The sequence below is a fragment of the Nuphar pumila genome, chromosome 9 (assembly GCF_984573655.1).
Source record: "Nuphar pumila chromosome 9, dmNupPumi1.hap1.1, whole genome shotgun sequence".
NCBI classification, from domain to species: domain Eukaryota; kingdom Viridiplantae; phylum Streptophyta; class Magnoliopsida; order Nymphaeales; family Nymphaeaceae; genus Nuphar; species Nuphar pumila.
This window is the reverse complement of record NC_143257.1, coordinates 40,767,537-40,839,625: the sequence shown is the minus strand read 5'-3', so window position 1 is coordinate 40,839,625 and position 72,089 is coordinate 40,767,537. Positions and strand designations below refer to the sequence as shown.

Here is a 72,089-nt window from a genome sequence, read left to right as displayed (position 1 = left end):
TCACCTTTTATTAAAATGGTGCACGTGCCATTTGTGTTTCCATTCGTGAATTTTTTGAAATAAAAGAGAAAATGATATGAAAATGAACAATTTATGGCACTTACATGCTCATACATTTTAATCTAGTGCTTAAAATGTAAAGAATTCTCATTGTATCTAGCTATTACAACTTGGAATTGAGTTAAAAATAAAAACTCCTAATTTAAGAAGGAAAATGACATTTTCTGCATAATTCCTGCAAAATTCAAGTTAGCACAAGATATAAACGCAAAATATAGAAGGAAGTGGAAAATGCCATGTTAAAACTAAATGTGCATATGTTTATGCTGAATGAATAATGCATATGCGAATGCATCTGCAAAATGTACCTAAATGCAGATGAGAATGCATCCGCCTATATGGAAATGCATCTTCCTAAGTGCAGATGGAAATGCGAACATAATATTTATATGGAGATATATATGAGAATGCATATGCATGTGGGAATGTATATGAAAGCTATATACAAGGCATATATGCATATTCACATAACTGAAAATTCATATGAGAAAATGCATGTGTAATATGCATATGCGATGTACAACGCCTGTGTAGCATGAAATTCAGGGGATGACGTGCCATGAACAATATGAAGAAAATGAATCGTAAGTGAGATGGATATACAATGAAAGATGATGACATATATGGGAGTATGCAGTGCTGGTGAATAGCCACTGACCAACATTTGAAACACATGGATAAACTGACTTCTCAGTTTGAAGACAAATCAACTTCAGCAAATTGAAATCTTCTTAGCGATTCGATTTCTCAAACTGACATGCCGTGGTACAACGGCCTGGTGAGTTGCCTCCAGTAGCAACCAAACATTTTACAACCATATTACCCAAAGGATTTCAGCAATCCTGCCTAGTCGTGTCTCACACAATAGCCATCAGTTGATTTGATGACATCTACCAGATTGATCAGTGAATCCAGGTGATCATACTCAATGAATCGAGCTTTTTGTAAAATCAAATCAGTGATTTTCTTTTCCTAACAGCAATGAATCGACGAACCCCTTTCTTGCAAAACTGCTTCCACCAAAGAGTCACTGTGGTGACTGAAGGCTTAAACAATAAATGGTTATGCACAGGCAGTGTGTGGGAAACACAGAAAAACAAAGTACCTAAGTGCACAGTGAAATGTTGTGTAATTTGTTGGAAATAGATACGATCTAATATGTATTCTATGACAATGTACATGAAATATAGGTGTTGTGTAGCAGGTAGCAGATAAGTGGGTAATGCTACAAGAATAGGAGGTTGTACCCAGGTGACAGCTGCTGAAGTACATGGGAAACAAGTGATATAAAAGACGTAACAGGTGATTCTGATGTGTGTAGAAGGTAGTGTGTGATGTAAACAGTGGTTGGATTTTTGTAAGCGGTATTTTTAAACAATATTTTTCAATAAAACAGTTGGAAAATCGTCAACCAAAAGTAATAAAAACCGATTTTCCACGGATGTGGCAAGTACAGGTCGAATCCACAGGGAACAGGAAATATCCAAATTATTTCTAAACACTTTAATTTATTAATATCAAAGTTAAACAATACAACTTTCACGAATGAATAAACTCTAAATTACAGTTAACTAACAAACAAATTTCTAAAATCTCCTCTAGATCGCCAGCGGCAATATCGTCTTTTCACCACACTTGCAAGAGCAATTTTTTTCTGAATCAACCTGATGATCTACTGGAAACTTTATCAACCTAAAACACAAAAAGATAACAAGTCAGTATACAATTATAATAAATAAATCTAGAAATTCTGCTAAATCAAATTCTACAAGAACTTACTCAACTAAATTCTAATTTAAATTAAAAACTAACTAAATTATCAATTCTAAATCTATCAACTAATTATACTATGTCTAACTACGTTAATTGATGCAGATGCACTAATTAATATGCAGAAAAACACTGAAAACTACCAAAAATCAAATTACCAATGAAATGATTGTTTTGCCCCTAACTAGTGCAAAAGTGGATTCTGACAGCTTCTCGCAAACAGAGGATTTGAAGAGGCAAACAAAGTTCGAATTTCACGAAATTTCTTTTGTTCTGTTCCTGACAGATTCAAAAATCTGTCAGACTTTACGAAATTGAAAAATTCATTCTGAAACGCCAGATATAAGTGTTTCAAATTCGTAAAAATTCTGGAAATCGTAGGTCCCGAAACTGAAAAATCCGAAAAAGCTGATTTTGGAAAACACTTAAAATGCAGACCAAATCAACTTGAAATGAGCTGATTTTTGGTCTGCTGACAGTGAACACTCTGATGAAGAGAATAGAACAAAATTTTTGGGAAAAATTAAAAAATTTGCACATAAAATGACGAGTGCAAGATGCAGCAAAAATCGAGGTTTGAAATCAATGCACTACTCACTTACACGAATCCACTAATGACATTGTGACTGTAAATTAGATGCAAAAACAGTCCTAAATACTGCTAAATGGCTATCAAAATACAAAGAATGAATGCAATTAAGCTAAATACATAAACATTTAGATGAAACACACAACTTAAGGATAACTCTAATCTAAACAACACGCCAAGTTTCACCTATCATGAACTAATATGTACTACTATTTGAAATATCTAAACTACTAACTTAATTAATCCTAGTGCAATATTTCTAATGTAAACTAAATGATGAACTAGAAACACGAAAATTCCATACAAAAGTAAATTAACATTAGTATGACAAAGAACATTAACTCAATTTAACTAATTAACTTAACTAAAATGAGTAACTAACTAGGGTTAATTAGGAACCAGGATTAATTAGGGTGGCGGTTTAAGATTGACGTTGACTTAGGTTCACGCCACCGTATGAACACACTAGTTTGACTAAGATAGAAAATTAATTAAAATAGAACCTAAGAATTTAAGACTAATTATGTAAACCCGAAAATTAAGAAAAGAAAAATTATTTAAATGAATCTAATTAAGTTACATGCCTAAATGAAAGTTAATTACACTGATGAAGACTACCTAAGTGATGAATCACTTACTAAAACCTAAGACTAATTAAAACTTACTAAAATGATTAATCCTAAACCTATGCTAGGTCAAGATAAAAAGTTAGAAAAGGGTTACTCAATGAGACTTAACGAAATTGGAAGGAAGACTATTCTCCATAATTGTCTTAGAAACTCAATTGGAAAGCTTGGGCTAGCAAAATCGTCCAGCTAGAGGGACCCACACGGTTTCTAATTTTGCATTAAAAGCAATAAATCCTTTTTGAAAATCTTTCCCAAACCACGATTTTGGAAATGGATTTGAAAATTAAACTTTGTTTCCAAACGTGTAAAGGAGGGAAAGCCTTCTATATTTGCTGGATAAAAATTCAAAGCCTTCCTTAAATGAATTCCACGAATTTGGAGGAGTCCAACTTACCAAAATCGTTTTTTCAACCTTAATTACTCAATTACCCCTCTTCTAAAATTCAACATTACTTAATTAATTAACTTAACCTAACTAATCTAACCTACATAAATAATACCAGGGGTATGAATGACATATAAATCATGATTTTTGAGAAGAACTAAATTAGACAATACACCAAAAATCAAAACTACCTAAACAAGAACACTAAAACGTTTTTGGACATTAACTCCCAATTCATTGAATGTAGACACTCTAGCTAACCTACCTAATCCTAATAAACTTACCAAATGCAACCTAAACTCAATCTGGATTGTAATGGCTGACGTCTCTTTGGAGAAGAAAGCCACTCTAACACACTAAAAAAAAACGACTTTACCTAAACTATGAAAAACGATAGTAAAAATTTTTTCTTTTTCTTTTGAACAAAATCCAAACGAAATTGAAATCAACCTAATTATCAACTAAATCCAATGTAAAACTACTAAGACACGACCTACTAAGATTGCAGCAAAAAGAAAACTAATAACTAAACTCAAACGACAAAATTTTTGTTAGACATCAACACGATACATAATAGCTGATCAATTCGGCTTGACAAACCTAAGACATGAACAACGACCCAACATGAAATTAAACCAAATTAAACTAGAAATGACTGGAAACAATATCTGATTGACACACTAAGCTGCCACAAAATTTCAGAAAACGGAAAAAAAAAATGTCAAAATCGGCTAGAATAGATCTAGCCGATTTTCAGTTTTGATTAAAACAACTTGTAGAACAAAAAACTAAAGCCTAATCTAGGACCACACACAACATTCAAAACCAGGAAATAAAAGAAAAATGACAGTGGTTTGCTGTCAAAGAATGAGAAAAATCAGAAAATGGGTTAAGGTTTAAAGAGTCGACTATAGGTGACACGAATCTATCTAAAAGAAAGGAGGAACGAAAGACCTACCTCAAGGGCGATCCGACGACTGTGGGGGTCGAAAGAGAGGAATCAGCCTATGGAGATGTGCCTCATCTTCTACGATGATGCTGGAACATCACAATGGTACTCTTTCTTGCAGCTGCACCATGTTTGAAGTACACCGAGGGTGGAAAGTGAACCGATTCGCGATCGGGTGGAGTAGAGGATCGGATGGAGGTAGAGCCGATCTTTCTTGTTGGAGTAGACGGCACTCCACGCAAGAAGAGTGTCTTCAACCTTTGATACACCTGCAAAATCAAACACTTATGATCAATAACCAGCAAGGAGGAAAAGCAAGGGAAAATAGATATGAAATAGAATAGGAATAACAAAAGGAAAATGCTTGAATCTCATGCAAAACCCAAAGACAAAATGGTGTTGGTGTGGACTGGTTGGGGAAGAATGTGTCTGGAGCAAGACTCAGATGAGGAGGCACAAATCCCTAGGCAAAAACGTCTAGGGCTTTTAAAAAGCATGTTTTTATACTTTAGGCTCTTTTCAGAAAGATGTTTATAATAAAAATTATTCCTATGCGCCTCTTTTGAAGGGGTTTTCTGAAAACTTTTTCTAAATGGATCTTGGGTCACGTTTGAGATGGATTATGAGGTTTTAAACACTGATCCAAGGCCCAAGATGGAATATTTGGGTCAGATCTTGATTCGAATCTCCTTGAAATCCGTGCCCAAACACTAAAATTGTCATATCTCACTCAATTTAACTCCGATTTTATTGAAATTCGAACCATGACTCCTTTATGTCAAAATGCATCCAATCATGGGTTGTAAACCTTAAAACCACCTAAAAATGCATGAATATATTAATAACATGATGTGCATTTCATGCATCATCAAATACCTCCATGCTTGAATGTTTGTTAGTCCCTTAACAAACAACTAACTATGTTATGAAATTGAAAAATAAACAAATATGCACTAAACAATTAAAATTTTAACTCACTTTCGTAGGAATCACGGTTGCATTTAGCTCATGCAACAAGCCCTTTTAAACCCCTGGGTCACCCCAGTGGACGAGTAAGGTCTCGTGAGGGTTTGCAGAGATGCTACCCACAAACATCAATATCATGCAAGAATGATTTTTCAGAAATATTAGGCAATTAAGAGTTCAGTTTAAGCAAATATTTCATGTAATGTACACTCTCATAACAAATTTAGAATTCTTATGCCACCATAGTAAAAACATTTTTCTTTCACTTTTCAAAACTTGTACTTATCTATGATTTTTCTCAGAAAGTCAAGTATTATCATGTTATCACTCATTTATCCTCACTTGTATATTTTCTGCATAGTATTTCACAATTATTTCTAAGCAATGAATTTTTCTCATTAAGCTCACTCCTTTTCTTTGATTTTCGATTTTCACCATTTTTCAATTCCGCTCACTTGAGCATTCTTCTCCCTTGAGCACTATTTCAAATATCTAGTTTCATGACCCGTATAGCGAGCTTTGGGCCAATGACTCCCAGGCCAGACGACCTTAGGGCACCAGATACAGAGTATCCCTCGGACTTAATTGCTTGAGTCACTAGACCTTCTATTTTAATAGTTTACGTATAGTCTTCTTCTCATCATGTGCAATGTCTCTATCTCTTAGGCTTTCTATAAAGTTCATGTAACAAACTTTTGAATCAGTGGCTCCCAAACCAGATGGCTTTAGGGCACCAGATGTAAAACACCCTTCAAACTCTACTTACTCAAACCACATAGGCCACAGATATTGACTAGACAAGAAGATGATCTCCTTCGTTATCCTTTTTGTCAAAAGACTCAAACACTTCAACTTGTGTCTGAGTTCCACTACTAGGAATCGCGAAGACATCAACAACTAAACATAACTCTTTTCCTTTAAGCTCATATTTCAAAACATCTTTCCATTGCTTAGCTTTTCCACAAAACATACTATGCATACTTATACTAAAGTTATTCAAAACTTTCTAAGATTCAAATACTATCTTTTCTTTGAATTTTCTCATAAATAACTACTCTTTTTTGGATCAGATCAAATTTTTTTTTTACATGGGGCTTAAAAACTTCTAAATTGTCAGATTATGCAAAAACATTCATATATGCTACGAACTTGTTCTCAATGACCTAATTTTATGAGTTTTTAGCTACCTAGCAAAAAAAAATTTAGTGTGCATCTAAACCACCCCCCCATGCTTGAATGACACTGTCCCTAGTGGCATACAAAATATGTAAACATGCAATGCAAATGCATACTAAAGATCAATAAACTAAATATGGGAGAAAGGATATATACAACTTGATATGTGTCGGGCCTGTGAAGTTGATGATTGACTTGACTTGCATCACCCTATGCATATATGAATGCATACTTTTCTGCTAATCTGGTCAATGGTCTGCTCTGAAAGTTGTGCCCTGTAGTTGGTAACTAATCCTCACACATTGAATATTAGATAAAACCTGCATGAATCAAAACAAATGTAAGCTCATATGAAATAAAATAACTGAACAAAAGCAAACGCTAAACTAAAAAACAAAACTAATTCTACTATCTACATATGATACATTCCTCTGCTCAAATCTTATTCCTTCGTGAGATCTTAGACCTCGCACTAACCAACCTGTAAGGAATCTGAAATGTAGGGCTTCAGTTTTTGCCCATTCACCTTAAATGTGCCTCCGGTCTGTGGATCAAACAATGTCACTGCCCCATGTGGAAATACTTCTTTCACAATGTAAGGTTCATCCCATCTTGACCATAATTTTCCTAGGAATAGATGTAAACGAGAATTGAATAACCAAACTTTCTGATCCAGCTCAAACACTTTTCTGATAATGTGCTTATTATGAAAGGCCTTAGTGCGAGCTTTATATAACTTGGCATTCTCATATGCATCATTCCTGAGTTTTTCTAACTTGGTGAGCTGCAATGATCTCTCTTTGCCAGCCTGGGTGAGGTCAAAATTAAATTTCTTGATTGCCCAATATGCTCTGTGCTCCAACTCGAAAGGGAGGTGGCACGCTTTCCCAAAAACAAGATGATACGGGGCATGCCAATGGGAGTTTTAAATGCAGTCCTATATACTCAAAGTGCATCATCTAAGCGCTAGGACCAATCCTTGCGGTTCGGACGAGCTGTCTTTTCTAAAATCTGCTTTATTTCCCTATTAGAAACCTCGATCTGTCCACTGGTCTGCGGATGATAAGGAGTGGTGAATCGATGATTGACATAATATCTTCTCAAAAGAGAAGCTATCTGTACATTCCTGAAATGCTTGCCACCACCACTTATCATCGCGCGTGACACACCAAAACGACTGAAAATATTATGCTTAATGAACTTAAGCACCACTCTATGATCATTGGTCTTGGTTTCCACAACCTCGACCCATTTAAATACATAATCGACAACCACCAAGATATACAGATTACCGAATGATGGCAGAAACGGGCCCATAAAATCTATGCCCCACACATCGAAAATCTCTACAATCAAAATCGGGAGCAAGGGAATCATGTCCCTCTTGGACATGTTCCTAGTCTACTAACAACGAATACATCTTCTGCAGAACTCATGCGCATCTCTGTGGAGTATGGGCCAAAAAAATCCAGACTGCAAAACCTTTGCAGTTGTCTTCCTACTACTAAAATGCCCTCCACAGGCTGAATGACAAAAACTAAGGATGGACTCATACTCCTCCTCTGGGATGCATCTTTTGATGATCTGATCTGCACAATATTTGAACAATTCTGGCTCATCCTAATAATATTGTCTCACTTGTGATAAGAATCGCTCTCGCTCATTCTTATTCCAATGCTCAAGGATCTACCTCGAAACCAGATAATTCACAATATCTGCAAATCAGGGTAACTGCAATGTTCTAACTACCATGATCTGCTCATCTGGGAAAGAATCACTGATTGGTCTCTGATTCTGAGTGGTCTCCATGATCAGTCTAGAGAGATGGTCTGCTACTACGTTCTCGCTTCCCTTCTTATCTCGAATCTCGAGATCAAACTCTTGTAGTAACAGGACCCATCGGATGAGTCTCGGTTTGGTGTCTTTCTTGCTAAGAAGGTACTTCAATGCAGCATGATCAGAATAGACAACCACTTTCAAACTGAGAAGATAGGACCTAAACTTATCCAACGCGAATACGACTGCGAGTAGTTCCTTCTCTGTCGTTGTATAATTCATTTGAGCATCGGACAGAGTTCTACTCGCGTAGTATATCATATAGGGCTTCTTATCAATCCTTTGTCCTAAAATAGCCCCCATCGCATAGTCAGAAGCATCACACATAATCTCGAATGGAAGCGTCCAATTCGGAGGTCTCAAAATGTGAGCAGTAATCAAGGCATCTTTGAGTATCTCAAAGGCCTTCATGCAATCATCACTAAACTCAAAGGGCTGATTCTGCTCCAATAATGAGCAAAGCGGTCGAGAGATTTTGCTAAAATCCTTGATGAACTGCCTGTAAAATTCTGCATGCCCTAAGAATGACCGAACCTGCCTAACAGTGGTAGATAGAGTCAATCATGAAATAGATTCCACCTTCGCTCTATCAACCTCTATCCCTCTCTTGGATACAATGTGTCTGAGTACAATCCCTTCCTGGACCATAAAATGGATCTTTTCCCAACTCAAAACCAAGTTTGTCTTCCTACACCTACTCAGTACTCGAGTAAGTTTCTAGAAGCAATCCTCAAATGAAGAGCCATACACCAAAAAATCATCGATAAAAACTTCCATGACATCATCCACCATGTCAGAGAAGATAGCTAACATGCACCTCTGAAATGTTGTCGGGGCATTGCAGAGCCCGAACGGCATACGTCTGAACGCGAAAGTGCCATAAGGACAGGTAAATGTGGTCTTCCCTTGATCGTCAGGATGGACAACTACTTGATTATAACCCAAATATCCGTCCAAGAAACAGTAGTAGCTCTGCCCTGCGAGTCTTTCCAAAATCTGATCAATGAATGGCAGCAAGAAGTGATCCTTTCGTGTTGCCACATTCAGTTTTCTGTAATCAATACAGACTCGCCACCCTGTGGTGGTCCTCATCGGAATACTTTCCCCCTTTTCATTCTTCATAATAGTGAGTCCAGATTTCTTCGGCACCACCTGAATCAGACTGACCCACTAGCTATCAGAAATGGGGTATATGATCCGAGCATCTAACCACTTAACCACCTCATTTTTCACCACTTCTTTCATGTTGGGATTTAATCTTCTCTGCATGTCGCACACCGGCTTTGCTTCTTCATCACAATGAATCTTGTGTATGCAGAATGAAGGATCAATCCCTTTCAAATCGGCAAACCCCCAGCCAATCGCTGCCTTGTGCTCTCGTAAAATGTCAAGCAGTCTCTACTCTTGCTCCTTTGTGAGCAGTGACGAGATAATCACAGGCAGAGTCTCATCAATTCCGAGATATGCATACTTGAGTGAATCCGGTAAGGGTTTCAACTCATGTTTCAGGGGAGATTTTATCGAGGATTTGGCTGGGGTCTCCATAAGTGGTGGAAGAGGCTCAATGTTTCCTCTCTAAGGAGGGAATCCTGACGAAACTATAGATACATCTACACTAACTCTACAACTATACTCTCCTGTATGATACAAATCTAGGGAATTCTCTGTCATGTACAACTTTGGTTGTGCTTCCACTAAATCCTGTGCGATATCAACCTGGAATCACTCCATATCTCCCACTGGACCCATCGCGGCATTGAAAATGTTCAACCCGACTTTTCTATTGCCGAATGACAAGTCCATAGCTCCGGTTTTGCAATTGATACATGCATTGGCAGTCGCCAAGAATGGTCTGCCCAGAATGATTGGAGTCTGGTGCTGGCTATCCACTTCTTCCATATCAAGGATAATGAAATCGACTGAAAAGTAGAACTCATCCACTTTAACTAGCACGTCTTCCAAAACACCTCTCGGTACCTTGACAGAACGATCTGCCAGTTGAAGTGTAATCGGGGTCGATCTCATTTCTCTTAGCCCAAATGAATCATAGAAATATCCAAACAGAATGTTCACGCTTGCTTAAAGGTCAAGCAAAGCGCGTTCTATCTAAATGTTTCCTATGGTACATGCAATAATCGGGGCTCCAGGGTCCTTGAGCTTTGGTAGAGTCTGATGCTGAATCACTAAACTCACCTGCTCAGTCAGATGGACCTTGGTAGGAACTTTTCCTCTAGATTTCCTCTTTTGGGTACAGAGTTCCTTCAGAAATTTGGCATAAGCCGACACCTGCTGAATGGCATCTTGAAAAGGTAGGTTAATCTACACATGCTTGAAGATCTCAAGCATGTCTTGGACCTTCGTGCTTTGCTTTCCTCTGACACCGGGAGATTCTAATGATTTGAGATAGGGTGGTTTGGGGATATACATTTGGGGTCCTCCTCTTTGTGAGGAGGCTCACTCCTATCTTGCTCCTAAACTAGGGTAGAGGACTGAGCCACAGAAGATGGTATGCTCGAATCTGGCTCATCGGTCTTCTCTCTACTCTCGACGTGATACTCACGTCCACTCCTAAGGGCCATAACAGATTTGGCTTGTTGTTGTGACTCAGTAATGTACAAGCCTCCCATCATTTGTTCCGTGCCCTTCGGGTTCATCACTGCCTGACTCGGCAGACTACCCTCAGGTTTCCTACTGATCACTTCAGCTAACTGTCCCATCTGTGACTCTAACTTTGTGATGGAGTGAGTATGCAAGCTCAAAATCTGAGTACACTTCTCGAAAGCATTCTGATTAGAGGTTTTTCTCTCTTGGAACACTTGGAGAAGTCTCTCCTCGAAAGAAGTCTGTGAAGCAGACTCTTGTGAGATTTGAGGAGGAAATGAAAGAGTGTTCTGAAGATAGCTCGACCTCTGAAATGTCTGAGTGAATGCTGGTGGACAAGCCAGCTAAGAAGATGGAAGCTGGGTAGAAGGCTGTTCTTCTAGGAAAAATTAGGATGGTTACGCCACCCCGGGTTATAGGTAGGTGAATATGGATTGTTCGGGGGTCTGACGTAACCTTGAGTAGCCTGAACTTACTCTTGCACAAATTCAGGGTACTGAGCTGCCGAAGGGCACTCAGTAATTGAATGTGCCAGACTGGCACATAGAGTACACACCTGCTGACAGATAGATGGGCCCGCAAGAAGTTGATCCAACTTCTAAGCAATCATATCCACCTTGCATTGTAATGCAGTAGATGGACCAATCTCGAGAACACCACCTTTCTTAGGAATGCTAGGTGCGGTTCTATCAGAATGAGAGCTAGAAGCATGATGGAGAGAATTTTCTGCTAATGTGTCAAACAGTCTCTATGCTTCATCTTCGCTCTTCAACATGAAGGTCCCTCCGCATGAAGAATCAGTCATCTGACGATTCCTATCAGACAATCCATCGTAAAAACTCTGCACCAGTTGTCATCTCGGCACCTGATGATGGGGACACTTCCTAAGGAGATCCTTCATCCTCTCCCAGGTCTCATGAAACTGCTCACCATCTAGCTCTGAAAAGCTAGTGATGGCTCGCCTATACTGGTTCATCCTACCTATGGGAAAGTATTTTCTTAGAGACTCCTGCTGCAACTGATCCCAAGACCCTATTTCTATGGAATCTAAGGACTTTAGCCAATACTTGGCTTTGTCCTTCAATGAGAATGGGAACAGGGTCAATCTCAATGCATCATCATCGAAATTTTGTATCTTCACTGTAGAACAGATTTCGAGGAATTCGTCTAAATGCCTATAGGGATCTTCATGACTAAAGCCATAGAAAGATGGGAGCATCTGAATGATACTGGCCTTAATCTCGTAATGAGGCGCTCCTACATCCGGTCTCCGAATGTAGGATGCTTGAACATAGTCTGTGGAAGTGAAGTACTCCCTCAGAGCACATGGAGGAATTAGAGCTGGAGGATCCATATCACCCACTGTTGTCGAACTTCGAGGAGAATGTAAAATTCTCTCTGGGTTGTCAACAAATGGATGCAATGGAGTACCTAAAGCTCTTCGCCCCTGCATACACTGGTACTAAGACCAAATATATGAAACGACCTAAATCTAAACTAGGCTAATTTAATCTAAACACTATAATTCAAATAATAAAAGCAAAGAACAACTAATAATATTAAGCTAACTATGTCAGAATTAACTAACTATGCTAGATGAATAATAAAACAAAAATTAATCTAAATTACCAAAATAAAAGAATACAGGAAATCACAAACTATGTTTTCTAAAACCCACCCGTCTAATCGCTCCTTGAAGAATGTATTTCAGTGAATCCTAGAAAAATAGTAAGTGAATCCTATATTTACTAACTATGTTAATCCTACTAACTAAAAAAATAAGAACAGCTAACTAACTAAACACAGATTCATAAACTGAAATCTAAAGAAATAACAAAATATATTCACCGTTCCCCGTCAACGGTGCCAAAATTTGGTTGGATTTTTGCAAGCGGTATTTTTAAACAATAATTTTCAATAAAACAGTTGGAAAATCGTCAACCAAAACTAATAAAAGTCGACTTTCCACGGATGTGGCAAGTACGGGTCGAATCCACAGGGAACAGGAAATATCCAAATTATTTCTAAACACTTCAATTTATTAATATCAAGGTTAAAAAATACAACTTTCACGAATGAATAAACTCTAAATTACAGTTAACTAACAAACAAATTTCTAAAATCTCCTCTAGATCACCAGCGGCAATATCGTCTTTTCACCACACTTGCAAGAGAAATTTTTTTCTGAATCAACCTGATGATCTACTGGAAACTTTATCAACCTAAAACACAAAAAGATAACAAGTCAGTATACAGTTATAATAAATAAATCTAGAAATTCTGCTAAATCTAATTCTACAAGAACTTACTGAACTAAATTCTAATTCAAATTAAAAACTAACTAAATTATCAATTCTAAATCTATCAACTAATTATGCTATGTCTAACTACGTTAATTGATGCAGATGCACTAACTAATATGCAGAAAAACACTGAAAACTACCAAAAATCAAATTACCAATGAAATGATTGTTTTGCCCCTAACTAGTGCAAAAGTGGATTCTGACAGCTTCTCGCAAACAGAGGATTTAAAGAGGCAAACAAAGTCCGAATTTCACGAAATTTCTTTTGTTCTGTTTCTGACAGATTCAAGAATCTGTCAGATTTTACGGAATTGAAAAATTCATTCTGAAACGCCAGATATAAGTGTTTCAAATTCGTAAAAATTCTGGAAATCGTAGGTCCCGAAACTGAAAAATCCGAAAAAGCTGATTTTGGAAAACACTTAAAATTCAAATTAAATCAACTCGAAATGAGCTGATTTTTGGTCTGCTGACAGTGAACGCTCTGATAAAGAGAATAGAACAAAATATTTGGGAAAAATTAAAAAATTTGCACATAAAATGACGAGTGCAAGATGCAGCAAAAATCGAGGTTTGAAATCAATGCACTATTCACTTACATGAATCCACTAATGACATTGTGACGGTAAATTAGATGCAAAAACAGTCCTAAATACTGCTAAATGGCTGTCAAAATACAAAGAATGAATGCAATTAAGCTAAATACATAAACATTTAGATGAAACACATAAGTTAAGGGTAACTCTAATCTAAACAACACGCCAAGTTTCACCTATCATGAACTAATATGTACTACTATTTGAAATATCTAAACTACTAACTTAATTAATCCTAATGCAATATTTCTAATGTAAACTAAATGATGAACTAAAAACACGAAAATTCCATACAAAACTAAATTAACATTAGTATGACAAAGAACATTAACTCAATTTAACTAATTAATTTAACTAAAATGAGTAACTAACTAGGGTTAATTAGGAACCAGGATTAATTAGGGTGGCGGTTTAAGATTGACTTTGACTTAGGTTCACGCCACCCTATGAACACACTAGTTTGACTAAGTTAGAAAATTAATTAAAATAGAACCTAAGAATTTAAGACAAATTATGTAAAACCAAAAATTAAGAAAAGAAAAATTATTTAAATGAATCTAATTAAGTTACATGCCTAAATGAAAGTTAATTACACTGATGAAGACTACCTAAGTGATGAATCACTTACTAAAACCTAAGACTAATTCAAACTTACTAAAATGATTAATCCTAAACCTATGCTAGGTCAAGATAAAAAGTTAGAAAAGGGTTACTCAATGAGACTTAACGAAATTGGAAGGAAGACTATTCTCCATAATTGTCTTAGAAACTCAATTGGAAAGCTTGGGCTAGCAAAATCGTCCAGCTAGAGGGACCCACACGGTTTCTAATTTTGCATTAAAAGCAATAAATCCTTTTTGAAAATCTTTCCCAAACCACGATTCTGGAAATGGATTTGAAAATTAAACTTAGTTTCCAAACATGTAAAGGAGGGAAAGCCTTCTATATTTGCTGGATAAAAATTCAAAGCCTTCCTTAAATGAATTCCACGAATTTGTAGGAGTCCAACTTACCAAATTTGTTTTTTCAACCTCAATTACTCAATTACCCCTCTTCTAAAATTCAACATTACTTAATTAATTATCTTAACCTAACTAATCTAACCTATACAACTAATACCAGGGGTATGAATGACATATAAATCATGATTTTTGAGAAGAACTAAATTAGACAATACACCAAAAATCAAAACTACCTAAACAAGAACACTAAAACGTTTTTGGACATTAACTCCCAATTCATTGAATGTAGACACTCTAGCTAACATACCTAATCCTAATAAACTTACCAAATGCAACCTAAACTCAATCTGGACTGTAATGGCAGACGTCTCTTTGGAGAAGAAAGCCACTCTAACACACTAAAAAAATGACTTTACCTAAACTATGAAAAACGATAGTAAAATTTTTTTCTTTTTCTTTTGAACAAAATCCAAACGAAATTGAAATCAACCTAATTATCAACTAAATCCAATGTAAAACTGCTAAGACACGACCTACTGAGATTGCAGCAAAAAGAAAACTAATAACTAAACTCAAACGACAAAATTTTTGTTAGACATGAACACGATATATAATAGCCGATCAATTCGGCTTGACAAACCTAAGACATGAACAACGACCCAACATGAAATTAAACCAAATTATACTGGAAATGACTGGAAACAATATCTGATTGACACACTATGATGCCACAAAATTTCAGAAAACAGAAAATAAAAAACATCAAAATTGACTAGAATAGATCTAGCCGATTTTCAGTTTTGATTAAAACGACTTGTAGAACCAAAAACTAACGCCTAATCTAGGACCACACACAAAATTCAAAACCAGGAAATAAAAGAAAAACGACAGTGGTTTGCTGTCAAAGAATGAGAAAAATCAGAAAATGGGCTGAGGTTTAAAGAGTCAACTATAGGTTACACGAATCTATGTAAAAGAATGGAGGAACAAAAGACCTACCTCAAGGGCGATCCGACGACTGTGGGGGTCGAAAGAGCGGAATCAGCCTATGGAGATGTGCCTCATCTTCTTCGATGATGCTAGAACGTCACAATGGTACTCTTTCTTGCAGCTGCACCACGTTTGAAGTACACCAAGGGCAAAAAGTGAACCGATTCGCGATCAGGTGGAGTAGAGGATCAGATGGAGGTAGAGCCGATCTTTCTTGTTGAAGTAGATGACACTCCATGCAAGAAGAGTGTCTTCAACCTCTGCTACACCTGCAAAATCAAACACTTATGATCAATAACCAGCAAGGTGTTATCGTCGCAAAATATTTCCCGTCTTCCCTTCCTTGTGGGAGAGAAAGAGGAAAATGCTTTCGCGATTAAAGCTTGACCGGATTTTGGAAAATTGTTTTGAAATAATCGCCTCCGTTTTTTTAAATAGCGGGAAAATCCATGGGATGGGGCTCGACCTGTCGGTACGAGGTTCGACCGTTCCTGCCGCCTTTAATAGGGGTAATCAAACCAAGGACCAAAATTGTGCTTGACTTAGCGAAATTATCAAAATTATGTTCTATCCTAAATGCACAGGGAATTCAGGCATGTGCTATGAGATTTTGGAAAATGTAAATTGGAAAGGATAATGTATGCTTAAAAAACATTTGGAATTGAAAATTTTTTAGGAAAAAGATGGAAATCAATCTCTCAGGAAACTCAGACGAAGAAGATTTGAAATCTCAGAAAAGTTTATAAAGATTTGGAAAATCTTGAAGAAATGAGAATCTCGAGAAAATGGTAAGAATTCTTGAGAAAAGATGAACACTTCTCAAGAAAACTCAGACTTTGAGAATTTTTTTAGGAAAATGATGGAAATTCATTAGAAAACTCTTTAGAGAAGGAAATTCAAAACTTAAGAAACTGAAATCTTGAAAATATTGTCTTTGCAGTAGCTGGAAATTGACTTTGATTCTGGAGAAAGATGAGAAATTCCGTTTGAAAAACATCTTAAGAAAATAATATTTTCAGGGAAAATAATGGGAAAACTTTGACTTGGGAAATCCAACTTCGGAAGTCTTCATAGTTTCTTGAGAAATCGATTTCTAGGGAGTGAAAATTTCTTGAGAAAATCATGAGAAAAACAGATGATGCCTTGATGATTTGAATGTATGAATGCACTTTGGAAAAGATTTTCTGAGAAATTTGTTGAAAATTTGTGTATTAAGCCAGAGTAAATCCTTCACATATTTTGACTGTGGCCATGAATATGTTCAGGGTTTATTTGAGTTAATTCACAATGTTTTGAAAAATTGGAAATATGATGTGCATTTTAAGATAGCCTAAAAGTGTAGGCTCAGTGTGACTAGTAGAAAGATGATGGATCTGGGTCTCGTCCATATTCCAACTAGGGACATAAATATGGACTCCATCGAGTTCATCAACTCTCTAAGAGTTGGTGCATGTGCCATTCGTGTACATCCATGGTGATTTTTGCAAAATGAGATATATGAATCATAGAATCAGGATATTGCTGAAATCAAACTATATGAGATGCAGCCTAATCTAAGCAGTAAAAGTAAATATTATTCCAAGTTTAATTATTACATCATCCGACATAAATCCAAATAAAAAAAATACATAGTGTAAAAGAATCAACATCCTCCAGATCTTCCTGCAAAATGAGAATTAGTACAAGATAACCAAGGAAATGGGTATATATACTATATACAACGAAGATATACATGGTTATATCTAAATGCTTGAATTTATGATAAATGGCATATGATAATGGAGATGTATTTACAAAAAGAAAAAGAAAAGAAAAAGAAAAAGAAAAATATATGTGATAACAAGTGCACATGAAGATATCTCTATACATATATATATATATATATATATATATATATATATGTATATATATATATATATGTATATATATATATATGTATAGGTAGATATACATAGGTATATACATATATATAGATATATATACGTATAAATGAGAAAATATATAAAAGAATTAGAATTTCATATATAATGGGTAAAATCAGAAAATACAGGTATATACAGTTTCTGTAGGTGATTTCACAAAGCCGTAATTCCCAAATTACCAAATATTTCTCAATAAAATTGGGTATGAACCTTCCCTATATATCAATGACAAAGCATGCAAAAGATGGTATAGAGATCATGAACGGATATGGATATATCTGTTCATGAAGGTGGTTGTTTATCAAGACTGGATACCTGCAACAGAAAATGGACAGCTCAATATATGCTACAAGTTATCCAAAAGGAATCGATGGATTTCCCCTTTCTGTGGATATCAATGAATAATCATCTCTACTGATCAACCTATGCATAGATGCATATATTGGCCAGACTTAACCTTCAAAAAGGAATGCTACACTAAAAACAATTTTCCATAGCTCATTGAAACAGGTTTGCAGCAACTTAAACAGCTCCCAAGTGCAGCCATTTCCAGCAAAGGGTTGAGATCTCTATGTTTGAACGATATCAAACATTAAGGGATAAGATTAACATCCATGAAAACCTCCTAAAGAAAACAAAAAAAAAATTCTGGCAGGACAAGATAGAATGGCAGAACAGAAAAAAAAAATCTGCAAGAAAAGAATAGAATGGAATGACTTATGATGAAACAAAATTTTACACAAAAGGAAATATAAATCGCAGAAAACCAGAAGTTGAATAATCAGAAAATCAAAATCTAATAGGAAGTTATAATGAACAAAAATAAATAAAAAAATTGAAACTTATGAATCTAAGCTAAAACAGAATATCATTTGTAAATTGACACATAATATGAAAACAACATTGAAACATAAAACAAGAATCAAACGATGCATTTAAACCAGGAGATAATTGAATTAAAAACACGAAAAAAAAAACAATATACAACAGGGAATAACTGGAAAAGTGAGTTATATATATATATATGTATTTTTTTTCGTTTTTCACAGATTCATATTCAATCTAAAATTTTCTGGACTCACAGCCCCTTTAGAATGGAAGGGTTTGAAGCCTCTTACGCTTGTGGACCTCCTGCAGCTTGTGGATCTTCTGCGGCTGAGCTGAAGATAAGGAGATGGCAGCAGGAAAGAGCAGCAAACCTGCTAGGTTTCAATCGGTCAGGCTGAAGGAAATGTGGAATGGGCCTTGCTGGGCTGAAGAAGAAAGGGCAGCAGCCCTGCTGGATCCCCTGCGCTATGGGACTTGCTGCCGGGATGAAGAAGATGCATGAACAGCTGGATGGAGCTTCCTGTTGGTGGGCTCTAATGAAAAGGCAGCCTCCTGCTGGACCTCTGCTGCGGCTGGGTTGAAGGTGGATGGAAAGCAACTGCTGGTGGGTTGTGTAAACACAAATGGGAGTTGTTCCTTACTACTGGACTAAAGGTAAGGTGAAAGACGGGCAGCAGCCAGCTGGAGGTGCAAGACCCCTGCAAAATCGAAAAGGCCCAATTCAATCGGTTTACTCCTCCTTCCCCTGTGGCTGTAGGAAAATCGTTTCCTCTTTTGGTGAATCCCCTCCACGGCAGGAAAAACCTCCTGTAATAAGAAAGCAAATCCCTTAAAACAATCACTCGATCCTCTCCTCTCTCGATTAATGGCTAGGTCTTTTAAAGACCTTCAACCTCTTTCCAAAAGAGAGAAAAAAAAAAACGCAGCTTCTTGTTTTCAGTTATGGTTTTTGAAAAAAAATTCAAATTGAAACTTCAATGTAGCCGTTTTCAAAAGGGCGCATCTTGAATTTTTCAAAAGAATTTCATTTCATTTACCTAAGTTTTAGGTAAAATGAAATTTATTTTATTTTTTTATTTTTTTGGGAATTTCGGCTATGCCATTTAAGGCTGCTTCCTTCTTAAAAAAAAAAAATGTAAATTAATCAATAAAAAGGAATAAAATAAAAATGAGTATTGAAATAAATGAGAGGCTTTTATGGAAATACCACCTCAACCTACTTTTAAAATCCTTTTGGAAAATAAAGTTTTATTTTGTTTTGGCAAATCTTTTATTTTCAATTGGGGTGCCACATGTGTGTGGGCCCACTAACTAAAAAAAAATAAACAAATAACATTAAGAAATCAAAAAGAAGAATTTGCAAATTGGTGCGATCTCCGAGTGGGTCCCGCTTGAAAACAATAAACTTACCTGGGAATCTGAGTATGATGCTAGTTCAAAGGTGGGTCCCGCTCCATTTATTTGAAAATAAAGACAGAAGAAATAAACTTCTTTTTTTTGGAATTTTTATAACACGAGATAAAACTTTGTTTATTTTCAAGAATTTGGAAAAATTGGTTTTTCAGGGCAAAAATATGGATAAAGTGAATGTAAAAAAAAAATTGTAAAGAGATTTAGAATCTTTTTGCAAAAAGTTTTGAGATAAAATCTTTAAAATCAATATCCAAATATCCAGATTGTTTTCCTGAGAAAAACTTTTGTAATTAAAAAGTCCTGGGGTAAAATGGGAAAGTTTGGCAATTTTGAAAAACCCAGGGTTTTCAAAATCAATTTTGAAAAGTTTAAAAATCAAATCTAGATTGACAATTTTGAAAATCAGGGGTTCTGGATCTTAAACTGACATGCTATGCAGTGAAATGATGCAAAGTTTTCATGCAATGCTATGCAAAAGACATGTTCTATGAAATGTCATTCTGAATCTAGAATTGGAAATTCTAACTTCTTGTCAGGAATAGGATTTTGAAAATTTGCAGTTTGAAGATGTCTCTGAACCTAAATATAGAAATTTTGAGGCTCAAGAATGAAATTTTGGACTTTCTGCAAGATTCAATCTCAAAAAATGACCATTTTGCCCTTTATTGCTTTTGGAGAACTGAAATGTGCCGATTGAGGGCGATGTCAAGAAGGTGGGTGAAAATTTGGGGTGTTTACAAATGCCCATCTTTGCTACTAAGTCGGCTCGTGGTTGAGCTTAGTGGCAAAGAAAAACACTCCAAATTTGCGCTATATATAAAAAAAAATGCCCCAGTTAGAAGGTTCCGACTGGGTATGAAGAAATTAGCCTGAGGAAGATGGTAGATATGAAATGGAGAATAAAGAGAAAAGATTTGCTCTGTGAGAGTGAAGTTCAGGTTTTTGCCCTTATCCTGGATGAGACAGAAAATGCTTTGTATGGAACGAAGCTCAGATTTGACCCTTAACCTGATTGGGAAATGAAAAATCTCATCGAAATGAGACTCAGATTTGTACCCTTAACCTGATCGGGTGGAAAATGGAATACCTCTTCAAAGGAGGCTCAGGTTTGTACCCTTATCCTGATTGGGCGGAAAATGAAATACCTCTTTGAGTGAGGCTCAGGATTGTACCCTTATCTTGATCGCGGAAAATGAATGGAATCCTCGAAAGAAGAGACCATGATGGAACCTTCGGATTTTGCACAGTAAATCCGACAGGGGTTTTGCAAAAGGAAGGGAAATGGGGTCCCTAAAGCTTGAAAAGGGATTCATCTTGGGCGCCTCGCTTGCTGAGACTAAATAGCTTTTGAAATTGCCTTTTGCGAAAAAATGATCAGTGGTTCGACCTCGAACCGAAATGGGACTGTCTATGGTAGGACAATGGGGATACAGGGAAGTGTGTGAATCTGAGAGCTCACGCTCTCAAAGAAGGGAAGGAATCAAGTCCTTAAGAGGGATTTAAAATTGGTGTCAGGATGTGTCAAAAATGGACATCAAGCACTCTCACTTCACGTCAGGATAGCTAGAAAATATCATCAAAATGTTGAAAATTTTATTGTTGATTCAAAATATTTGAAATGATGCATATTTTTGCAAAAATATTCCTTCTTTTCTACCTGAAGTATTACCTCCGAACGAGTTTGACTTCGTAGAATCGAGATTTGAAATCCAAATTGCTTGCAATTGACCTTCTTCAAAGAAGTTATCAATTTCCTTGATATGAACAGGAAAGTGAGAATTTAATATTATAAAAGCAATTGATGAAAGAATATTGATAATAAAATTTCACAAATTTAAAGAAGATTCTTGATAGATTTGGCAGTTTGATATCCTGGGAGCTTCTCTCATGATAATCTTTCTGCACTCTTTTGGGCTCTTGGGTTTTTGCTACATTCTCCTTCATTTTGGAGATGTTCTGACTTTTCTCTCTTTCTTTTTCCTCTCTTGCTCTCTTTTGGGCTCTTAGGTTTTTTCTACATTCTCCTTCATTTTGGAGATGTTCTGACTTTTCTCTCTTTCTTTTTCCTCTCTTGCTCTCTTTTGGGAAGGGTACGTTACAAACTCCTTCAACTTGGAGATGTTTCGATCCTTCTTGGACGATATTGGCTCATGGGTTAGAGATCTTTGGATGATAGCGGAAATTAAATATCTTTTAGGGATTGTCGAGAGGTTCATCGCATCTGCCTTCATCTCGACAGTGCTTTGGACTTTCTCTGGAAGGATCTGTCACAAACTTCGTCATCTTGGAGATGTTTCAAATCTTCTTTGGCCCCAGGGGTCTACTCGCTTAATTCACCTTCATCTTGACGACAAGTGAGAGATACCTTTTTCGGATATTTAATTGCAGCTTAGGTGATTTTAAGGAGACAGGGCTTGGATGAATTCTCTCTTTTTCTAGCGCTTAGGATATTTTCACTGCCTCATCTTTACAAGACTGGTCTTTAAAAATGTGCTATTGATTGTGATCAATATCAATCATTTATGGCTTTGCAATAACATTGAATCTTCTTTTCTGGCCATATCGAGGATTTATCCTTCGTCCTTTTGGTTGGCCAATGGAAAGAATTTGAATTTTGAATCTCTTTTCGCAAAAGCTTCACTCTTTTGGAAGTAATACTGAAGGTAAACTAAGGTAAAGATTTGTATAATAAAGTTCTGAAATCAACAGGTAATTGATTGACAAATTGACAAAATTTTCTTGAAATCCTTGGTGAAAGAGAGTATTTGAAGTCCTGCTTAACGCATCCGTGACGAAAATTCTCCTCTCTTTTTCCCCAAAAAGAGAGACTCATGCTTAGCCCTTACCTGAATGGGAAATGGGAAATACTCCTCTCTTCCCTGAAGAGGAGGTGTTTGCAAAATAAACTTTCAAAGAGAAATTAAGCTTTCGTCAAAGCTCCCTAATATTAGGCTTCTCTTATGGAAAGGGGGCCGATAATAGTGAGGTCAGAAAATTGGGTCATGAAAGAAATGAGTCCATCACACTCTCCCTAAAAAGAGGGTCCTCAATGACGAAAATAGCCTAGTATGAAAAAATTGGGGTGGTCACAAGAAAAGAGAGTCTCCGTCGAGACTCTCCCTATGAAAGGGTTCCTTGTGTAAAATTGGAAATTGTTTTGCAAACGGTTCACAAAGATGCGAGCCCCTTCAAACTCTCCCTAAAAAGGGGCTAAGTGAACAACTTGGATAGCATGCGAAAAGAACGAGCTCCCTCGAACTCTCCCTAAAAAGGGTCTCTCGCAAGAGAAAATGATTGAAATTGATTGACCTAAAGGTCGAAATTGGAAATTGGAAAATTGATTGTTTGAATGACCCGAAGGTCAAAATTGAATGACCTAATGGTTGAAATTGAGAATTGAGTGACTCGAAGACCGAAAATTGAAAGTTGGGTGACCTGATGGTCGAAATTGAGAGTTTGATAATTGGAATTAAAAATTGGAATTTGAAATTGGAAATTGGGTGACCCAGGGGTCAAGATTGGAGAATTGAATGATCCAAATATTTGAATTGAAAATTGGTAGGCAAAATATCAAATTTGAGTAATTAACAGACCCTGAGGATAGAAATGACTTGGATTAACAAAGGAGAATAAATGGCTCGAGTCGGAGCTTGAATAAAGTAGAGAGATCATGAGTCGGAACCCGGATCAGCAAAGGAGATTGAAGAGCTCGAATCAGAGCTTGAATAAGGTAAAGAGATCACGAGTCAGAACTCGGATCAACCAAGGAAAAAAATTTGAAGGGAAACCCGAGTCAGAACTCGATTTTCAAAGAAAATAATTTGAAACAAACCCGAGTCGGAACTCGGATCTTCAAAGGAAGATAATTTGAATAAAAACCCGAGTCGGAACTCGGTTTTCAAAGACCGACTTAAAAGTTGGATTTTGAAAATGTACCAGTTTGAGCGTTGGATTTTGAAATAATACCAGTTCGAGTGCTGGGTTTTGGTTCAGTACTGGTGATTATCTTTCAACTTGGAATCATTAGAAATTGTGATGGGACTGTTTGTTGAAATCCCAATACTGACCAGATTGTTGTTAATGCAGTTGAATGCAAATGAATATGAATTGATGCACATGCATGCACAAGTGTGTAAAATGAGAGATTTGCTTATCCTGCCTGCATACAGAACAAAAAATTTAAAAATGCCCCAGTGTAAACTGGGAAAGAAAGTTTGATCATTATTTGAAGAAAATAGGAAGATTACAAAGGAAGAATAGAGGCTTCAAGTATAGAACTTTTTCAAGTGTCGAGCATTAATGGGATCTGGTAATTTCACTCCATCGGCGTTGATGAGCCGATATGAGTTGTGGGGTAATGCTTCTTTGACAACATAGGGACCTTCCCAATTTGGTGACCATTTACCGCCTAGATGATGTTTGAGATAAGCTATGGATCGAAGCACTAGATCATTGACTTTGAATCTCCTTTCAATGACAGACTTTGCGTACTGCCTGGCTATTCTCTGACAATAGGATTGTGCATGCTCTGCTGCTTTTAGCCTTCTCTCATCGAGCAAGTCTAGCTGTACTAGTCGTTGCTGTTGGTATTGATCAAGGGGTAATTACAGAAGTGAAGCAAATTTCAAAGAGGGCTTCTTAACATGTAGCGACAATACTACTTCTGTTCCATAGACCAGTTCTGATGGAGTAGCATTTGTGGGAGTGCGAATGGTGGTCTGGTAGGCCCATAGTGCATCGTGGATCTTCTCGTGCCAGTCATGGTCTGTTTCTACAGTTTGCTCTAAGATGCGAATTAGCATTTTGTTGGTAGCTTATGCCTGACAGTTCCCTTGAGGATAGTATGAAGCGGAGAAATGATGATAGATTTTGAACCTTGAGCAGAATGTCTTCATCTTTTCATTCTTAAAATGACTGCCATTATCTGACACGATGTCATGCGGGATGCCGAAACGGCAAAGGATGTTCTTGTGGATAAAAGAGACCATGTGTCGGCCTTCTACTGTGCGAAGAGTAATAGCTTCTACCCACTTGGTGAAATATTCTGTTGCGGCAAGGAAGTATTTGTGGCCGTTTGAAGCAGAATGAGTGATGGGACCTACGACATCGAAGGCCTACATAGAGAATGGCCATGGAGAGACAACAGACTGCAAATATGTTGCCGGAGCATGGCTAGAAGGCGCATGTATCTCACATTGAACACACTTTTTCATATAATGATAACAGTCTTGCTGCATAGTCTTCCAATAGTAACCTGCTCTGACGATCTGCTTGACAAGGGTTTGGTAGCCGACGTGGCCACCACAAATGCCTTCGTGTGCTTCTCGCACGACTTCTTTGGCTTCGTCTTCGTCTAAACATCTGGAATATTCTGAACTGAATCCACGATGATAGAGGACATTTGCAAGAATGAAGTATCGAGTAGACGTACGCTGGATTGCTCGTTGCTCTTTCTTCGAGAGTTCTGGAGGAAATTCCCCAGTTTTTATGAAAGTTTTGATATTGAAATACCAAGGTTTCTTCTTTTGCTTAGCTTGGTTTACTTGTTCTGTTAGAAGGAAGGCAGGTTGGTCAAGTCTGCCAATTTCGAATGAGCGACAAGATTCTCCATTCTTGAATGACATAATGGAGCCTAAACTGGCTAGGCTATCAGCCACTTGATTAAAATCTCTCTTGATATGGAAGAGCTGAAATTCTTCAAACTTGCTGACAAGAGCCGAAACGTTTTTCTGATAAGGAAATAACTTTTGATCTTTGACTTCTCATTCGGCTTGAACTTGATTGACCACGAGTAATGAGTCGTCGTAAGCATGCACTCTCTTGACATTGAAGTCTAGTAGAATCTTTAGACCTTGAATCATGGCTTCATACTCAGCCATATTGTGGGTATATTGAAAATCTAACTTGAGAGAAAATGGAATCATCTCTTTCTCAGGAGTGATTAATAAGATTCCAATGCCTATTCCAGCCATATTCGTGGAACCATCGAAAAATAAATTCCAAACTGGAGATTGCTGGATATTGCATATTTGTTCATCAGGGAAGTCATCTTCGGCTTTTACTTCTTCTGCCAGAGGAAAATCTGCCAATTGATCAGCAATTGCTTGTCCTTTTATTGATTGCTACGAGACATATTCTAAGTCATACTGCATCAGTAAGACTTGCCATTTGGCGACTCGTCCACTGAGAAAAGGTTGCTCCAAAATGTATTTGAGAGGATTGAGTTTGGACAAGATTTTAACCTCAGATGCCAGCAGGTAGTGTCTCAACTTCTGACACATCCATACCAGAGCTAGGCAAGTCTTCTCTATTTGAGAGTATTTCTTTTCGTAGTCTATGAAAGTCTTACTCACATAATAAATGGCATGCTCTATCAGGCTGCCTTCTTTGTACTGCGCCAAGAATCCGCCGCATGCGACTTGATTGACTGAGATGTATAACAGAAGAGGTTTTTCCAATTCTGGCGGCTTCAAGATTGGAGGATTGAGAAGATACTTCTTGATCCGATCGAATGATTGCTGACACTCTGGTCCCCATTCGAACTTCACTCCTTTTCTGAGTAAGTGGTTAAAGGGCTCACATCTCATTGCCAGGTTGGAAATAAATTGCCGAATTGATTGCATGCGTCCCTGAAGGCTACGCAGTTCTTTGAGATTCTTTGGGGGTGGCATATCAATGATAGCCTTTGCTTTGGTAGGATCAACTTCAATTCCCTTTTTGCTGACCAGAAAACCCAATAGTTTGCCTGATTGAACTCCAAAGACACACTTTTGCGGGTTAAGCCTTAACTTGTAAAGAATGAGTCGCTTGAACACTTGGCCAAGAGCTTCGAGGTGATCTTCTTCCTCTTTAGATTTCACAAGGATATCATCAACATACGCATCCATGATTTTGCGCATCTGATCGTGAAAGATAACAGTCATTGCTCGTTGATAGGTTGCTCCCGCATTTTTTAGCCCAAAAGGCATAACTGTATAGCAGAAAGTGCCCCAAGGCGTAGTGAAGAAAGTTTTTTACTGATCGCGAGCGGCCAACTTAATCTGATTGTAGCCGGAATATCCATCCATAAAGGAAAACATGGCATGTCCTGCTGTGCTGTCAATCAAAAGATCAATGCTTGGAAGTGGATAGTCATCCTTCGGAGTTGCCTTGTTGTGGTCTCTGAAGTCTATGCAAATCCTCACTTTGCCACTTTTCTTTGGAACAATGACAATATTGGCTAACCAATCTGGGTAGTCAATAGTTCGGATAAATCCTGCTTTGAGTAAATCTTCAAGTCCTTCCTTGACTTGTTGTTCTATTTTGGGATCCATTTTTCTCAGCTTCTGCTTAATTGGCTTAGCATCTGGCTTCAAAATGAGTCGGTGTTCGACCAATTTGGGATCTAAACCCGGCATATCTTCATATGTCCATGCGAACACTTCTTCATGTTGCTTGAGAAAATTTGTAAGCCTTTCTTTTTCTTCCGGACTTAGACTGGTACCGATCTTGAGGATCTTGGGATTGTCCTCTGAACCGATATTGACATCTTCAGTTGGGTCTTGTACTAGGGCAGATGATTCATCCTATTTATGAACTGAGGCAAATTCTGGTAATTCCTGAAGGGACTGATCAAATTCTGCATGATCCTCTGACTGCTTTGCAACCTAGCCTTCTTCGATGCTTGCTTTGACTCAATGAATTGCTGTCGACTTCTGGAATGCCTTTGGATTGAGAATGAGCTTCTTGATTGCTCGGGAAGACATTCTGAAATTTTGGATAAGAAATTGGATTCAGGAAAACTCATCCATTATACGACAAACAATCATTTAAAAAGAATCATGCATAAAATGACATTGAATTATAAAATGAGGATATAGAGAAGGAAGATAGATGGCACCCAGATAGACAAAGAAACTTGACATTTTATTGATTTGACTTGATCAAAAACACTGAGACATTTATTTTGAAAGGAATAGAAAGGAAATGCAACAATGATTCTCAATGTGCCCCTTTAACGAAAACAGTCTTCTTTGGTGAACTTTCGCCGGAAAACCCCAGTCCTGCTCTATGGGGACGATGCTTTTGGATCATTGGCTCGACACAACCATCTTCATTTTTGCCTAGTCCCTTGAAGGGTTGATAACCATGCTTTAGAAGCAAATCAAATCCCTTTCTTGCTTTCATGAATTGTGGGAATAATAGATGATCATTGATAGTGCTATAGTTGATCCGTCCTCCAATCTTAAAGAATTTGGGACCTCTCCATCGGGTCATGGCTACAGTATGCAGGGATAATTCTGATGTTGCCTGGAGTATTTCCCGACTTTCTCTGAGACTGATTTCTTCACTCTCTCTGATGCTAGGAATATCTGCAGTGAATGATGGTCGATGGATCATGGGCTGTGGGAGCCTTTCTTCTGGATCTTCTCCCAATATTGTTGTAATCATTCCCCCTTTGGACCATTTTACACATTGATGAACGGTGGAAGGTACCACATTCACATTATGGATCCATGTCCTTCCGAGCAGCAGATTGTAGGTGGGTGGTATATTGACCACATGAAAGAGCACTGAATGCACAGAATAGTTGATGAACACTTCTAGAAATATCTTGCCCTTGGCCGTTTGACCATGGTTGTCAAATTCATAGATAGTGATGGGATCCAGAATGTATTCTTCTTCCTTGATCCCTAATGCTTTTGCTGTCATTTCGGGGCATTATTTGAGGCTACTACCTCCATCAACTAGCACATGGGGTACTGTCATTCCTCTGACTCGAATGACGATGTAGAGAGCATTATTATGAAATGAGTGAGGCTTTGGAAGGTCTTCATCCGAGAAAGTGATTGGTGCATTGGTCATGGCTGAATTCACTATTTGTTCCATGTCTTCAAGAGTGGTACTGAGTTTAACTTTAATCTTTCTGAGTAGATCATCCAGTACTTGCTGATGCTTGCAGGAACTCTTAGCTAAGTCCAAAATTGAGACATTGGACAGAGCAGTCAAAGGTTTTTGACTTTCCTTTTCCGGCATAGGCTTGATGAACTCATTAAGAAAATCAGGAATTCCTTTTAACTTGGGGGATGACCTTGTGGGTTCTTCAGCTACCTTCATCCTGCCAAATGCCGAGATTATGTCGATCTTCTTAGAAGTTGGAGCTGCTTGACCTAGCACTGACACCTGATGTTGAACTTGGAGATCTTGAACAGAACATGGCCTGATGTGCTCATGAGGTAGAAACGGCTATTCAGACACTACTGTTGTGGTGTGTGAAGGAAAAGGCTGCTTTAAAATATCCATTTTCTCTTCTTCTTCTCCTTCTACCAATAAATTCTTGTCAATAAGATCTTGCATAATGTTCTTGAGAACGAAACAATTCTCAGTGTTGTGTCCCACTATTCTGTGGAACTTGCAGAATTGATCTTTCTATTTCCCCATAGGCACAGGGGGATCGGCCAGTCTAGGCAACTTGACCATTTCCTTCGACAACATGTACTCCAGCACATCTTCGAGTGATTGGTCTAAAGAAGTGAACTTTCGGTCATAGCTCCATCCTTCATGTTTGGCTTTTTCACGCAGTTTCGGCCCTTGATCCTGCTGAGGAGGTTTGTTGTACTGAGGAGCAGGCTTCATTTTTTTATCACCTTTGTTATTAGAATTGCTTGTGTTGTAGCAATAATCTTTCTTCTGCCCTCTATACTGATTTTGGCTATTGTTGTTGTTGTTGTTGGCAGAGAAGGTGAAATGAGATTTCTTCTTCTACTCACCTTGAGGGTTATTCTTGGAAAAAGTGAAGCCTTCATAGACTCCATTCTCCACACTCAGCTCGAGCCATTCTGCTCACTCAGTTAATTCAATGAAGGTCCTGGATGGTGCTGTGGAGATCAATCCTCTTAACGACTGCAAAAAGTTGTTGAGGATTAGGGACAGAGCGTGCCTTTCATATATGGGATCTCTCATTTTGTTGCAGGCTGACCTCCATATGTGAATGAAATCTCGTGCTTTCTCATTCTCGTTCTGCCTCAAATTGCAGAGATGACTTAATGTTGGGAGCGCCTCTGTATTGAATAAGAAGTGTTCACTGAATAAATTTACAACTTTATCGAACTCCTTGAGCTCGATTGGATTGATATGCTCAGCATACCATTTAGCTGCAACTCCTTCTAAGCTGCGAGGGAAACTTAGGAATAGTGTTCTGTTATCTCTCTTGAATCTCGAGCACTCAGCAAAGAATGTGGCGAGATGAGTTTCGGGTCGCCAGAACCATCAAACTTGATGAATTTTCGGGGAAGGTTCTCCAGATCATCATCCCCTTCTAAGACGTCATAAAAGTCCTCATTGGTGAAGACTTTCTTGCCCTTGTCGCGAGCTTGGAGATCCTTAACAACTCGGGTCATTTCCTTGAATTGTGACTGCAAGGGTTCTTCTGTGACCTGATTCTTTGATTTGCGGCTCTTCCTTTGTTCTCGACCACGTTTCTGAAATGCTGGAGGCACCTCATATTCTTCCTCAGTGTCTTCCGCTAGTTCTGATTCATCTGAAATTTCTTCTGGCTGAACCTGCTTCTTGGAAGCGTTCTTATTCTTGTGTCCGTGGAACTTTTCTCTGAATGAATTCTTCTCTACACTGGTCCCAGCCTGTTCACTCATCATTTTGTTCATCATCTTTCGGAACATGGCATACATTTGCGGGTCTATGCCATCATCCTCTTGTTGCTGATCTGGATTCACGGGAGGATCCATTTCTCCTTCTGAGGCTGAAGAGTACTGAGGTGATGTGGTTCTTCTTCCTGACCTTGTTCGAACCATTAAATGTTGCGGATGCTCTCTGCAGGGCAAAGACCTGATTAGATTATGAAGGAATTGACTTTTGGAAGAAATATTTGCTGAAAATATGGTAGACAATTTGAAAAAGATATCCCATTACTAGGGACTGAGTCATCGTAGGAATCACGACAATTGTGTTGTCATTCTTTTTGCAAGAGAAATAAACAATGAAAATATGCCTTGTTACCTAGGCGAGGTCGTAAAACCACAATAGAGAGAAAATTTTTTTGGAATGAGAAAATTGAACTTTTATTGATCTTGACAAAGAGGTGGAGGACAAACAATTTGCCACCATTCATGATAGTCAGCAGACACTCTAGGACCAGGAAAGATTTTGAGAGAAACAAAAAAATCCTAGCCGTAGCGGGCGGAATGATATGCCCCGGACCATTGTGCGGAAGTGAGATCAAACACTGCCATAGCTCCTGATAGCAGTCGGGCTTCGACGTATTGCTGCCTTTGGGAGAACTGACGAACACACCGCTCCGGTTGGTAGTAAGTGTAGAAGAATGGTCCTAGCAACTTGAACCGTTTGCCATAAGCGTATGTGTATCTGGGAGGAGATAGTTGTCGATCAAAGTAATCCCAGACTATGTCATCTTCTTGAATGCTATCGATTATGGACGGTACTGCGCCACTAAAAGAAGTTCTTGAATGTTATACCTGAAAGAGCTCGCTCGGGTTGGAACATGCTGGAAGAACCAGGACTGAAGCACGTAGATGCAACCTTCAACTAAAATTGATTCTCCGAGTGAGAAACGAGTCAGACCCCGATACAGGAAAGCGAGCACTGCCATGGCTATGGAGAGTCGGTTGGTCTGTCGACTTCCCCATCTTCTCATAAGCTGTATTATTCTGATATCCATGTAGTTTTGTCCGTCTGGGAAAAGGGCTAATCCTACAGTGCATAGAACCATTGCATTCTGAATCCTTTCTCTAGCTATCCTTGATAGCGAACTGACTTCAACGAAGGTCCCATATTGATGGTACAACTCGAGCAGATTGACATATTCATTTTCGTCCAACTGAATCAGGAGCCAAAATCGGTGGCCTGTCATACGAGCTAAGGAGTCTCGGGGGTCCAAACCCTTGACATTGATCAGGAATTGGTGCTCTAACGCATCTCCAGGTTGACTGGCTGGTTTTGGTAATCCCATGATTTCTGAAAATTCATCCATTAAAATGGCATCTCTCCCCATGGGAACCAGAATATACATGTCCGAGGATTCCATCGTTCCGCCATTGCGTGGATCAAGTTGCCATTGATGGTCTGCTTTCCGACTGCTGACGCCAATTCTAATCCGCACTCGCTCAAATGGTCTGGGAACATTCGAGAAAAGCTTTTGAGCCAGGAATAGTACCACCGGGGAATGAAAGTTTCGGTGCTAAGGGCTCGATGTTCAGGATGACCTTGTCGCACCTCTTAGGAGATGTGACCTTCAGGAAAGATAGGATCGACTTGACTGGATGTCATCGGACTAAAACAGAGAAAGACTCGGAATGAGACTTAGGAAAATATTTGAAAAATTTGCAGGCAGGATATAAAATACAGCTGGAAATTCGAGATCCAGTACAACGGGAAAATGGAAAAACACCTGGAGTTTTGAAAGAAATTGGATACTTGAGAAAATCATCCAGGGTTTGAGAAAATAAAGGAAAAGGATGAGAATATGGGTATTTGAAAATAGTTTTAAAAAAAAAAATGTAAGAAAATAGAGGTAACGTACAAACAATCACATCCTGCACAAACATTCATGCACATACAACACTCCCTAAAAGGCTGACTCTAGATGCATTATTTTGAAAACAGTTGTAGGATCTTAATCTTAACTCTAAGTTCAGATCATCTTTGTCCAATCCAGTTATGTCAATATACCCGAACCGAAATCCGAGGTACGTGGCATATAATTTCAACTCTGGTTCTAAGGTAAGGTTTTTCAACATCCTTGAGCGCCTACCGATATACTTCGGATTGTGGCCCACGGTACATGGTAGGGGGGCGTTAACCCAAATAAGTGGCCCAGTTGTGAGGCTCTGTCCCGAACTAAGGTTCTGGAAGAGAGCCCAGCAACGTGAAGACCGAGTAATGATAGGTAATGGAGGTTTGAAAAAATGATCACATGCAAGAAATAGATGGCTCTAAACCTAAAGAGATAGATTTTGAGAAAACTTTGAAGAAGCATACATTGTTTGCATTCAGATCCTAAATTTAGGAGAGTTATATTTAGACCTAAGTCTATGTGAGCATGAAAATTTCTCCTCAATCTGGTCCTACCAAACCATACCTAAGCTATATGCAGTCAATGTCAGCTGGGTCAGAATCTAGGCTCCTAGGTTTGCATGATAGCAAAAGTAAAGAGCTGACATTTTGTGAACATAATTTCGATAATTGAACTAAGTCAAGCACAATTTTGACCAGACAAAAACAGTCACATCATGGTCGCCAAACTTGTTATCGTCGCAAAATTTTTCCCGTCTTCCCTTCCTTGCGGGAGAGAAAGAGAAAAATGCTTTCGCGATTCAAACTTGACCGGATTTTGGAAAATTGTTTTGAAATACTCACCTCCGTTTTTGAAATAGCGGGAAAATCCATGGGATGGGGCTCGACCTGTCGGTATGAGGTTCGACCGTTCCTGCCGCCTCTAACAGGGGTAATCAAACCAAGGACCAAAATTGTGCTTGACTTAGAGAAATTATCGAAATTATCAAAATTATGTTCTATCCTAAATGCACAGGGAATTCAGGCATGTGCTATGAGATTTTGGAAAATGTAAATTGGAAAACATGATGTATGCTTAAAAAACATTTGGAATTGAAAATTTTTTAGGAAAAAGATGGAAATCAATCCCTCAGGAAACTCAGACGAAGAAGATTTGAAATCTCAGGAAAGTTTATAAAGATTTGGAAAATCTTGAAGAAATGAGAATCTCGAGAAAATGGTAAGAATTCTTGAGAAAATATGAACACTTGAAAAGGAAAACACTTCTCAGAAAAACTCGGACTTTGAGAATTTTCTTAGGAAAATGATGGAAATTCATTGGAAAACTCTTTAGAGAAGGAAATTCAAAACTTAAGAAACTGAAATCCTAAGAATATTGTCTTTGCAGTATTTGGAAATCGACTTTGATTCTGGAGAAAGATGAGAAATTCCCTTGGAAAAGCATCTTAAAAAAATAATATTTTCAGGGAAAATAACGGGAAAACTTTGACTTGGGAAATCCAACTTCAAAAATCTTCATAGTTTCTTGAGAAATCAATTCCCAGGGAGTGAAAATTTCTTGAGAAAATCATGAGAAAAACAGATGATGCCTTGATGATTTGAATGTATGAATGCACTTTGGAAAAGATTTTCTGAGAATTTGTTGGAAATTTGTGTATTAAGCCAAAGTAAATCCTTCACATATTCTGACTGTGGCTATGAATATGTTCAGGGTTTATTTGAGTTAATTCACAATGTTTTGAAAATTTGGAAATATGATGTGCATTTTAAGATAGCCTAAGAGTGTAGGCTCAGTGTGACTAGTAGAAAGATGATGGATCTAGGTCTCATCCATATTCCGACTAGGGCCGTAAATATGGACTCCACCGAGTTCATCAACTCTATAAGAGTTTGTGCATGTGTCATTCGTGTACATCCATGGTGATTTTTGCAAAATGAGATAAATGAATCATAGAATCAGGATATTGCTGAAATCAAACTATATGAGATGCAGCCTAATCTAAGCAGTAAAAGTAAATATTATTCCAAGTTTAATTATTACATCATCCGACATAAATCCAAAAAAAAAAAATACATAGTGTAAAAGAATCAGCATCCTCCAGATCTTCCTACAAAATGAGAATTAGTACAAGATAACCAAGGAAATGGGTATATATACTATATACAACGAAGATATACATGGTTATATCTAAATGCTTGAATTTATGATAAATGGCATGTGATAATGGAGATGTATTTATAAAAAGAAAAAGAAAAGGAAAAATATATGTGATAACAAGTGCACATGAAAATATCTCTATACATATAAGCATATATATATATATACATATGTATATGTATGTACATATATATATATATACATATATATATATATATATATATATATAGGTAGATATACATAGGTATATACATATATATAGATATATATACGTATAAATAAGAAAATATATATAAGAATTAGAATTTCATATATAATGGGTAAAATCAGAAAATACAGGTATATACAGTTTCTGTAGGTGATTTCACAAAGCCGTAATTCCCAAATTACCAAATATTTCTCAATAAAATTGGGTATGGATCTTCCCTATATATCAATGACAAAGCATGCAAAAGATGGTATAGAGATCATTAACGGATATGGATATATTTGTTCATGAAGGTGGCTGTTTATCAAGACTGGATACCTGCAGCAGAAAATGGACAGCTCAATATATGCTATAAGTTATCCAAAAGGAATCGATGGATTTCCCCTTTCTGTGGATATCAATGAATAATCATCTCTACCGATCAACCTATGCATAGATGCATATATTGGCCAGACTTAACCTTCAAAAAGGAATGCTTCACTAAAAACAATTTTCCATAGCTCATTGAAACAGGTTTGCAGCAACTTAAACAGCTCCCAGGTGCAGCCATTTCCAGCTAATGGTTGAGATCTCTATGTTTGAACGATATCAAACATTAAGGGATAAGATTAACATCCATGAAAACCTCACAAAGAAAGCAAAAAAAGAATTCTGGCAGGACAAGATAGAATGGAAGAACAAAAAACAAAAAAATTCTGCAAGAAAAGAATAGAATGCAATGACTTATGATGAAACAGAATTTTACACAAAAGGAATTATAAATCGCAGAAAACCAAAAGTTGAATAATCAGAAAATCAAAATCTAATAGGAAGTTATAATGATAAAAAAAAAAAAAAATTGAAACTTATGAATCTAAGCTAAAACAGAATATCATTTCTAAATTGACACATAATATGAAAACAACATTGAAACAGAAAACAAGAATCAAACGATGCATTTAAACCAGGAGATAATTGAATTAAAAACACGAAATAAAATAAAAAAAAAACAATGTACAATAGGGAATAACTGGAAAAGTGAGTTATATTTTTTTTTTTTGATTTTCACAGATTCATATTCATGTGGAAGAGAAGGATTCATGTGGAAGACCCATAATGATCTTCTTTGTTGGTTCATATCGCCGACCCCAATTGTTTTGGGATGAAGGCGTAGTTGTTGTTGTTGTTGTTGACAGATTCATATTCAATCTAAAATTTTCTGGACTCACAGCCCCTTTAGAATGGAAGGGTTTGAAGCCTCTTACGCTTGTGGACCTCCTGCAACTTGTAGATTCCCTACAGCTTGTGGATCTCCTACAGCTGGGCTGAAGATAAGGAGATGGCAGAAGGAAAGAGCGGCAAACCTGTTGGGTCTCAATCGGCCAGGCTGAAGGAAATGTGGAATGGGCCTTGCTGGGCTGAAGAAGAATGGGCAGCAGCCCTGCTGGATCCCCTGCGCTGTGGGACTTGCTGCCGGGATGAAGAAGATGCTGGAATGGCTGGATGGAGCTTTCTGTTGGTGGGCTCTGAAGAAAAGGCAGCCTCCTGCTGGACCTCTGTTGTGGCTGGGTTGAACGTGGATGGGAAGCAACTACTGGTGGGTTGTGTAAACACAAATGGGAGTTGTTCCTTACTGCTGGACTGAAGGTAAGGTGAAAGACGGGCAGCAGCCGGCTGGAGGTGGAAGACCCTTGCAAAACCGAAAAGGCCCAATTCAATCAGCTTACTCCTCCTTCCCCTGTGGCTATAGGAAATTGTTTCCTCTTTTGGTGAATCCCCTCCACGGCAGGAAAAACCTCCTGTAATAAGAAAGCAAATCCCCTAAAACAATCACTCGATCCTCTCCTCTCTCGATCAATGGCTGGGTCTTTTAAAGACCTTCAGCCTCTTTCCAAAAGAGAGAAAAAAAAAATGCAACTTCTTGTTTTCAGTTATGGTTTTTGAAAAAAAATTCAAATTGAAACTTCAATGTTGCCGTTTTCAAAAGGGTGCATCTTGTATTTTTCAAAAGAATTTCATTTCATTTACCTAAGTTTTAGGTAAAATGAAATTTATTTTATTTTTTTATTTTTTTGGGAAGTTCGGCTATGCCATTTAAGGTTGCTTCCTTCTTAAAAAAAATTTTTATGTAAACAAATCAATAAAAAGGAATAAAATAAAAATGAGTATTGAAATAAATGAGAGGCTTTTATGGAAATGCCACCTCAACCTACTTTTAAAATCCTTTTGGAAAATAAAGTTTTATTTTGTTTTGGCAAATCTTTTATTTTCAATTAGGGTGCCACATGTGTGTGGGCCCACTAACTAAAAAAAAATAAACAAATAACATTAAGAAATCAAAAAGAAGAATTTGCAAATTGGTGCGATCTCCGAGTGGGTCCCGCTTGAAAACAATAAACTTACCTGGGAATCTGAGTATGATGCTAGTTCAAAGGTGGGTCCCGCTCCATTTATTTGAAAATAAAGACAGAAGAAATAAACTTCTTTTTTTTGGAATTTTTATAACACGAGATAAAACTTTGTTTATTTTCAAGAATTTGGAAAAATTGGTTTTTCAGGGCAAAAATATGGATAAAGTGAATGTAAAAAAAAAATTGTAAAGAGATTTAGAATCTTTTTGCAAAAAGTTTTGAGATAAAATCTTTAAAATCAATATCCAAATATCCAGATTGTTTTCTTGAGAAAAACTTTTGTAATTAAAAAGTCCTGGGGGTAAAATGGGAAAGATTGACAGCTTTGAAAAACCCAGGGTTTTAAAAATCAATTTTGAAAAGTTTAAAAATCAAATCTGGATTGGCAATTTTGAAAATCAGGGGTTCTGGATCTCAAACTAACATGCTATGCAATGAAATGATGCAAAGTTTTCATGCAATGCTATGCAAAAGACATGTTCTATGAATTGTCATTCTGAATCTAGAATTGGAAATTCTAATTTCTTGTGAGGAATAGGATTTTGAAAATTTGCAGTTTGAAGATGTCTCTGAACCTAAATATAGAAATTTTGAGGCTCAAGAATGAAATTTTGGACTTTTTGCAAGATTCAATCTCAAAAAATGACCATTTTGCCCTTTATTGCTTCTGGAGAACTGAAATGTGCCGATTGAGGGCGATGTCAAGAAGGTGGGTGAAAATTTGGGGTGTTTACACTAGGAGGAAAAGCAAGGGAAAATAGATATGAAATAGAATAGGAATAACAAAAGGAAAATGCTTGAATCTCAAGCAAAACCCAAAGACAAAATGGTGTTGGCGTGGAATGGTTGGGGAAGAAGGTGGCTGGAGCAAGACTCAGATGAGGAGGCATAATTCCCTAGGCAAAAACATCTAGGGCTTTTAGAAAACATGTTTTTATACTTTGGGCTCTTTTCAGAAAGAGGTTTATAATAAAATTATTCCTATGTGCCTCTTTTGAAGGGGTTTTCTGAAAACTTTTTCTAAATGGATCTTGGGTAAACGTTTGAGATGGATTATGAGGTTTTAAACACTGATCCAAGGCCCAAGATGGACTATTTGGGTCGGATCTTGATCCGAATCACCTTGAAATTTGTGCCCAAACACTAAAATTGCCATATCTCACTCAATTTAACTCCGATTTTCCTGAAATTTGAACCATGACTCCTTTATGTCAAAATGCATCCAATAATGGGTTCTAAACCTTAAAACCACCTAAAAAAACATGAATATTCTAATAACATGATGTGCATTTCATGCATCATCAAATAGTGATGTTTTGTAGGAAAAGGTGTGTGTGTGAAGCCATGAAGAATAACAAACACTGTGGTGGGGGTATGTAATATACTGTGCATATGAAGGTAAATAGATGAGGACAGGATGTGGTATGTGAAAGAAACTACAACAAACACTGCTACAGACATGTGTAGGCTACAACAACTAAGAGAAAAAAAATTGTGAGGTGTTAGTGGTGATATACAATGTCATGATTTGAGTAACTTTACATGATTGCGGGAACCTCAAGAATCCTACTTATTTGCTTCAAAGGTTGCTAACTGATAAAACCAACAAGTATAATACAAATCTGCCGCCACCTTCTCATTTATACAAGCTGAGACTTATTCAGAAAGACGTCCAGGAAGAAGTCACAACAAACATTCAACGGATACTGCTAAAGTTAAAAGCTTTAATAAAAGCATCTTGCAGCGAAGAGTCTGCGATATCCTGTGAAAAAGAACTCATCGTCCAAAGATGATCTGAGCTCTAATGCTAGGGTAGCTCTGACTGTAACGAAATTGATGGCATGCATTTATGTGATGATATGCCATAGCAAGCAACTACCTGGATGACAAGACCTTTAACCAATTATCAGGCTAGATGGTTCTTAACACATCAAAGAAATGGAGGGAATTACCACAACAATGCTTTATTATTCCGCAATATCAAAAATAAGTAACTCTTATGATAGTCCTAATGATCAGGGATGATGCAATACCAAAGACAGATAAAACCAACCATAATAGTAAACCTTGATGCTACTGTATCACATGTCTTACTAAGACAGATAAGATAGATTTAACGCATAAATCTCACCTTTTATCAAAGCAATGAGCTCTTATTGAAAGAGAGAAAAGAGAGGCCAGATCCAATAACACACAGTAAATGACTTAAATGAGCCGAATGAGCTAAAGTGCATAACAATAGGAACGTTAAATGAATAGCTGCAGGTGAGTAAATATATATATATATATATATATATATATATATATATATATATATATATAGCAGAAAATACATTTCAAGACCACAAAGCTTACGATGCCGAAAGTAACAATAATAAAAAAAAATGAAGGTGGACAGATGTACAAAAGGATATGTGATGAAACAACAAGGTGCTAATGTGATGGTTGAAATGCACTGGTGTGGAAGAAATGAAGATGTTATGTGCACACAAAGATCAGAGATCCGATGCAATGTTGACTACTATGCAGATGTGTCAAGCTACAATATAATAAAATGAGAAAATCATCGCATATGCATACCGTACTGAGGCCACAATTGATGATATGCCGGATTAAAGCACATGACTGTCAAGAAAATAAATGTAAATGTGCATGAGGATGCAGAAAATGGAAGTGGATATAGAACTATACTGCAAGTGGGGCAAAATACTCAGTAAATGAAACTGAATACGCTCCAATTATATGGGTCTTCATAATGTGATCTGAATGTTAGGACAAATGAATTGCAACGACATGGAGGATGGCAATCGGATCAGCACACCAGATTAATGCCATACAATGTACGTTGGTGCTGACCCAAAACGTGATAAAGGGGTGATGAGTTATGAGATGCATAAGGGGTAATGTACAGAGGATGAAGCAGAATGTAGATTATGCATATGTAAATGCAGTAAATGGAAATAGTGCTATCTATTAAAGCGTTAACACACAGTAACCAGAAATCGCAGAAACATAAACTGTTGCATTACAAATCAGCAGTTATAAACCAGAGCAGAATTGAGAATTAATGGAAAATTTGGATCGAGATTCAGATGAATCTTATTAGATTATTAAATCTGATAGCCTGAGTCCAAAATTTGTGATATAAACAAATCAGAAATGCAAAAAGAGATATTGGAATAGGGATTTGTTCCATTAATGTCGCATAGGGGTGGACTGAAGATGCTAATAAAGGGTATAACATAAAAGAAGGGAAATGCAGATATATAAAAGAAATGATGCAAATGAAATGCTAACAAGGGATTGCAACTGATCCTAAGTGAAATAAATAAAAGAGAGAAGAAAAGAAGGAAAAAAAAGAAAAAAAAATCAAAGAAACTAATGAACACAAAGGAAGAAATGTCAGAATGTAGAATTCTGTTTGATATTGCAAGTGGTGAGTCGATCCTGCTATATGCAGATCGACTCTACCACCGATGCTTCTTGACGAAACGAAAATGAGAAGAGGTGAAAACAATTAAAGCAGTAGGGTATAATTTCTACAAAAAAATCAGAAATAAAAGGGGAAGGAAGCCCGGAAATGAATGCAATAATATAGTAAAAGAGATAATGAAAGGAAAGGAAGGAGGTGGTTGCTTACCTTGATTTTGCAAAAACTCTGAAGGAGGGAGGGAAAGGAAGGCTTCCTTTCGTTCTTTAGTGGATTAGCTTCTACTACCAAGGAGGGAGGAGGGAGAAAGTAGAAGACGATAGAGGGTGAAGGGGCGATGTCGAAGAGGAGAGGTGAACAATGGATTGCAGAGGGATTGCGAGAGTGGATGTGGTCAAGGATTGCTCCTTGAGGGCTTCGGATGTGCCTATTTTATAGAAGGGAGAGAGGAAGAATTTGGAAGGGGCGTTTGTTGGTGATCGAGCGTTGAGGCCAGAGAGAAGACAATCGAAGGGTCGCCAGCCCTTCGACCCCCTTCGGTGGTTTTTTGAGAAGGGGTCGTTGCGCGGCTTGCAACGGGAGTCCCATTTTTAGGAAACTTTCAAAATGGTAGTTATTTTCAAAAAAAAGTTTTCTAAAAGGGGTTTTCAAGCAAAAAGGAAGCTTTAAAAAGAGATTTCTAAAACCATTTTTTTTTGTATTTTTCCTTAACATTTTATATATATATATATATTTATATTTTTGAAATAAAACTCTGAAAACTACAGGAAAATAAGAAATTTAAAAACTATTTTTTTTTGTATTTTTGAGAAATATTTACAAAAGAGGGTTTTCTGAGAATTCAGATTTTGAAATTTCTTCAAAAAATGGGTTTAATATCATATTTTAAGGAGATATTCGAGTTTTGAACCTTGAACCAAAAAATATAGATCATCGAATCCAAATGGTCACTGAATCGACTGTTTGAGCCTTTCGAAAATTCTTTGTGGTATTTTTGCGAATTTAATTTTGAAGATTGGATAACGAGGCTCAGATTTGGAATTTGGCAATGGGTCCGGATCCCAAAATCGAGTTAGATATAGAAAATGAGTTTTGATTCCAATGAACCCAAGGAATAAACCAAAATTTAGATTGAAACTGACTGAATTTACTCAGAAAATGGAGGCCAAGGGCAAAAGGAGAATATTTACAAAATTTAAAAAATTTGGGGTGTTCACATCATCCATATCCCTCCATCTTCTTTCAAATGAAAGAAAGTGTCATCATTTTCAGCACGAGCTTTTAATTCCAAGTACTGGGTGTTCTTGAATTGTTCGGCTACAATTCGATCAAGGATCTCTATGTGGATTGTCAAGCATGACAATTGAATTCTACCTGAATCAGCAAAAAATGGCTTCTAGTTGACGAAATCCTCCATCAACTTCCATTGCCCTGTCAGGCTGGTGAGAGTGCCAATGGTCTTGCGACTAAGGGCATCTGCTATGACATTCGCCTTTCCAAGGTGATAGGATAGCATGAATTCATAGTCTTTGAGGAATTTCAGTGATCGTCATTGCTGCTTATTGAGCTCTTTTTGAGAGAAGAGGTAGTTTAAGCTTTTGTGGTCCGACATGACCTCAAATGTAACACCCTAAATTTTCAAAACAAAGCTAAGTGAAAATTTTCATGAATCTCTTTTTTTTGTTTTCTTTGCAGCGAAACTTAGAAAAGCTTTTAGTAGCGGAATCAGACGATAATGAGTCGTCAGTTTTAGATAACTCCGAGCACATTACAGTATGTGGCCAAGCAACTCATTGACCACCAAAGTGTTATATTTTATCGAAAACCACACGTTTATTACAACATCACTACTTGAAAAAACAATATAGGTTCAATAAAAGGAAGCAGTACAACTCTGTCTAGAGAAACTGTGAACACCCCAAATTTTTCAAAATTTTGTAAAAATGACCCTTTTGCCCCTAACCCCGTTTTCTAAGAAAATCAAAGTAATTTTAAAGCTAAATTTCAGTCATTCTTCAGATTTTCTGAATTAAATTCCATATTGGTATATTCAAAATTAATTTCGGATCTGAATCCAGTACTTTAAATCCATATTTCCTCAAAACCCGAATCCAAACCCATTTCTGAAGAAATTTTATCAAAATAGCTTTTAAATTCTCAGAAAAATTCTCTTTTGTAAATATTTTTGCAAAAACACAAAAAAATTAGTTTTAATCTTTGTTTTCTCACAAACTTTAGGATTTTATTTTAAAAATACAAAAAATTGAAAGATAACGCAAAAATCAAAAAAATTGGAAAAATTTCGAGAAAAACGAATGAGTTTAAACTTTTAAAAATCAAATTTTTGCTAAAAACCTCGGGAGCACTTTTTTTGTAAAAACTTGAAAATCGAAGCGGGGTCTTTTGCAAAACCCTCTTTTAGGGTTTTCCTTCGTAAGGAAAAAGAGGAAAAAGAGCCGCCCCCTCCATTCTCTCTTCACTCTCGCCTCTCTTCCCTCCATCGCCACAGCCATCGGCCTCCACCCTCAATCCTCTCCATTCTCATCGCCCAACCGACCACCTTCACAAACATTCTTCATCCTCCTTAAAAGGGCACTCAGGAGAACCCTAAAGGGGACCGCTCTTCACCCCCACATTCCTCTTTTCTTTGATGATCCGTTACCACCCCTCCATCTCATGCTCTTTCTCTGATTTCTCCTTCTCTTCCTTCCCTTTCCTCTTTTTGAGCTTCTCTCTTCTTAATCCACTAGAGAAAATCCACTCTCCAAGCAACAAAAGCCTTCTTCATCCTTCTCTTTCTCTGGTTCTCATGAGCATCAGCTGAAGGATATCTGCAACACCCGATTCTCCATCTAATCACAGTCGGGCTCCCCTTTCATCCAAAACCCCTGCAGAGTTACAAGATCTTCAGCTCCGACAATACAAGCTGAACCAAGTAAGGATTCCTTTCCCTTCTGATCTTAAATTTCCTTTTGATTTCTTGTTTTCGTCCCAATAAACGCAATCCATGTAAATCCGATTTACATATAGTAAATCGGTTTACACAATGCGATAGCAACGGAACTTGCACGTTCCAATATTTTCTCTCTTTTCCTTATAATTTAACTCTGGACTTTTCTGTTTTAAGCCCTCGTTGTATCATCTCATGCTTTCTCATTTTCTCCTGATTTATAATGTATTTTATCGTTTGATGGCCGATGCTACCAGTCGTTCTTTCTTTGATTTTGTTCATATTTAAAAGCTTTGTAATTCTATATGCTCCTCTCACTGGTTAGTTTCTTTCTCGACAGTTTCCTTTTTAACAGTATCGCTTAGTTTTCATGATTTTCTTTTATGTCATTTTTCTTGTTCCTTTTTTTTTTTTTTTTTCCTCTACCGTCTACAATTTTTTTTTTTTTTTTACTAACTTGTCTGTGGTTTCCATCAGTTCGTTTGCTGATTGTTTGGTCCAACCATATAACCCTTCTACTGTTTACCTGATTCATCCGATTGATATGTTGGTTACTTGTCCAAGTCACCGATCCTCTGTAGGATCACTTGGCGTTTTAGTTGAGCCACTGGTTATTATGTGTACCACAGAAATTCACAGCTCAAGTTGTAAAGTTAGCTTCATAGGCCTCTAAGGTATGTTATGTGTCTCATTCATTTCCAGCATTATCTTATCCCTCTTTTTTTTGCATCTACGCCATTTGGCCCAAAGAAAGAAGTGAAGAGACTTTCAATAAGGAAGTGAGCAGGAGGATGACTTTCAAGCCACCCAGAGGATGTGTCTTGATGTTATCACTGTGATCATCCACAGATTTAACTTCATAGTTGAAATTGAGCAACACTGATGCAATAAGTTGTATAGAATTCGTAGGAAAAGCTTCCCTGTATGATGAGTTAAATATCAATTGTAATCAAAATGACATTTGCTTATGAAATCTGGAGTTAACTTACAGACATATCTGCTCCTATTCTAAGCATCAAAATGGCCAATTGACCATTGATGTGAACATCTGTTTAAGAGGGAAATGATAGAATCTACGTGCTGATTATCCGAGTTCGCTCAGAAACAACGAGGCTCTGCTATATGTCGTTCCCTCAGGTGAGAAACAAAAAGCTAAACTCTCAAGGTTGACTGAAATCAGCTTGCTATGACGGCTGGAGGAATCCTGACAAATTGATCGAAGCTATATTCAATGCGTGTCATATTGGAGTGGTGTTCCCTATACTGACATCTTCGCATCTAATTCCTTTACCATTTTGGGAATCAGTAGCAGGATATCTGGAGCCTCATAATTAGCATTCAAAGTCTTTCAGTTCATCGTAATTTTAATTGTTTCCCCATAGAAATTCACGTTTCACAGGTATTTTTCACATCTCGTTTCCTATGATTTATGCTGGTATTCATTAATATCTTGTTCATTCACTCCTTTATATCTCATTAGCCATTTATTTTCAGTATTTTATTTGGTATGCTACTACATCTGACATGTTTACATCATTAACTTAGGCATCATTGTACTATACTGTTTACTCCCCATTGTATCTGATATGTTATTGCACCCTGCATTTTGCAACATAAAATGGTTAGTATGTGATAATCTTAAACCTGTTATTGGCATCAATTAACTCAGAGCATGAAAAGTATTATTTGGAGAATCGCCCATAGGTGACATTGGGTCACTTCATTTTGTAAGAACCGGTTGTTAAAACTAACCTAAGGGCTGGAACCACCTTTGCAAAACCCATTAGATTCAGGAAATCGACCTACTGCGAGAGGTGGATTTAGAACATTATGCCAAGAGCATTCAGTTTGCCGAAAGGGACTGCCAAAATCTTGTCACAATTTGTGTTGAGCAAAATTTCGATGGAAATCATTTGTCATCTGTGAACACCCCAATTTTTTCAAAATTTTGTAAAAATGATCCTTTTGCCCCTAACCCCGTTTTCTGAGAAAATCAAGTCATTTCTTCAGATTCTCTGAATTAAAATTCATATCGATATATTCAAAATCAACTCCGGATTCGAATCCAGCACTTTAAATCCATAATTCCTCAAAATCCGGATCAAAACCCATTTCTGAAGAAATTTTCTCAAAATAGCTCTTAAAATTCTAAGAAAAATTCCCTTTTGTAAATATTTTTGCAAAAACACCAAAAAAATTAGTTTTAACCTTTGTCTTCTCACAAACTTTAGGATTTTATTCTAAAAATACAAAAAATTGAAAAATAAACCAAAAACCAAAAATTTGGAAAATTTTTTAGAAAACCAAAAGATTTTGAGCCTTTTGAAAACAATTTTGCTAAAAAAACTCGAGATCCCCCCCCACCTCTTTGTAAAATCTCAAAAATCAGAGGGGCTCCTCTGAAAAAACTTTTTTTTTAGGTTTCAAAAAACCCTTCGTAAACAAGAAAAGGGCGAAGGTAAGGCGCCTCCCTCCATTCTCTCTCTCTCTCCCGATTCTCTCCATCACGTACCCTACATCCACCGTTGATGCCTAACAAACCCCCTCCTGAAGCTTCTTCTTCCTCCTTAAGAAGGGACTCAGGAGACCCTCTCTTTCATCCGTTTCCACCCTTCCACAGCCTCTCTCTTGCGTACTACCGCTTCTTCACCCCAGCACCCCTCTTTCACGCTTCCTCTTCTTCTCCCTCTTCTTCTCTTTCTTCTTATTTCCTGAGTTCTTCTTTCATCTAACCAAAAGGAGTCAACTACGAAGCACCTACAGTTGCAGGTAAGTAACTCCTTACTCTTTTAATCTTGCTTTTTTTTTAGAAATACCCTTTCCCTTTCATAACATCGTCTGGGTTTTTTTTTTTCTCCTCTTCTTTTGATTTTTGTTCGACTTTCTTCTTTTCTTCGTAAAGCAAAATGATGGGCTCGACCTGCCCATAGCAGGATCGACCCACCCTACGCAAAATCAACAGGAACCTTCAGGTTTCGATATTCCTTTTAATTTATAACAAAATTTATTCTCCTCAATCTTCAGCATTCGGCCTTTATTTAGATTGTTTTCTACATCCTGTTCCTTTTTTTTTTATGTATACTTTTGTTCTTCTTGTGCTCTTTCGTTTCCCCTTTACTGTAGATGTTTACATCGGGTGGTTTGTCTTATATTTGGCCTTCGATTTTAAATAGCATTTGATCACTCGCTCTGCTAAATAAATTTTAATCGCATTTTCTTTTTCTCTGGCCTGTTCAATTTAGCTTATCATTTCTGGTTTATTAGGATCCCTTGTATACGTATTGACTTCCCTTCCGTTTTCTAATTTCTTGTTTGCATTTTTTTTTACTATTATTATGCATCTTATGAAGGTCGATTGCCTGTTATGTTCCATTCTGGTTGGGATTATCGGTTGATGTCTCCAGCTCCAATTATTTGTTTTCATTTTATATAGCAGCATTGATGCTGTGATTCACTCCCAGCATTATCATTCACGCCTCATCCCCACCTGTTCTTTTGTTTCACTTCAGTAAATATCACTGTGATATCTCCTTCATGATTTTCTTTCGTAGGATTATACAGGTTCGTGATCAGATCATTTTGAGTATTATAATATAGGTTGCATTTGGTTTCCTTTGGATCATAGGTTGTGTTTGATTCTTTCATTGATCTTCGAGTTACTATCTATATCTTAAATATTGCTTCTAAGTTTCAATTTCCTAGTTGCCTTGCGACCTTTCTTGTAATGATAGGGCCCCTGTTCCTGCATCTTATGACGTTGGTAGTAATATTACTACTCCTATTCCGGAAGTTTTCCGGAAGATAAGACTTCAAGCATGGGTGAATTGATGCAAGGCAGATACATGGTTGTCTTTCAGCAAAGAAGAATCAGGTGGTGCCTCGAATTGATGGAATCTGCTCTTCGCATACAGCGTGATTTAATTGTCTTCCTGTGATGTTATAGTCATTTCCAGTAGATTTCCCTGTTGGTTTTGTACTCTAGGTTCTATTTTAAGGCCATAATATTATCCTATGATTGAATGTTGTGAGGGGTTTTATTGTTCATAATGATTTCCAAACAGGTGATGTTAGATGACTTAAAAGACATTGCTGAGAAGACTCTTGTCAAACATGAGTGATCATTCTGGAAATGTTACCTATAAACTAAGTAAATCATCATACTGGAGATAAAATTTCATTGGTCGGGCGTTGTGGTGATCGTGAAAAATTCTGCAGGGAAAGAGGACCCACTCAATAAGTGGCTCATAGCGGTTGTGGTTTCCTGCAATCACTCTCAACACTCACACCCTCATGGTTATAAGTCAGATGTGATATTTGTCTTAAAATCAATGTCTAAATATGGACATTCATACAGGTTCGTGCACATTGGAATTAGCTCCACCAGGGTTTTATTATAATGAGGAATGTGAAGGCATGAGCAATTGCTTTGAAAATGGCCCAGGAATGAACCAGTTCGTTAACATTCAAACTTGGCACCTGGCCTTTTCTTTTCTTTGTTGCTTCCTATGTCGTTCTGCAGGTGGACCGTTGGACGAGGTTATTCCTCCCTGACTGAAGCTGGAATTTGGTGCAAATCGTGTTGGAGTAAGCTCGAAACAGTTGAGGGGTTAGAATTGAGGATATAGAGGCTTATGGTACAGCCTCTCCATAAAGCCAGCATTACTTCTGATTGGTGGTGGATTATTTGAAGGCCATTCATGCATCGCTCTCAGTCTATCTGCAGCAGTTGCAGCAGTGCAGTTATGTTATCAGAAATTTCTGTGGTGACTACCAACAAATAGACATATTGGATTTAGTTGACTGAGGTGGCTGAAAACGTGTCATTAAAAGGTTATCTCGTAGAAGGAATGATTTACTATTGGTAATGTTCGAGACAACTCTAGATAAAATTGATGCTTTTCGCGGCTCAGAATTCTGCAAATGACTTTCAAATGTGTTTTAAATCATAAGATTGCAATGGCGTGTATGTTGCTGTTTTGCGAGACAGATTGAAAAACTTGTTACATGTCTACTTTGAACTGAGACAACAAAGCAAACTTATGAAATTGACACTGTTGGTAAGAAGTCATACTCTGAATAAAAGGCATCTCTCAATGAAGCAGTGAAGAAGCTGAAACTACTGAAAAGGCATCGACAAAAGAGCAAAAGTAAAATTGCCAACAAAGAAGAGGCAATATGGACTGTGGCCCAGTCATGGAAGTCATGCCCCATTGGCACGCTACCATTTTTTTTGAGCCCTGCTGGGAGGCTTCCCGTGTTTGAGAGGGTCAGCAATGACTCTGCATTCACAGAAACCACGCTGAAAGCATAACTTCCTTTATAAAAGGGAGTGTTGATGAGGAGTGAAAAGAGACAAATTCAAACTCCAATGAAAAATCTGCACGGAATAAGAGGTTAACATTCTGTGTTAAGGAAAACATAAGTGTTGGGAAGACTACATTCCTTCAAAGAATAGCCAATGAAACACTTGAATTGCGTGATCTTGTGGAAGTAGTTCCAGAGCCTATTTCAAAGTGGCAGGATGCTGGACCCGATCACTTTAATATTCTGGATGCCTTCTATGCAGAACCCCAGAGTTATCAAATGGTTTTCGTTTGTGCTGTGCCTAAAGCAAATTGGATGAATGAGATGGAGATCAGCAACTATGATTCATGGTTTGATCCTGTTGTTTCTTGTCTTCCTGGACTTACCCTTGATGGTTTTATATATCTGAGAGCTAGTCTTGCCACTTGCCATAAGCTAATGATGCTGAAGAAAAGAACAGAAGAAGGTGGCGTATCACTGGACTATCTGCATGACTTGCATGAAAAGCACGAGAGTTGTTTGTTCCCTTTTCAGAGTGGGAATCATGGGGTGTTATCAATTAGTTAATTGCCACTTTATATGGATAACTCCCTGCATCCTGATATGAGAGATCATGTATCTTATTTGGAAGGAAGCCATATGCCTGCTAGCATTCAAAAGGTGCCAACTTTGGTTCTAGATTATGAACCCAATGTTGATTTCAGCAAAGATATTGAAGCAAAGATATGCTCGCCAAGTTGTTGAACTTCTTGAATTTGTCGAAAAGGAGAAAAAGGTGCCCTCCCCTAAATCTGGTTAACCAACAGATTCTCCTACCTCATAATGGAAATTTCTGGACTCCAGATAAGAATCTTTCCAGTCTTCGACATTGAAATCGTTTGATTTTGTGTAGGAAATGTCATTCCTGTCTAGTTAGTTGCATGCATGCTTTGTTTGATTTTCTAGTTCTGTCTGTGTTTTGCTGTTGAAAATATTTTTGTGACCATATACAACACAATACAGTCACCTATCATTCAATGTGTTGGAGTTTTATCAGCTATATTGTTGTTGATATTTTGTGAAGATGTCTTCAAGTTATTGAAACCAGTTTACCATGAAATCAGAAGTAAAGTCTGATTAGAAATCAATGTAAGTCATCCAATTACTATAAGTCATCCAATCACTGTAAATTGTCATGTTTAGTTTCCAACATTTCCACATCATCTACACTGCCACAACACTGCAGATCTGTTGTAATGTGCATAAATACTGCATCTGTGCATTTTTATTTCACTTGTATGTTATATATTGATAATTTTTTTTACCATCATCATTACAGCACAATATTGCTTCATTACACATTGTCACTCGTACACAACCTCTGTCATCATCCTTGCAGCAATGTTTCAGCCATTTGCTGTGTAACCACATCAGCTACTGCAGCTACCTCCACCTCATTGTTAATATTGGTTGTATAACCTATTAACATCCTTCATTCCCTACTGTCACCACTGCTTGCACATAGCATTACACATAGCACCCACTGTAATTTCAATTCCCTACATTGATGTTGCTTTGATCCATGATGGTTAGTTGTCTTTTACATTAACTAATGTTGCATTGATGTATTTTCAAAATCCCTCTGTATGGCTTACATTGTATTTTACACACAGTCCCTTCACATTCAGCATAGTGGGTATCATTCATTTATGTCACACATATTGGATGTGAGCATATATATATATATAAATATCATGCTTGGATATATATATACGTATCTCTCTCTCTCTCTCTCTCTCTCTCTCTCTCTCTCTCTCTCTCTCTCTCTCTATATATATATATATATATATATATATATATATATATATATATATATATATATATATATATATATATATGTATTTCTTTCACATATGTGCATTGCCTACATAGAAATGTGTCAAATTCTTAAACATAACATCTGTGTGTTAAAAATTCAATATCCTGTGCTAACTCTCTTTTTTTTTTTAGGAGGATATAAAAAGTTTGAATTTCTCTCTTGGACTAGAAATTTTTGATATTTGCAATTCAAAGTTATAATAAATTAGGTAGAAATGAGGAATTCATATTTCAAAGCTTTAGATAGAATGAGCATTGTAGATATCATAAATTGCTTATTTTCATGCTTTTTGCCTTTATTTCTCAAAAATCTCATAAATGGCATCACGAATGACACGTGCACCATTTCGTAAGAGGTAAATTAATCCTAGGTTGATGATTTACATCAATGGCCATAGTCAGGGTGTGGACAAAACTTAGGATTTTTATCTTTTACGAAATAACATCGGATCCACACTAGATCCATTTTCAAAATTCATCATATTTTCCTTAAATATCTTCTTCTTTTATTAGAATTTAACTTAAAATTAATTCAAAATATATACCAATGGCCATAGTCAGGGTATATTGAGAGTTAATTTCATTTTAAATTCTATAAAAGCACCAAATGTATTTTATTTTTCACCTGAATTTAAATATAGATTATTATATAATACATTCAATGACCATAGTCAGGGATGTATTATATCTTCAATCTTATTTTAATTCATTTCAAAGAATAAGATAACTTTTCAAAATCCAATTTCAAAAATTTAAATTCATCCAGCATATAGGATAGAATTGCATCATATTTTCAAAATTCCTTTTCAAAAACTCCAAGTGATTAATATCTTCTTCAATCAATCTTCAATCTCTGTAAATCCAATTCATCCTTTCGATTTTTCAAATTCTATTTCATTTTTTCAAATCTCAAAGTTCAATTTAAACTTTGAGATTTCAAAATTCATTTTATATTCAAAATCAGGTTTCAAGGTTCAATTTGACTTTGAAACTCCAATTCCAATCCAACTCAAAGTTCAATTTAACTTTGAGGTCCTTGATTCACCTTCTAAAAATCGAATTCAAGTCCCAAATTCAAAATCCAATTCGACTTGGAAATTCATCCACCTTTTGCAACTCCACTTTTAGAATCCATGATTCAACACTCATATTGGATCTCAGACTTCAGATTCAATTCCTCTTTAGGATCCAGAGTCCAATTCCACTTTTGGATCTCAGACTTCAGATCCAATTCTCCTTTAGGATCTAGATTCCAATTTCACTTTGGATCTCAGAACACATATCCAAATCCATGTTAGGATCCAAAATCCGACTCCACATTGGATCTCAGACTTCAGATCCAATTCCATTTTAGGATCCAGAATCCAATTCTATTTTTGGATCTCAGACTTCAGATACAATTCCATTTTAGGATCCAGAACTCAACTTCCATCTTGGATCTCAAACTTCAGATCCAAATCCATTTTAGGGTCCAGAATCCAATTCCACTTTGGATCTCAGTCTTCAGATCCAAAATCCATTTTAGGATCCATAACCCAATTCTACATTGGATCTCAGATCTCAGATTTTAAATCCATCTTTAGATCCAATTTCGTTCCCAATTCTAAATTTTAAATCTAAGTTCATTTTCAGATCTCATCTAAACTCCCTAAATCCATTTCTATTCTTAAATACCATTTGATCATCTCAGATCCATTCCAAACTTAAAAATCCAAGTTCAATTCCATCTCAAGTATTCATTTCCTTTCCTAAATTCAAATTCAAATTCAAAGCCCATTTTTAACTTTGAAACTTCATTTCCTTTCACTTTAAAGCTTCAAGTCATTCTTTCTCATTTATTTTCCCAACTCTGATTTACTTCAAAGACTTAGAACTTCTCTGATCTATCTCAAGTTCTAAGTTAAATTCAAACATTTCTTCATTCTCTTACCAAGTTCATCTCAGAATACTTGGAAATTTCCAAGACATCTTTGAAAAGAGCATACATCCTCGCATTGCACAAGCATGATTCTTTGTGCATTTAGAGTTAGAATAAATTCTTAGATTATATTTAGGCAAAGCAAAAGGTATAGATTCGATCCTTGGTTCAATTACCCCTGGTAAAGGCGCCAAGAACGGTCGAACCTCGTACCGACGAGCGAATCCCGTCTCTCCATTTTCCCGCAAATATTTTCAAAACGGAGGCGAGTAATTTCTAAATATTTTCAAATAAAGGTCAAGTGAAAACCCGCAAAAGAGTTCCTCTTCTCTTTCTTTCTCTTCTCTCTCTCTTTTCTTTCTTTTATTTTTCTCCCTTCAAAAAGGAGGAAAATAGAGGCTAGAAAAGGAAAAGAGAAGAGAGAGAAACCACAAGAGAGGAAAAATTTTGCGATGATCACATCATCAAAACCCTGTTGAACCCCGACTGCCATTTGAATGATATTGTTATTTGAGAATCTGTTGAATGTTCCATCCGGTGAATGTCAGCTTTGAATCTGATGCGAAGGTTAAGCAACCTGATTTTTGAATCGGTGATTGAATATCTATATCCGATTCTTGCCACTTTTTCTGTTGACAGCGGAGCTCAAGTAGTTGAGTTATTTACCTTTCGATGAGCCGTTGAGTTATGGACCAGACTGAATTTCAAGTTTACTATTGATTAAGTGTTGATCTTTTCAATGTCTGAAATTCATTTGTTAAAATTTCCTTCTGATCCACTAAACAACAGAGTTGGATCTGTTACATTGGACCTTGATCATAAGCATGTTCAGCAAGTTATCGTAAGCACTGAGTATTGTCTGGTGCTTTTATTAATACTTGCCCTGTTTGAACAGTTGCTGAGTTTCACCAGGGGAGTTTCATTTGTGCCTGCAACAAGGAATGCAGATGTATTAGATTTCCTGTAATATGTATCTGGATTTCAAAGAAGACAATGTAAGCAATGGATGTGAATATGTTATTCTCTTACTGGCAAATGTACAACCCCACTGTTATTTCTCTGTACTAATCCTCTACATCTTCTCTGCAACCTGCTGATGATTCCTACCCAAACATTAATAGAAATGCTTTGTATGGTTGTACACTATTTCGGCAATATGTTGCAGCCACTTGTGGTAAGGCTCGATATTACTGTGTTGTTACTTACAGCCTGACCCTTGTGATTCATAATAATATCACCATAGCAGCTTCACTCTACTGTAAAGCAAATGCCCTCCCAGCATGATACCATTAACACTACCACACAGCTTCACTTGTTATTTTTATCCCCTCTCACTTGTATATCAATTCAATATATATGACTGCATTACATTAAATAATATATATATATATATATGTGTTGTTTAGGTATATACATTCCATCATGCTGTCTTAAGCTTCCATTAGGATATCTCTTGTGATGTATTGTCTCTTATTTAGGCTAACTCTTGTTTTGTAGGATTTCTTCTTTGATTTAGAAAGCCTTGATATTTTCAGATTCAGTTCAAATAATGTAATAGTTAGATATTAATTTTATCTTTCCTATCTTAGATAGAATGAATGAGCATTGTAAATATCATGAATTACTTGTTTTCATGCATTTTTTTTCTTTATTTCTCAAATTCTCATAAATGACAACACGAATGGCACATACACCATTTCGTAAGAGGTAATTAATCCTAAGTTGATGATTTACATCAATGGCCATAGTCAGGATGTAAACAAGACTTAGTATTTTTATCTTTTATAAAATAACACTGGACCCACACTGGATCCCTTTTCAAAAACCATCATATTTTCTTTAACTATTTTCCTCTTTTATCAGAATTTAATCTAAAATTAATTCAGTATATATACCAATGGCCATAGTCAGGGTATATTGAGAGTTAATTTCATTTTAAATTCTATAAAAGCACCAAAAATGTATTTCATTCTTCTCTTGAATTTAAATGTGGTTATTATATAATATATTCAATGACCATAGTCAATGATATATTATGTCTTCAACCTCGTTCTTAATTCATCTAAAGAATGAAATAGCTTTTTTTCAAATTCCAATTTCCAATTCTTTAAATTCATTCATCATTTAGGATAGAATTGCATCATATTTCCAAAAATTCCTTTTCAAAATCCAAGTGATTATGAATATCTCTTCTTCAATTTCTATTTCAATTTATCAATTTCTATCTCATTTTCAAAGTCCAAATTTTGACTTTGAAATCAAATTCAAAGTATAATTCAACTTGATTCATTTTCTAAAACCCAAAATTCAAGCTTCAAATTCAAAGTCCAATTTGACTTTGAAATTCATTTGTATATTCGAAATTTAATTCTCAAATCAACTTTGAAATTCTAAATTCATTTTCAAAATACAAATTCAAATTCAATTTCAATTTCAAATTCAAATTCAATATCTCAAAATTTCATCTTTCAAAGTTCAATTTAACTTTGAAACCTCCTCTGATTTCAAAATTAGATTCAAAATTAAAGCATTGAGATTAATTCCAAATCTCCAAAAACTTAACTCTTCCTAAAACTTCAAATTCAAAATCTGGGTTTTCAAAACCCATATACATCTTCAAAAAGACCCATTTGGATTTTCAGAATCCAAATCCAAAGTCGGATCCTAAACTTGGATCTAGATTTCCAAGTGTGATCTCTACTTTGGATCTCGAACTTCAGATCCAAATTCATTCTAGGATCTAGAACCCAATTCTACTTTGGATCTCAGACTTCAGATCCAAAAATCCATTTTAGGATACAGAATCCAATTTCACTTTAGATCTCAGATCTTAGATCCAATTCCATTTAAAATTCAGAATCCAATTTCATCTTGGATCCCAGAGTTCAGATCAATTCCCACTTCGGATTCTAAATCCAAAATTCGATTTTAAATCTCAACTCTATTTAGAATCCAGACTTTGGATTCAAATTCCATCTTGAATTCCAGATTTCAAATCAACTTCTATTCTTAATTCCAATTCTTAAAACCAATTCCATTTCATCCCAAATTTCAAATCTAATTCCCATTTAGGATTCTAAATCCAGAATTCAATCTCATCCTGAATTTTAATCTCAATTTAGAATCCAGACTTCGGATTCAAATTCCATCTTGAATGTCAACTTTCCAATCAATCCCATTTATCAAATTTTATTTAGATTTCCCACATTTCATTTTGATTTCAAACTCCAAAGTTAGAATTCAATTCCATTTCATCTTTATTCTGATTCAAAGTCCATTTATGACTTTGAAATTTCCTTTCTTCTCCTTTCATCTCAAAATTCAAGATCCTTCCTTTCAAAAAGTCTAGATTATTTTTCCAAGCTCTGATTATTCCAAAAACTTAGAACTTTAAATCTTAAGTTTTGAGTTAAAAACCATTTCTTATCTCTATCATCAGATTCATCTCAGGAACACTTGGAAAATTTTCAAAAATCATTTTTCGAAAGAGCATACATCCTTGCATTTGCACAAGCATGATTCTTTGTGCATTTAGACTTAGAATAAATTCTTAGATAATTTCTTAGCAAAGCAAAAGGCATGAATTCGACCCTTGGTTCGATTACCTCTGGTAAAGGCATCAGGAACGGTCGAACCTCGTACCGACGAGCGAATCTCGTCTCCCAGTTTTCCCGCAAATATTTAAAAAACGGAGGCGAGTTATTTTAAAAAGTATTTTCAAAATTTAGGTCAAGTGAGACCCCGCAAAAGAGTTCCTCTTCTCTTCTCTTCTTTTCTTTTCTCTTCTCTCTTCTTTTCCATCTTTTATTTTGCTCCCTTCAAAAAGGAGGAAAATAGAGGTTAGAAAAGGAAAAGAGAAGGAAGAGAGAGAAAGAACAAGAGAGGAAAATTTTTGCAATGATCACAGTTTTGGCGACCGAGATGGGACTCGTCTTCGTCCGGTCGAATTTAATGCCTTTTCCTTTGCTTTGATATCTTCTAAGTTTTTATTATACATATGTCAGCTTCATTTCCATGCAAACCTTAGGAGCCTAGACTCTATTCTAAGCTGACATCATTGCATATATGTTATCATCGCATAATTTTTCCCGTCTTCCCTTCCTTGCGGAAGAGAAAAAGGAAAATGCTTTCGCGATTCAAACTTGACCGGATTTTGGAAATGGTTTTTGAAATACTCACCTCCGTTTTAAAAATTGCGGGAAAATCCATGGGATGGGGCTCGACCTGTCGGTACGAGGTTCGACCGTTCCTGCCGCCTTTAACAGGGGTAATCGAACCAAGGACCAAAACTATGCTTGACTTAGTTAAATCATTGAAATTGTGTTCTATCCTAAATGCAGAGAGAATTCAGGCATGTGCTATGAGACTTTGGAAAATGTAAGTTGGAAAACATGATGTATGCTCAGAAAACCTTTGGAGTTGAAAGATATTTCTCAGGGAAAAGTTCAATTTCTCAGAAAACTCAGATGAAAAAGGGGTTTTTGAAATCATGAGAAAGCTCATAAAGATGTGAGAAAATCATGAATAGTTGAAAATCCTGGGAAAATAGAAGTGATTCTTAAGAAAAAGGTGAACATTTGAAAAGGGAAACACTTCTTAGGAAAACTCGGACTTTGAGAATTTCCTTAGGAAAATGATGGAAAATTTATAGGAAAACTCATTGGAGAAGAAAAACTGAACTTGGGAAATTGAAATCCTGGGAATCTTACCCTTGAAATACTTGGAAATCGATTTTGATCTTTGAGGAAGATTGGAAACTTCTTTTGGAAATCTTGAGAAAATAACCTTTTCCAGGGAAAATCGAGGGAAGACTTCGATTTTGGAAATCCCACTTCGGAAATTTTAGAAGTTTCTTGAGGAACTGATGGCCATGGAAAACTGTGAAAACTTGCCTTCGAAAAACCGATTTTGAAAAATTTTCAAAATTTCTTGAGAAATCGATTTCTTGAGAATGAAGTTTTCTTGAGAAAATCATGAGAAAACTAATGATTTCATGATGCAAATGACATGAGTGTATGAATGCACTTTGAAAGATTTTCTAAGAAATTTGTTGGAAAAATGTGTATTAAATCAAAATAAATCCTTCACATATTCTGACTGTGGCCATGAATATGTTCAGAGTTTAATTGATTTAATGCACAATACTTTGAAAATTTGGAAATATGATGTGCATTTTTAAGATAGCCTAAGAGTGTAGGCTCAATGTGACTGATAGAAAGATGATGGATCTGGGTCTCGTCCATATTCCGACTAGGGTCGTAAATATGGATTCCACCGAGTTCATCAACTCCCTAAGAGTTGGTGCACGTGCCATTCGTGTACATCCATAGTGCTTTTGAAATAATGTGCATGAATCACATAAACAGGATATTGCATGAATTCAAACTATATGATATGCATGCTAGTCTAAGCAGGAAATTAAATTTCTTATTCCAAAATTTACATTATTACATCACTAAATAAATGAAATAAAAGAAATGGCAAACTTCAGCTTCTTCTTTTGAATATCCCTGCCAAACTTGAAATAAGGTTAGCTCAAATATGTGGGTTTTCCCAAGATTTTCCAATAATATTACGAATTTATTGGACTTAATTGGATATAAACCCTATTCTGATGCTTCCTTGATATCTGAAATAATGAAAATGCAAAAAATTCAGTAGAAAATAGTTTGAAATTCGAAATGATGGTCAAAATGACCAAAATACCCCTAATTATAAAGTTATACCTTTAAAATCAGGGTTTTTTGAAGGAAAATTTGGTAAAATTGAGATTTCAAAATTCAAATTGAATTAATTGATGATGAAATGTAGTATGAGGTATGATGACATGCTGCTAAACACATTAGGACTGTAAAATTAGAATTTGACATTTTGCAATTTATCCAAAATAACGAATTTCTCTTGTTTTTCGCTTGGATTCGGGTCCCGCGGGGCCCTATTTTGATGATATGGCTAAATCAAGCCTCAAATGAATTCCAAATTATACCAAATTCGGTATGAAGCATCTACCTACTCTGATAAACAGCCTAGAATGCTAAAAATCACGAAATGATATGATTTGAATGCTAAACTTTAAAGAAAGTCCTAAAAAGGGTGGATTTCGCCTATGGACCCGAACCAAATGCAATGCTTAATATGATAATGCAAAATTTACACCATTAAAACTTCTGATATTTTTCAGACTGCTAAAGGACTCGAAATGGAACATTTTTGGTTTTTACAGTCTCGGGATTTGGACTATGATGAGTTCAGTAACGGGGATTCAGCTCTGATGGAGGCAAAATCGACCTAATCTAATATAAAATGCTAAAAAAATAAAAAACAGCCATGGAAATTTCTGATATTTAATAGAGATACTCACAACACCTACAGGGACAACTTTTATGTTCATGACTTTGGCATTTAATCAACAGAAACACAGATAAAAATATAACTTTTCATGCATAAATCAACAAAACATACAAATGTGACAAAACAGAGGACTGACAAGAAAAATTTGAGACAGATATCACAACTGTTCTAAAAATCACAAGCTTTCAGATGCAAATAGAGGACATCTCGGACATAACATTCATTTTTTACAGATTTGGATTTGGATCAATACCCAAAGAGAACTCACCGACCTAAGTCGATCCAAAGTCTCAGAGGCCCAAATCAGGCTCTGACACATGTCCCGCACTCTCGGATTTTTGTCAGACATTAAAAAAAATCAAAAAACTTTGATCAAATCAGGTTAAAAACTAGACATCCTTCTGAGTTCATAACATCTTTCGGATCGAAAATCGGATCTACAATGAGGGAGATCTCGATTTTATAAGTCGGAAATGAGTTTTTAAAATGCATCCCGGGTAACAAAACCCGACTTATCATTTTGATAGTTTACTGCAGTAAACAAATTCAAATGCTTCCGAATTTTTGGCACATTTCTAGAAACACCTAAAGGCGCATTCCATGATTTGTTTGAATTTTTTAACAAAAATTAAATGCATGAAATGACGTGTGGACTGACTGACAAAAACAGAGAGTTACTGAAACTAAGCAGAATTGAAATAAATGCTAAATTAAACCTAATTAACTCCTAAAACATGCTAAATTAACGAAATAAAATGCAAATTAAATTTAGCTAAATGCATGAATGCTAAAAATCATCAAGGAAGCATAATTATATATTTTTATATTTGTCATTTTATGAGAATAGCTCAATCCATTCCTCGGATGAGCTCTTTCTTCAAACGACACATGAATCAAACCATGATATTATGAAATCAAGAGGAAAAGAGGTGCACCTTGCTTCGTTATGCAGCTTTGAAACTCTTGAAAGGAACGGCTACCAATGGCTTCGTTCGTCCTTCGATTCGGGCTTCGGATGATTCACCAAGATCGACCCACGCTTGAATCGAATTGGCCACTGCACGAGCAATGTAGGTACTTCCCTGCACCTTCTCCACTGAGCCCAAGGGGGGCGTGAATTCCAAGGGACACAATTGAGTTCTAAAAGGGATCTCGGCTGAAGTTCAAAATCGAAATTGGAGTCTCAAAATTGGAGTCCTCTAGGCTGGGCGTGAGCCCTTGTATTTATAGAATTTTTTTGAAGAATTTGAATTTCAAATAGGCTCAATCTGAGCCCTCCATGTGGCGCCATCTCAGGGGGTGCTATTTTGATTTTTTGAGAAAATAAAATGGGAAATTTGTGGGTGAGACACCTTAGCAGAATTTGAAAATTTTCAAAATTGGGGTTTGCTTGATTTTCTCTGCAGGAGGCTCCCAAATTGCGCCACCTCAGGGGGTGCTCTCTTGGAGTTTGAAATTCAAACTTTGCTTTTCTGAAGCTTCTCAAATGGCGCCACCTCAGGGGCTACTTTTATTAAAAATATAAAATAAATATTAAAATAGAGCCAAGTGGGGTTCTGGAATGGCGCCACCTCAAAGAGGTTTTGAGGTGTAAAGTTGAAGACAGTAGGAGCATGCCATGTGGCGCCACCTCTGGAAGCTCTTGACACATGTCAGGAGTACAGGAATGGAAGAAGCAGACTGTGCCACCTCAGAGGAGTTCAAATTTCTACTTTTCTGCAGGAAAGGAGAGGCTGACATGTGGCAGTTCAGGATGATCCTTGGTTTTGACAAGTGTCAGCTGTATGGAGGAGTCTTCTCAAATGGCGCCACCTCAGAGGGAGATTTGAATTTCAAATGGAGGTTGGCCCTGGAGGAATGGAGGGTGGACATGTGGTGCCACCTCAGGGTGGCCCCTACAATGCCATGTGGCAGTTGGGAGGAGCAAAGAACATGTGGCGCCTTCATAGATCATCTGGAAAAGGCAGAACTCAGGATTTGCGCCACCTAGGCCTTGTCTGAAATTTTTTGAATGGTTTGTTTTTTTTGAAGAAGGCCAAGAGTGACATGTGTCTTCTACTTTTTCTGAAGGAAGCTAGAAATGACATGTGTCATCTACTTTTCTGAGAAAAAGTAGGGGAAGACATGTGTCATTCTGCTTTTTCTGAAAAGAGCAGAGATTGACACGTGGCAGAGGGAAGAGAAGGAGGTCCAAGCCATGTGGCACCATCTCAGACAAAATAGAAAAGGTGAAGTTCAGGATTTGCGCCACCTCTGGAAGGATTTGAATATTTGAATTCTCGCTTTTTCTGAAGAGAGCAGGAAATGACATGTGTCATTTGCTTTTTCTGAGAAGAGCAGAGAATGACATGTGTCATTTGCTTTTTCTGAGAAGAGCAGAGAATGACATGTGTCACCTGTTGCAGGAGAGAATACCTCAGATGGCGCCACCTCAGGGGAGACAAACTTTACTTTTTCTGGACAGGACAATCATATGACACTTGGCATCTCAAGGTGACCTTGGAATGACACATGGTGGAGATGGTGGATACTGACACATGGCATGGAATGAAGAGGATGTTTAATGACATGTGGTGGCTTCTTAAGGTAGCCCCATACTGACATTTGGCAGATAAATGGGAGGAGAGAGAAATGACAAGTGGCACCAATCCAGGGGACAAGGCTCCTATATTTTTGGGTTTTTCAAAGTTCAGTTTTTTCAAAAGAAAAGCCTGTGTGACACCACCTCAGTGTGGGTCCCACATTGCTTCTTTATTGAAATAAGGACAAGACAACAACCTCTTTTTGGAATTTTCATAAAATCTGAAGTAATTGGTAAAACAAAATTTTTTGGAAAGAGTTGGCCCCTGTAGGGCGATTTTATAAAAGAATGATAGTTGAAATAGCTGACAAAAGGGAAAAATCTGAGGTGAAGTGGCTGAAATTCATATTGAAAACTATCCAGATCGTTTTCCTGAGGAAATATTTTAAAATTCAGAGTCCTGGGGGTAAAATGGGAAGAATTGATAATTTTGAAGACCCAGGGTTTTGAAATTAATTTTGAAAAGAGTTAAAATTCAAATCTGGATTGAAAATTTTGAAATCGAGAGTTCTGGACCTCAAAATGACATGCTGTGCAGTGCAGTGATATGAAATGCTCATGCAATGATATGTAATGCCATGTCTTATGCAATAGAATCTTGAACCAAGACTTGGAGATGCCTGTCTCCTGTCAGGAATAAAATTTTGAACATCTGAGCTAAAAATAGAGAAATTTTGAGAGTTCCAGATGAAATTTGGACTTTTGCAAGGTCCGGGCTCAGAAAGTGACCATTTTGCCCTCCGGCCATTTCAGAGGCTGAATGATGATGCTTGGTGGAAATGCTAGAGAGGTGAATGAAAATTTGGAGTGTTTACAATATAGGATTTAAGTATGGTTTGGTAGGACCATATTGAGGAGATTATTCCATGCTCACATTAGACTTAGGTCCGAAATACAACTCTCCTCAATTCTAGGGATTGAATGCAAAACAATGTATGCAAGTGTATGCTTCTTTTCATTTTAATCTATCTCTTTAGGACTTGCATTAGAGCCATCTGATTTCTTGCATGTTGAGCATATTTTTGAAAACCTCCCAAACTATATTGTCCCGGTCTTCAAGTTGCTGGGCTGTCTCACTGAACCATAGTTCGGGAGAGAGCCTCACAACTGGACCACTTATTTGGGTTCGCGCCCCCCTACCACGTACCTAAGGGCCATAGTCCGAGGTATATCAGTAGGTGCTCAAGGATGTTGGGAAGCCATTACCTTAGAACCGAAGAAATATTTCTATGCCACGTGCTTCGAGCTTCGGCTTGGGTATATTGGCATATCTTGATTGGAATCAGATGATTTGATTAAGGTCCTACAAGCCATTTCAAAATATTGCATTTAGAGTCAGCTTTAGGGAGTGCTATTTGTACATCTTTGTTTGTACATCTGTGATTGTATGATATTTTTATATTTCCTAACAACCCTGGGTATATATTATTCAAAATATCCTCTTTGTTTTAAAACCCCGGTGTATTTTTCCTTTTCTTCTCTTATTTTCTTCAAATTCCTTTGATCCTGCCTTCAAATTCTTCAAATCTTAAATCTTTGCCATCTATTTTTGAAATTCCTTTTCTCTATATTCCTTACCTTTTTTTTGCAATAAAACATCTTTTTTCGGGATATGTCCTTTTCAAAATTTATCTTTATTCACATTTTACTTGTCTATCCTTTTTCAGAAAAACAATGTGGTTGTCGCAAATTTTGGTGACAACCCGATCCCTCATAATGGGATGTTTTTATTTTTAGATGATGATTTCCTCCCTTATTAAAATTTCTTCCTAGATCTCTTATAAAAACCCCATTTTTTGCCCTATAGAGAGAGCATTGGCATTATCAGTTGATTTAGGACAAAGATCAAAGATTGCACGACTCTAACATCCCAGTTACAAGCAGAGAGAGTAAGGAATGAATTCTCAAAATTTTGTCAGAGAGGGAGTTCAGGACAACAAAAGTGAGATTGATCTCGCGATATACCAATTATTCAAAAGGATGATGGTTGAGATATTGTCTGAACAAGCTGAAGCCAGTTGCGGAAAAGCTCTCACAGAAGGAAAGGCACCTGTCACTTTCCCCATGAATGAACACAACAATATCAGTGTATGAAATTCCAAAGCCAGCAGAGGCAGCAACCAAGGCAACCAGGGCAACAACTTGAGAGAGTGTAAAGGCCAGATTGGGAAATATTGTGAAAACCATGATAGACCTCTTCAATACAGTCCTCAGCAAAAAGGCAAGAAGCAAGAAGAACCAAAGCGCAAGGATTGGAGCAAGGATTGAGATTTCACTCCTTTAAATGAACTGCTCGACAAAGTCCTCGAATACATGTTGTCTAGCGGATTACTCAGGCTCCCAAAAGCCGCCAGCCCTTCCACAAATCATGAGAAAATATATAGACCAATTCTGTGGGTACCATCGAGCAATAGGGCATGACGCTGATCATTGCTTTATCTTCAAAAATATAGTTCAAGACTGCCTTGATAAGAATCTCTTTGTTAAAAACGAAGAAGAAAGGCATCCAGATCTCCTAAACATGCAAGCTCAGTCCAGCTACCAGGCAGGGGTCAGCACTCGGCAGAAGTCAAGCAAGCCAAAGAAAGCAAAACATGAAGGTTGGTGTTATGATCGCATGCTTACCCCTCTAGGTCAGCCAATCGAAGAAGTTCTACAATACCTGCTTGCAAAAGAGATGATCAAACTCCCAAAGCAGAATGATCCCTCTGTCACCAAGGAGAAATGGAAAGATCGCTTCTGCAAGTTTCATCGAGTAAGGGGCCATGACACAGAGCGCTGCTTCATCCTCAAAAACATTGTGCAGGACTACATTGATAAAGAGCTTCTGGTACCAAAGGAAAGAGAAGAGCAGCCTGCAGTTCCAACCGAACCTTTTCCAGACCATTCGGAGAGTTGAAAATATCAAAAGTTTCTCGCTTTCACTTTCTTTTGACAGTCACTTTATAGGGGCAAGTCAGCCCAGTCTTTGTGACTTCTTTTAGTTTAAATACTTGTAAATATCCAGTTCTGTTATCAACTTTTGCTTATCAATGAAATGTCAATTTTCTTTATATCTTTGATATTCAATACTTCCTTCTTTTTGCTATATTGGGGCATTAAATTTCTTTTTTTTTTCAAAATGTAGGACAATCCTGACATCATTCATGAGAGAAATGATATTACCTATGAGGGTCTTTCAAAAATCATGAAAATTTTAGTTCAAATATTTTAGTCCAACCTTTTTCAAAGATCAACCCCGTGTTGATCATCTTTTCCAAAAATAGGTTTTCAACCATTGCATTCAAAGATCAACCCTTGTGTTGATCATATTTTCTAAAAATTGATTTCAAATCATTACATTCCAAGATCAACCTGCGTGTTGATCATATTTTCTAAAAAATTGATTTTGAACCATGGCATTCAAAGATCAACCCTTGTGTTGATCATATTTTCTAAAAATTGATTTTAAATCATTACATTCCAAGATCAATCCTTATGTTGATCACATTTTCTAAAAAGTTGATTTTGAATCATTACATTCAAAGATCAACCCTTGTGTTGATCATATTTTCTAAAAAAAAGAAAAAAGAAAAAAAAAGTTGATTTCGAATCATTACATAATTTGAGTTCAAATCACTGTATTCAAAAAATCAACCCTCGTGTTGATCATATTTTCTAAAAATTGGTTTTTTTAAATCATTGCTTCAAAAAAATTAACCCTCATGATGATCTCTCATGAATGATCCCCTTTCAAAGATCAGCTCTCGCGGTTAATCTTTCTTTCCAAAAATGATTTTCTCATTTTTAAGATCCCACATGCAGGAAGGATCAAACAAACTCTTTTTCTCAACTTTTATCAACCTTTTGTTTATCCATCTTTATCAGTTTTATCAATTTTTATTCATTTTTATTAATTATTCATCCATTTTATTAATTCTTCTTGATTCTCATTTCAAAAATCCTCTTTCAGGTTAAGGGATAAACCTGATGCCTCTTTCCCATGAGGTATTTCTTTTTCCTTCTTTACCCCCCCCCCCTTCAGGTTAAGGGATAAACCTGAAACCTCATCCTACGAGGTCCTTCTTGCTTCAGGATAAGGGATCGTCTTGAATATCTTTCTTCTTCTTTTAAAGCTTCATTAATCCCTGCCAAATCTTTTTCTTCATCCAGTTTTATTTTCTTTTTCAAAATTTTGTCGATTCTTTTCTTTATCAAGCCTTTTATTAACTTCCCTTCCCATTCAGGATAAGGGATAATCCTGAAACCCCTCATAGGAGCAACAATGCTACCTGTGAGAATTCTTTTACAAAGATAATTTCCATAAAATTTCCTTGATTCTTCTCTCTTGTCAAATCTTCCAAAAATTTATCTCTTCTCGTCAGTTCTTCTCACATTTTATTTTTTTCCTCAGTCAAAATAAGGGGGCGAACAAATCACATGCAAACAAATTCAGTAATCTAAATGGTCATTCTCAATCCCAGGTCCGGTCCTCGCACTGGCAAATTTTTAAAACTCAATCTTTTGATTAAAAACTTTCTGTCAAAAACCCGAGTTCTCACTTGGGCTTCTCCCTTTATTCTTTCATTTGAAGTTCCGAGTTCCGACTCGGACTTCCTTCTGAATCCAATCCTCGCATTGGAAATTAATCATTTCTTTAGAAATTCGAGTTTTCAAAACTCGGGTTTCTCTTTATCTTTTATCTGAGTTCCAGCTCGGGTTTTTCATCTATTATTTTCATTTGAAGTTCCGAGTTCCGACTCAGACATCCTTCTGAATCCAATCCTCGCATTGGAAATTAATCATTTCTTTAGAAATTCGAGTTATCAAAACTCGGGTTTCTCTTTATCTTTTATCCGAGTTCCAGCTCAGGTTTTTCACCTATTATTTTCGTTTGAAGTTCCGAGTTCCAACTCGGACTTCCTTTTGAATCCAATCCTCGCATTGGAAATTAATCATTTCTTTAGAAATTCGAGTTTTCAAAACTCGGGTTTTTCTTTATCTTTTATCCGAGTTCCAGCTCGGGTTTTTCATCTATTATTTTCGTTTGAAGTTCCGACTCGGACTTCCTTCTGAATCCAATCCTCACATTGGAAATTAATCATTTCTTTAGAAATTCGAGTTTTCAAAACTCGGGTTTCTCTTTATCCTTTATCTGAGTTCCAGCTCGGGTTTTTCATCTATTATTTTTGTTTGAAGTTCCGAGTTACGACTCGGACTTCCTTCTGAATCCAATCCTCGTATTGGAAATTAATCATTTCTTTAGAAATTCGAGTTTTCAAAACTCGGGTTTCTTTTTATCTTTTATCCGAGTTCTAGCTTGGGTTTTTCATCTATTATTTTCGTTTGAAGTTCCGAGTTCCGACTCGGACTTCCTTCTGAATCCAATCCTCGCATTGGAAATTAATCATTTCTTTAGAAATTCGAGTTTTCAAAACTCGGGTTTCTCTTTATCTTTTATCCGAGTTCTAGCTCGGGTTTTTCAGCTATTATTTTCGTTTGAAGTTCCGAGTTCCGACTCAGACTTCCTTCTGAATCCAATCCTCGCATTGGAAATTAATCATTTCTTTAGAAATTCGAGTTTTCAAAACTCGAGTTTCTCTTTATCTTTTATCCGAGTTCCAGCTCGGGTTTTTCATCTATTAATTTCGTTTGAAGTTTCGAGTTCTGACTCAGACTTTCTTCTGAATCCAATCCTCGCATTGGAAATTAATCATTTCTTTATAAATTCAAGTTTTCAAAACTCGGGTTTCTCTTTATCTTTTATCCGAATTCCAGCTCGGGTTTTTCATCTATTATTTTCGTTTGAAGTTTCGAGTTCCGACTCGGACTTCCTTCTGAATCCAATCCTCGCATGGGAAATTAATCATTTCTTTAGAAATTCGAGTTTTCAAAACTCGGGTTTCTCTTTATCTTTTATTTTCTGAAGATTCGAGTCCCAACTCGGACTCTCTTATTTTTTAAAAAATCCCAACTGCCAGGCGGGACATTCTTCCAAAATGCAGCCTTCCGTCTAATCCATTTCAAAATTCAAAAATTCAGGTTTATTCTCTTTGAAAATTCTTCTTTCTCCATCAGGTTAAGGGATAAACCTCATGCCTCCTGCAAACGAGGCATTTCTTTCATTCTTCCTCCATTCATGATAAGGGGATAAATCCTAAAGACAGACCACATACAGTTAGGATGTGATGGTCCATTTGAATTCAGAATTTTTCATCAAGTTTTACTTTCCAATCTAGCTCATCTTTACAACCCAGTCCTCGCACTGGTTATTTCTCAAACTTTTCAATCATATATTGAGCTCATTCGGAAAATCCGGTCCTCGCACCGGTAACCTTCTAAATTCAGTGTTCTGATCAAATTCTTTCCTTTTACAAAAAATTCAAGTTCTGACTTAAATTTGATGTATTTCCAAAAGATCCAGTATCTTGCTGGTCATGTATTTCCAAAAAGATCCAACTTTCGTTAGTCATGTATTTCCAAAAGATCCAGTTTCTGCTGGTCATGTATTTCAAATGTTTCAGCTTTCGCTGGTCATGTATTTCAAATGTTCCAGCTTTCGCTGGTCATGTATTTCAAACGTTTCAGCTTCTGCTGGTCATGTATTTCAAAGGTTCCAGCTTCTGCTGGTCATGTATTTCCAAAATCAAAAGATTGCAACTCAAGATCTCATCAAAATCTATATTGAGTGATTATTTCACAAAGAATTCATGAAAACTTTGCTAATTTGCTAAAAGCATTTGTTGATTCTAAATATTCTTACTGCACAAAAAGAATTTTCTCAGATTACCTCCAGTATTTCCTTCCAAAAAGGTGAAACTTTTTGTGAAAAAGAGGTAAAATTCAAATCTTTTCTTGTTGATCAACCAAAAGGATGTAAGAAATGTCCTCGATATGATCAATGAAAGAAATCTTCAATGATGTTGAAAAGACAAAAGCGAATTGATATTGATCTTGGCTATGGCGCATGTTTTAAAATGACTTTCTGGCAATCGGGCAGTGGAAATATCCTAAGCTACAAAAAGAATCCACTTAATCCATATCTTCTCATTCTAAAGCTGTAATCAAATATCTACAAAAGGGATCTCTCAATTGTCGTCAAGATGAAGGCGAATAGGCGAGCAGACCCCTGGGACCAAAGAAGATTTGGATCATCTACCGAGATGAAGGAGTTTGTGAAGGATCCTTCCAGGGAAAGTTCAGATCACCATCGAGATGAAGGCGAATGTGATGAACCTACCGACAAACCCTAAATGATATTTGATTTCTTCTATCATCAATAGACCTTTTGAGCCAATATCATCAATAGAATCCCTAAGATAAAAGAAGGATCGAAACATCTCCAAGATGAAGGAGTTTGTGACGTACCCTCCCTTGAAAAAGAGAGAAAAGTCAGGACATCTCCTAAATAAAGGATGATGTAAAAAGCCTGAAAAATTTCAATGACTCAAAAAGAGTGCAAAAGGATCATCATGGGAAAACACCCAGATATCAAGCTGCCGAAGTTGTCAGAAGTCATCTTTTCTCATGCGAAATTCTTTTATCAATATCTTTTCATTACTTGTTTTTATGAAATTAAGATTATTTCTTCTATTCTCATATCAGGGAAATGGATAGCTTCCTTGAAGAAAATCATCAGCGCTAAAAATCTAAATCTGACTCTTAGAACTAAGGAGTTAACCTCATTTGGGGGAAATACTCTAGGTAAAAGAAGGAATATCTTTTGCACATACGTGCACATTTCCAAGCGTTTGAATCAGCTATAATTTTATTTTATTGGCAAAATTTTCTAGCTATTCTAAGAATGAAATAAACATTCAATATCCATTTTGATGCAACCTAGCGTTGTTTATATTTCCTAAAAGAGTTGCCTTTGAAGGAAGTATCTCTTCCTGTCCCATCACGGTTTTCTCATTGAAGAATTCCGTATGGACGACCCACTCAGGTTAAGGATCAAACCTGAACCCCCTGCGAGAGGTCATAGATTTTAAAAGCTATTTCAGTCTCAGCAATGAGACGCCCAATTTCTTCCCCTTTTCAAAGCTTTAGGGAACCCTATATTTTTCCTTTCGCAAAATCCCTGTCGGGTTTGTTCGTCCAAATTCCGAAGGTCCCATTATGGTTTCTCCATTTGAGAAATCCGTATGGTAGATTTCCCACTCAGGTTAGGATCAAACTTGAACCTTCTGCGAAAGATCACTTGATTTCAAAAGCTATTTCAGTCTCAGCAATAAGACGCCCAATTTCTTCCCCTTTTCAAAGCTTTAGGGAACCCTATATTTCTCCTTTCGCAAAAACCTCTTTTGGATTTGTTCGTCCAAATTCCGAAGGTCCCATTATGGTTTCTCCATTTGAGAAATCCATATAGTAGATTTCCCCCACTCAGGATAAGGGTGAAACCTGAATTTTCTGAGAAAGATCATTTGATTTCAAAAGCTATTTCAGTTTCAGCAATGAGACGCCTCATTTCTTCCCCTTTTCAAAGCTTTAGAGAACCCTATATTTCTCCTTTCGCAAAAACCCCTTTCGGTTTTGTTCATCCAAATTCCGAAGGTCCCATTATGGTTTCTCCATTTGAGAAACCCGTATGGTAGATTTCCTATTCAGACTAAGAGTTAACCCGGAACCTCACTTCGCGAGTTATCTTCCTTTTAGGTTTGGGTTAAACCTGAGACTCGTTCCAACGAGATTCCTCGTTCTAACGAGATGTTTCCTTCCAATCCCATCATGATTCTTCTTATCAAGGAACCCATGTTTTGTATATCCATCCAGGATAGGATCCTACTTGAGCTTCATTTCATGAGACATTCTCTAAAAATGTCCCATAAAGGTCCTCATGTATTCCTTTCATCATTCAAACACATCTTGATATATCTTCGTCCCATCCAGGTTAAGGGCTAAACCTGAATCATTCCAAAAAACGTATCTTGTCTCACCCATGAGACCTGATCAAAATTCTGATTTTCCACCATTTTGGGATTTTCATCCGAAGTCCCATCACGATTTCCTCATTTTCTACTCAATCGTATTATTTTTGAGGATTTCGTCTCTCCAAAACCATTCAGGATAAGGTTTTAAGCCTGAAGAGCAATATTTTTTAAATTAATTCTTCCACACCCAGTTCAGATCTGCTGACTGGGGCATTTTTAAAATTTGGAGTGTTGTCTTTGCCACTAAGCTCGGCTTTCAACCGGCTTAGTAGCAAAGAGGGGCATCTGTGAACACCCTAAATTTTTCAAAATTTTATAAAAATGACCCTTTTGCCCCTAACCCCATTTTCTAAGAAAATCAAAGCAATTTCAAAGCTAAATTTTAGTCATTCTTCAGATTTTCTGAATTAAATTCCATATTGGTATATTCAAAATTAATTCTGGATCCGAATTCAGTACTTTAAATCCATCTTTCACCAAAACCCAGATCCAAACCCATTTCTGAAGAAATTTTCTCAAAATAGCTTTTAAATTCTCAGAAAAATTCCCTTTTGTAAATATTTTTGCAAAAACACAAAAAAAAATAGTTTTAATCTTTGTTTTCTCACAAACTTTAGGATTTTGTTTTAAAAATACAAAAAATTGAAAGATAACGCAAAAACCAAAAAAATTGGAAAAATTTCAAGAAAAACGAATGAGTTTAAACTTTTAAAAATCAAATTTTTGCTAAAAACCTCGGGAGCCCTTTTTTTGTAAAAACTTGAAAATCGAAGGGGGGTCTTTTGCAAAACCCTCTTTTAGGGTTTTTCTTCGTAAGGAAAAAGAGGAAAAAGAGCCGCCCCCTCCATTCTCTCTTCACTCTCGCCTCTCTCCCCTCCATCGCCACAGCCATCGACCTCCACCCTCAATCCTCTCCATTCTCATCGCCCAACCGACCACCTTCACAAACCTTCTTCATCCTCCTTAAAAGGGCACTCAGGAGAACCCTAAAGGGGACCGCTCTTCACCCCCACATTCCTCTTTTCTTTGACGATCCGTTACCACCCCTCCATCTCACGCTCTTTCTCTTATTTCTCCTTCTCTTCCTTCCCTTTCCTCTTTTTGAGCTTCTCTCTTCTTAATCCACTAGAGAAAATCGACTCTCCAAGCAACAAAAGCCTTCTTCATCCTTCTCTTTCTCTGGTTCTCATGAGCATCAGCTGAAAGATATCTGCAACACCCGATTCTCCATCTAATCACAGTCGGGCTCCCCTTTCATCCAAAACCCCTATAGAGTTACAAGATCTTCAGCTTCGACAATACAAGCTTAACCAGGTAAGGATTCCTTTCCCTTCTGATCTTAAATTTCCTTTTGATTTCTTGTTTTCGTCCCAATAAACGCAAGCCATGTAAATCTGATTTACATATAGTAAATCGGTTTACACAATGCGATAGCAACGGAACTTGCACGTTCCAATATTTTCTCTCTTTTCCTTATAATTTAACTCTGGACTTTTCTGTTTTAAGCCCTCGTTGTATCATCTCATGCTT

At 36.8% G+C, this 72,089-nt stretch overlaps 2 pseudogenes; one reads left to right on the top strand and one right to left on the bottom strand.

The window, feature by feature from the left end:
• Window positions 1–7,469: 7,469 nt before the first annotated feature.
• On the bottom strand, window positions 7,470–9,905 carry LOC149828570 (uncharacterized; annotated as a pseudogene).
• An 8,923-nt stretch (window positions 9,906–18,828) lies between these two features.
• Window positions 18,829–49,815, top strand: LOC149828569 (uncharacterized; annotated as a pseudogene).
• The last annotated feature ends 22,274 nt before the right edge of the window (window positions 49,816–72,089 follow it).